This window comes from Dermacentor andersoni, chromosome 1 (genome assembly GCF_023375885.2).
Source record: "Dermacentor andersoni chromosome 1, qqDerAnde1_hic_scaffold, whole genome shotgun sequence".
Lineage (NCBI taxonomy): Eukaryota > Metazoa > Arthropoda > Arachnida > Ixodida > Ixodidae > Dermacentor > Dermacentor andersoni.
Genome location: NC_092814.1, coordinates 137586431 through 137658519, shown reverse-complemented (window position 1 = coordinate 137658519; position 72089 = coordinate 137586431). Strand labels below are relative to the sequence as shown.

At 45.0% G+C, this 72089-nt stretch overlaps 2 protein-coding genes across 4 annotated transcripts in view; both read right to left on the bottom strand.

Moving 5' to 3' along the window:
• LOC126544339 (uncharacterized) overlaps window positions 1-3308 on the bottom strand; it is an 803357-nt gene extending 800049 nt beyond the window's left edge. For all 3 annotated transcript variants that reach the window (XM_050191622.3, XM_055062080.2, XM_050191623.3), the window contains exon 1: window positions 2595-3308. The gene's annotated coding sequence lies outside the window, so the exon portion shown is untranslated. The remainder of the gene's footprint in view (window positions 1-2594) is intronic.
• Window positions 3309-40039: 36731 nt separating this feature from the next.
• Window positions 40040-66730, bottom strand: LOC126544364 (L-xylulose reductase-like). The gene is made up of 7 exons (XM_050191658.3): window positions 66546-66730; window positions 63437-63534; window positions 55161-55315; window positions 51692-51734; window positions 45291-45455; window positions 42737-42857; window positions 40040-40264 (listed from the first exon to the last, which is right to left on the bottom strand). Exons 1-7 carry the CDS (start codon window positions 66595-66597, stop codon window positions 40161-40163), a joined length of 738 nt encoding a protein of 245 aa, XP_050047615.1. The 5' UTR covers window positions 66598-66730; the 3' UTR covers window positions 40040-40160.
• Between the last annotated feature and the right edge of the window lie 5359 nt (window positions 66731-72089).

Sequence of the window (72089 nt, the reverse complement as noted above, 5' to 3'; positions counted from 1 at the left end):
AAGAAGAGATAAGGAGAGAAAAGAAAAATAATAGTCAGCCATTCACAGTCAGTCGCCGAGGAATCTCCCCTGTCACAAGCGATCGCGGTTCAGAGTATGGCTCCCAGAGCGACGCAGTGCGCTCTACTACCTCCTCGTTGTATGCGCCCACTATTGCCTGGATGAAATTCATCGCTACTGTGCTTTAGTTTTATGATTGATAGCGTTCTATTGATGATGTGAAATATTCAAAACTATTCAGAAAATACTCTCATTTGCAAATAATGACTATTCAACTCAGGACCGAATTGAATAGATAAATACTCGATTCGTTATTCGAAAGTTTCGGATATTTGCCCATTCCTACTTTTTGCAGCCTTCCGCTGCACTGAAGTGACACCACGACTCCATAACCGCCCGCATTTACGCTGTTAAAACTTAAAATAAGATTTTATTAGCACGCAGTGGCAGACCATGTTAGCCTTATTTACTTGCAGTTTAAGTGAACCAAGTCATACTTAGGTCACCGTTACAAGACATTATAGAGACGCTGAAAGGTAAGTTGGGGCCTGAATAACAGAAGGGTTGTATGTATATAATATTCTGGTGAAGGCAAGATGAAGGAAAACGAAGGCGCCGCAGAGTTTCTTGTCAGAGCAGAGCTCTGCGTGGCAATGACGGGAATAGGCCGTAGAATGACCGGACCCTAGTTCGAAGGGCATCACCGCGCTCTCTGATTGTAGCAGCTTTATGGGAACGCATATTTTACAGAATTACGGTTTCAGGTAAGGGATTATGGTGCTATCCCACTGTGCTTCTTTTTTAATTGAAAGGCGCTAGAACACACTTAAGCCGGCATACTGTTTTTGAATTACTTTTGTTTCATTTGGAGCACTTTGCTAGTGTATTCTTTGCCCGTGTTTCCATCGACTTTGTTATAATCATATGTAATGTGACTATAAACAGCAAGTCTAAGTATACTGCAACGCAGGCTTAAATACAAGCCTAAATATGCAGGAACATCAAACAGAAAGCTTACATATACTGGAACAATATTAATAAAAAAAGATAAGGACGGTAAGGATATCTTATATATCTTATAGTTGTATAATAGCTGACCCCTCTTTGTGAACTTATTTATGCCAAGGACCTACACGAGGGCTTGAGTTGCGCACCTACGTTTATATGGGCTCGCATACGCTATTTTTTTATAAATAAATAGGGAGCGGGGATGTTTCATGCCAGCGATTCTATATTCTGAGTCAGAGTGCTACTGATTAAAAAAAAAGAAGAAAGAAAGACGGAAAGGATACGCTCCGCTATTTCAGGACATAGGTCTGTGACCACTAATCAGTTTTCTGGGCCAGTAATCTACTCGAGCACCACATGTCAAACGAGAGCACAAAATGAGGCAAATTTTCTGTGTGCGTATGCTGTCAACCAAAGCAAACAATAATGCTCATCTAATAATAGTACAAAAGGCTCGACGGCACGTAAGGAGCTGCACTCTCTAATATATCATGTGGCGAGGGGGGAGATGCCTAAAGCACGCTACATTTCCACTGAGAACGCAATCGCTGGGCCTGTCGCGAGAGGAGACATTGTAGTACGGAAGCATGGCGGAAAAGAAAGATGGCGCTATGTTCGATTCAGATCGCAGAGAAACGCAAATTAAGGCGAACATGCGAGATAAGGAATGGTTTCGTTGAAAAGAAGAGAAGGGACAAACAAACAAACACAAACAAACAAACAAACAAACAAGCAATCAAACCAAGAAAGCATACACAGTACTTGTTTAAGAGGACTCTCATATACCAGTGCGAAACGACGAAGGGAACGAAATAACGAAAATGACAGAACACCGGTCTTAAATGTTTTGGACGTATATCATAAATTGCGACAGCGAGAGCAGCTGCCACAAAGAATTAAAATATGAAAATCTTTTGCCAAACGTGACTACAGAGTTCGGTCGCGACAGAACTTTTATGCACTAAACAATGATACGCGTAGATAGAAGGCGTTTGTACTCGCGCTGCTATCGTGAATAAACCGATGTAACATCAAAAAACCTATTGCAACTGGAAAATTCTAATGAGTGCGCAATGACAGAAGGAGAAGGAACCATTAATGCGTGGGACATCTCTCGCAGAGAGGGAAGCTTTCCTTTTAGTTCCCAAAGGCAAGACGACGTCTCACTTCTTGCTAATGTCTTTTTAAAGTATTCTTTCCTGTTAAAGCTGGCTCAGACGAGCGGTGAACCGTACATCCCACCAACAATCTGTAAAACTTCAGCAGCAGCTTGTCACAGAACACATGCATTGTTGCCATTTTGCTTGTTTACGCGTATCTGATGCAGCCTTCGGTTGACTGCTTTCTTTTCCCGCACTTGCATAAACTCAGGCCTTCGTTGGCACCTGACAAATGTACGAGACAGCGTCCGCACACCGGGAAAAGCTATTCCATGTATTCCGAATGGGCTAGGCGAACGCAGTCTTAAGAACCGCCGGCGTGCACAGCACATTGTGAGAATGAGGCAGTGATGAGATCGCCGACTCATTCTCAAGAGCGCGCTGCCGCCGGCAGGGCAGGAAATCAAGGTGGTTGGTTATGCTCACCTGGAGCTACGCGGCCGTCTCTCGTCGGGCGGCAGCGTGTGCGCCGCCTAATCCGTCTTGGCGCCTTCACAGGATCGAGGACAACAAGCGCGCAGTACCACACGGAGGTTGTCGCGCAACTGCTGCTGCCGGATCGGGTAAAGCGAGCCGCGTGGCCGTCGTAGTCATACGTGCGCCGTTCACTGTGATGAGTCGCAGAACGCGCAGAAGCACCGTCGCCGGACGGCGAGCGCACGCCACCTGATTGCGTCGTCGGCACAGCTGCTGCCTCGCTCGGAAGAGAGGTGAGGGTGAGCGGCGGCCAACTCAGGCCTGCGTTAGGCTTACCGGCGCACGGACTTTTCCGCTGCACTGCTTGTGGCAAAGCGACACGGATCCAAGCCCAGGCGCTGCTTGCGCGGCGAAGGGTCAGAACGAAGAAAGCTGGTCGCGGTGGGTCACGTGTTCCCTTTGCCGCCGCAGCCGCTCCCAACAGCTGGCGGCCTGACGCCGGCTTCCCAGGCAGCGGCTGCCGCGACGCGGACCTTCTGAAAGGTCGCTCCACGCGCGATGTTTACCCTTGGTCTCGCAACCACGCGCACGCCCAGCCCGAGTCCAGAACTCGGTCAGGGGCACCGCCAGGGTGCTGCGCAGCACAGCGTGTGCGGCAGACATGAATCCTACATGCGCATGCCTGCGACCTTGACGGTGGGGTACCGGTAAGAGCGTGTTGCAGAAGTCACTGTGATGCTGCAGGTTCGGAATTCATTCAAGTGTGGCAAAAGTGACATCCAAATGCAATAGCCAAGTTATACAAAGATTATCATTTGGATATTTTTCTCTCTTGCCATTTTCGATCAGATAATAATTCGTGTTGTTCTAAAGGGAACGTCGTAGTGAAGTAATCGTTATTCTGGAGCGATATGTCATCGCGAAAGAACAACATTTGCAATCCCGGTCTTTTAGACGGCCAGATACTTCTGTGTTTACGGTATTTCTTCGATTCTTTGAAGATAACCAAAATATTGTGAAATTATTTCTCTATGGGGCCGGCGGCGGTGCGCAGCTGCTGGAGCGCTGACGCACGACATCTCTTTCGCGTGAATAGCGATGGAAGCATATTTCTATGTCGCATGCAAGAAACACACTTCATAAGTCAGCGCTCGCCTTCTTGCGCACTCGGTAAGTCGCGACAGATTACTTCAGCCGTCAAACTTAATTAACGCTCGCGTTTGTGATGTTTTTTCCGCCATATTTATTGCAACCCATTAAATACGTTCACATGGGGGTCACAGCATATGTCTATTTTAATTTCTTGCTGTGCTCTTCAAGGTGGAACTGTCGCCTTGAAATGCTCATGCATTACCAGAATTCGCCTCTGAATTCCGGAAGCCTCTGCTTCTCATGGTCTTTGACTCATGCCATATGGACCTTAGACACCAAGGTCCTTTGCGTTGCACACACTTGCGACACAACTCCCCTGAAAACGTCTGACCCCTTTCTCTAAAGTGTCTTGAAGGTGGAGGTGGCCGCAGATACCTCTCAGGCAAGAAGGACGAACTTTAAAACACTTCTCATCACAATGCCGGTATATCGGAAATGAAGGCAATTACCATCGGGAATAGGAACTGTAGCGATCCTTTACATCCATTTATATTTTGTGATCACCAAACGCTCCGGTCTGGCCAGTTCTTTAGACGACGTATATATGGTGCCGACATCCGAGTAAATAACAAAGCGAGAAAATGAGGATTGAAATAGTCATTATTGCGACCTTTTAACATTCTAAGGTCGCATTTAAGCATTGTTTCCAGATGCCTCAGCGGGGCGATTTGGCATACCTATGCTCGGTTTCACAGCGTGCAACGCCGTGGAAGCTACGAAAGAAGTTTGGTCCCCAAAAAAGTACCACGGCGCGCGTTTCATGGTCAATTGGCTTAGAGATCAAGCTCTGAATCAAAGGAGCGTCGGTTTGACATCTCGCCTGACACCTCTCTTGTTTTGTTTGTGATTAATGGAAAATTTGTCTCACGTTGACCTTTCGCGGCTTCTATTCAGCCTCACACCAGATTCATAAGACACGTGACACCAGGAAGTTGGTGAAACTATTAGCCAGTCTAGGGTTTCGCTGCGCGCATACAGCTTATGGTCGCGTCTGCCACGCGAGCATGCGCGTGAGGCTGCCGCGACTGGCTGCAAAGGAAAACAACGAAAAGCGAAATGGCCTATAACAGCGAATTGACAGGCGTATAACATAGCTTGTTCATTTATAATGATTCAAACTTTTTTCATTCATTAGTGAGCCTAAGTAAGAACAGTTTCGCATATTTGTCGGCAAAAAGACCCAACTGTATCTTAGTGCTAATGGAGCCACGGTAAAAGCTCTCGATATAGGCTCGATAGCGTCTCACGCATTATGCGAAACGAGGTTCGGTGTTCTTAGTTCGTCACAGACGCCTCCAACACAAGGCTTTCCATTTTCGTCTTCCATTCCCATTCCCATTTAAATAATAAATCTTGCTTAATGGCATGACCTTCTCTACTCGCCATTTAAGTGGTCATTGCAAAGTTCAAGTTCCGGGGCCAAATTTTCGATGTTGTTTTTGTTTGCCAAGAACTGTTTGATTTGACTTGATTTGATTTATTTGGTTACACCATCAAGACATTCTCATTGGTCATAATAGAGTGTGTAAGCGCAACTGAACGAGAACGTAGAAAGAAAGAGATGCACAGAGACAGCGCTAATTTCAACTATAGATTTTATTTTCGCACGCATCGATAAATATATACCTTACGAGCGGAAACAAACGTGAAAGCAAAAAAAAAAAAAAAGAACTGAAAAAGAAAAAAAAGGCATTCAGTGGTTCATGTCGATGAATCGCCCACGTGTCCAAGGCATGGTCAAAACATACGTTGCAATTGTTATAACGATAAACCGAGGAATCGTATCTCTTTTTCAGATAGCGACACTGATGGCTTGCTCACGCAACTTTCCTCTAATTTTGCAATTTCATAGGCCTGCACAATCAATCAATGAATCAATGAATCAATGAATGAATGAATGAATCAATCAATCAATCAATCAATCAATCAATCAATCAATCAATCAATCAATCAATCAATCAATCAATCAATCAATCAATCGTTTTTATTTTATTTTCACCTTGAAAAAGAGGAGACAGGACTAAAAGCTGGGGTACAGCTTGACGAGGGTCCTGCCCCCTTATACAGTTGACAGCAGAGCACTGCAGAACCTCACAAAAATGCAACACTTAAAAAGAAAATAATGTTTGGAACGAAATGCGCTTTCAAGCAAAAGAAATACCCGTAAACATACATATTTATATTACAAACATAGAACTATTTATAGATGTAGATATACATTATGCACGTATACACACACACCCCATATACACAAGCATATGCACATAGATCTATATACATATATACACAAGTTCTGCGCTAGCACGCATGCGTGACTATAATGTAAGCGAAACAAAGATCATACACAGCACTAGAGGGATATCTGGTGTTACTGACGAACTAGTCTTGTTGCATGGTTTGGATTGCACAAAGTACACAAACTCTTCCTTTGCGAGTTTATTAAGTAGAATGGGCATAGTGTATGTTAATGATTGCTTATCGTAATTGGTTCGAGGTGTACGGACATGCCATCCTTCTTTATGCCTAGTATCACGGATTCTATGGTTTACGTTCAGATCTGCTAGAGAAAACACAATAGATTAATTAAACTTCAAATGTGACTTGTAGCTCAAAATTAAACGATAATTGTGTAGAAAGAATACAAGTAAAATGTCAAACTTTACGAACAAAGGTTTCGTAGAAAATGAGCAAGGAACACTGGCAATGCATCGCACTGCTCTTTTCTGAAGCAAATCAATTTCGTGAGGTTTGCCTTGCTAGTGGTGCCCCAAACGAGGTTGCAGTATTGTAAAACTGAAAACACTAGAGCATTGTAAAGCAATATTTAAATTTTTATAGGAAGAAAACATTTTCAACGTGCTATTATTCCCACCTTTTACTGATTTGTAAGATACCTTTTTACTGACTTGTTCCACATGATCGTTCCAGCTTAGGTCTTTAGAGAATGTTACACCTAATATCGAGACCATGTTAACAATTTCTAAATTATCCGCACCTATTTCCATTTTATTGAACTTCGCAAGTTTTTGCCTCTTTGCGTATACACAACAACTTTTGTCTTGCTGGTATTTAATTGTAAACAGTTTGCATCAGCCCACTCTTTAAAATCTCTTAGCGTTTTGTTCCCTTGAAGCTCTAGTTCAAGCTCCGATGTAGCAGTAACAAACATTACTGGGTCATCTGCATAAGAAATAAAGTTGGCCTGTTCTGACCTTTTTGGCATATCATTTACATAGATTATGAAAAGGAGTAGCCCAATTGAGGATGCTCCCTTGCGGTACTCCTACTCTTATAACGTGGAGATTGGACTTTTACTTTTCTATCTATACAACGTCACTAGAGTAATCTCGGGGCATTTGGGGATTCATTGCTGAGATTGTCCTTGCAGACCTATGTTTGAAAAGACTTCTATATTGTGTAGGGCTCATATCTAGTTGACAAGGTAAATTGTGGAGGCCTATGAAATTTTAAAATTAGAGGAAAGGTGCGTGAGCAAGCCACCAGTGTCGCTATCTGAAAAAGAGATACGATTCCTCGCTTAATTGTTTAACTATGGCAGTGCATGTTTCGACCATGCCTTGCACACGTGTACGATTCGTCGACATGCACTACTGAATCTTCTTTTTTTCCTTTCACGTTTGTTTCCCCTCGTACGTATATATTTAACGATACACACGAAAATAAAATCTATAGTTGAAATTAGCGCTGTCTCTGTGTATCTGTTTCTTTCTACGTCCTGGCTCAGTCGCGCTTATACACTTTATCATGGATTCAAACCAACTAGCCCGCCAACCTATTTTAACCAAGGTCATTGGTGAGCCGCCTTTGCTGATGTGTTCGCTACATCATTGCTCGGCGCCTCCTTGAATGAAGTGGACCTGCATTTAGTAAGTTGAAATGCTTTTACTTGCAAGGCTTTTTACACATGCCGTGTGACATGAACACTAAGGTACTTAGCCACACTTTGTGAATGTTGAACGACTACATTTTGTACAATTTCTAAAGTTATGCCATTCTTCGCTCGCGTTAATTAAGCAGGCTTATGTTTAATGAAGACTATGGAGAAAATATACTCTACAGTTATTATTAAAGCTTTCCAAGGAATGCGCAGAAGTTAGAACACACATTGAGCATATTGCACACGAATACATGCGTGCGTTTCCAGTTATATGACAATTACGAATAGGGTATCCGCCAGATTTACAGCATAGGTGAAAATTTTAAATGACACAATGGCTTGCATATACACTGATTATTGAAATGGTCTGCCTGTCAGGCGTGAGAAATGTAAGTGATTTCTCGTATACGATGCTTTCCGTACATGAATTTGCTGCACATGGTTTAAGTAACTTGAAGTTGGGAAAGCTTAGCAAGATGAAAAAAAAAGTTAAATACCTATTATTTCTAGTTAAGTGTCAGATGATGTGAAAATAGCGGAATAATCAATAACATGCTGCCCAACCGATGTACCGACTGTACAATTGCAAAGCAATGCCACGGCGGCTCAGTGAAATAACTGTTGTGCCGTGTAATTAAGCGGCCATGCCTATGCATGAAAAACTGCCTCTCTGGGACAAACCCAACAACTAGCGGCAGGCAAGCCCGAAAGACTTTTGTGGTTTCCTTGGTTTTTCAGAAGTCTTTCTGACCGTAACTGTTTGCACGTGGCTGGCGCCTCGCCATCATCTCGACCTCGATTGCATGTGGATGGCACTTCGCTGAAGCCTGGTTGCGTACGGATGGCTGCGTAAATACGTGTTGAAGAAAGAGGGCGCCATATTTTGCGAGAATTCTTTCCATTTTTCATTCTTCCTGCCGTCATTGGCTTGTGTGAAGCAGCGGCCCCGCTTACTCACTGTCAAGCTTTGCACCAGACACTTGTGAATGAAGGCAATTGGTAAAACTTCGCGTTGCAGTTATCACTATCGGCTTCGTTCGCTATGCTTCGCTATCGGTTTCCCCTAATCATCCATCTGGTCCATTATTCCCCAAAACCTCTTATGTTACAACTGCCTTAAGAGGAAATTTCAGGTAATAATGATGTCGGACATATTAGCGAAGGCGATCGGCTAATAGCAATGGGTACTTGAGTGAACTAACTCTCCGTCATGCACATAATTTTAAGGAATTGGCGATATGGAACACTTTATTTGGCCCTGCCGACGCGTCAAGGTCGCAAGGACGACTCTAACTGACAACCTGCAAACAAGAGGCTTTGCACACATGTCTGTGCAACAAATAATGTTCCCCGAAGTGCCAAGAATGGTATGTAAGGAGGTCTCACGCCTTCTACTCGCATGTCTGCGCCACACTCTATTAATTAGCATGGGGTAGCAAATTCGTGAACAGCTAAAGAGCCACGCAGGCGGAACAATATGCCAGTTTCACGATAAGTTTCACTACGCCACCACTTCCATAAGGAATTATGGTTCTAGTAGTCCATAGCAGGTCGAAGGGCAACTATGGTATGAATCATGTTGTGTTTGTAGCATGAAAAGCCCGTTTGGCCCTCGAGATCAAAAGGGAGATAACAAAAAGCTCTAGTAATAGTAGAGTTTAGTAGATGCTGTAAGCGTTGTCGGACGATCCCACCGCTGTCAAGCAGATGTAGGAGTCGTCGGACGATCTCGCCGCTGCCACCATTTGAAGGACTTGACGGTCGTAGAGAGGAACTCGGTGAACAGAATTTATTTACATATTAACATTTTAGGCAAGACATACATCGACCGTCTAGTGTGACTCCCATATGGAGCCCGCAAGACTAACCTACAGCAAACAGCTTACGAGCACACAGCTCACTAGTACATTTCTAGCATGACAACGAGCACTCAGCTCCCGACGACGAGCACACTCTAGCAGCCGGCAAACGCTGCTTATAAGCCCTTGGCCCCCCTTGATTCCCAGTGGACGGATTCCCAGTGGACGGATTCCCAGTGGACGGATTCCCAGTGGACGGATTCCCAGTGGACGGAAACGTTCGTCCAGTCATCGCTCGACGTCACCGTTCGACGTCACCGTTCGACGTCACCGTTCGACGTCACCGTTCGACGTCACCGTAGATGATCCGCCCTTTTGGAGGATGAGGGCTGTCATACACGTGCCGCACATACACACAGGTGAAAAGGGCCGGAGTCGACGTCAGAGGGCTTCGTAGAACTCTGCTTTGTCCCGGGTGGCGCGGCCGAGTACCGCATTCCTGAGCTGACCGCACGCCACGTAGCTGCCCGCCATTTGCAGTTATCCGAAGTGCTCCTCCGTCCGGTCGGATTGGAACACGTGCAGCGGGCTGAAAGCTGGCACGTTGACACCCCGTCCGGCCATTCCTAACAGCTCCTCCATGGCCCGGAAAATCTCGCCTGGCCAGTGCTGGCAACCGCTGGGCAGGAAGAGTATGGCTGGCGAGCAAGATGATGGCTTTGCTGTCTGCAACACCTGCGCACTTGGAATGCCTTCAACCATCTCACAACAACTGGCACAGAAGAGTCGACCCGGCAACACAATACCGCTCAGCGTTCAAACGCCCGGAATTAGCTGTTAACCCACCAGGCTTCCTATCACAATTTCCATGCAAGTCACTCAACTGGAAATCCCAAATTTTGCCCCAAAATTTCGTGCCGCCATAGCGAGCGTTCACGTTCCTCTTGAGTTCGACCAAACCTGACCGTCGCGCTGCACAAGAGTAAAGGTTTACGCAGAACTGAACCGAAGGCTCTCAACTACCAATACCCGACCATAACTTAAGCAGCCTAACTTCAAGAACAGCCTGTTCTTACCCTATCACAGTGGCGTACTTATCTCATGTACTGCTGCCACTGAACCGTCTGGCCAACTCCACAGGTACGTCATCACAAACGCGCTAGCTTTGTGGTCCCTATTCCGAACGCGTACTTGCGACGCTTACTCACATTTGTTCCTTTAATCCACACAGGACACGTTCCTTAAACAAACAACCAAACTTGCGTAACTTACGCAACACAGAGGAACCTTTGAACAAATGTGTCTTTTACTAACTAGCTCCACGCACGCGTACTAGAGAAGTCAGAATACGGTTGCCCTTGACACACACGAGCAACCCAGTCATAAACCTACTGCTTCCTTCCGTCCGCACAGGACACGCGCTAATGGACCTGAGAGCTCTTAGTGCAAATCACGCACTTACTGAAAGCCTACGCGGTTAACCTTAGAAAATAAAAAACACATAAAAAAAGAAGGTTAACTAATACACACGCGCGTTACCATAGGCCTCTCACAGATAAACTTGACACTCAGGTTACTCGCACACACAAAAAAGACAGCCTATATACTTATTAATGAACACCTCGCGATACTACATGTTTACAAAAAACGCGTCTTTCAAATCTCCGAGCTTCTCAAACAAAACACAAACAAAGCTCATACTTTTACTTATTGAAAGAAATTCTAGTCCCACATCGCGAAAATTTGCAAATGTTCAAAAATAAAACAAAACAACACGTTTTCCTTCTACGGAAGCTCTTCTGGCCTCTCTTTTCAAACGTTACATCTGACTCATGCTTTTGAGCCATACCCGAGGTGGTTCCGGTCCGAAAGCTACTCAGGCTACCGAGGAACAACAAAAGGGCTGACACACAATCAGCTCCTTCAAGACGTTACAGTCTAATGCCAATTTACGTCCTGGCGCTCGCCTTTTATCACGAACTCGATTGACCGCGTCGCTACTCCCTATCACCTCGTTTCGTCTTGCTACCTTGCGCTCCCTCGCCCTACACGCTGAACTTCGAAAAGAACTACGGAACGACGAGGAATTGAACTGCCCCGTGCCCTTTGTCCGCGTCCGTGCAGAACATGCTTCTCGGTGTCTTTTTGACCTGTGGCTCGAACGTGTTGGATGCGTCAACATCGTCAACGATGACCGCACCTTTCTTTTCTCCGCGCCCTGCCTTTTCGCGCCTGTCGCCGTCTTTGGCTTCGCTACATTAGCCACCGCATTCCGATCTTTTCGGCGCTTCTTTCTGTGGCGCTTTCTCCTCGAACTCTCTTTCATGCCGTCATCTCGCGTCTCGTGCTGGCCGTTACACATCTCGTCGGCCCGGATCGGTCTCTTACCCGCACAGTCTGAGTGATTATCATTTAAATCGACTCTATCTTTGCCTCGACTGGCGGACAGCTCAACCGACTCTGGCACAATGCAGCAGGCTTTACTCGAGTTATGCAACTCGCACTCTTGCGAACTGCCCTCAACTGCATTGCCCAGCTCACGCTGTGCATCGACACACAGCCCGTCGGTCTCGATCGCTGTCTCACGCGCACAGTCCGAATGATTCCTAATTAAATCATCCATCTCTAGGCTACCTAGACTGGCGGAGAGCCGCACCGATCCCTGAACAATGCAGTTCTCTCGTGAGCTACGGAGCCCGCCATCCCGATTGGATTGGATTGGAGAAACTTTATTTATGCCTGCAGTTGGGCGCTCGCGCGCCCCGACGAGGGCCTACGTCATCCTCGAAGTTGCCGTTACTCGGCGCGGGTCTCCGCTCGCCGTTGCCGGCTCGCTGGGTCCGTGCCTTTCGAGCGCCTCGAGGACCTGCTGGACGGCCCAGAGCTGATCGTCTCGGTCGTAGCTCTTTGCGGCTGCCTCGAGCCGCGGTGGGAGTGTTCTTGATTTAGCGTCTTCTGGATATTTAATGCAGTCCCACAAGATGTGCGTGTAGTCTGCGGTCTCCCTCCGGCAGACTCTGCACATATCTGTGCACATATCTCTCAACTGCATCGTCCAGCTGGCACCTCACTTCGGCACGCAGATCTGACTCGACATAGGTGCTCGCGTCTGTCAAGGCCGCAGTATTCTGTACCTCGCTAACGACGTCGCAACCAGGAGATGCGACGCACACGCGCGGTAACTGTGCGAATTTGTTCGCAGCTGGCCTAGCTGTCTCTACAGTCATCTGTTGGCACAGCACCTCGTCGCTCTCACTATGGCCTTTAACTGCCTCTGTTGCCACTAAGGCATCGTTAGCTGCTAGCACTTCGAGTTCACCTGTGAACGTACTGCTAGTCTCGCAGGTACTGCTACTTCTCTCGGCTTTCGACTGAAATCTGCTGCCTACTTCCTGCCACTTTCGCTGCGTCCAGCCTACAGATTTCTTCAGCCGCTAGTGACTTAGTTCGATTGCCTTCTCTAAACCTTGAATCTCTTCTTTCAATGCATCAATGTACTGCCTCGTTACTTCTGTTAGGCCTTCTTCTTGAGAAATTATTTTCAGTTCCTGCCTAGCTTTTTCCTGTTCTTGCTTAAATTCTTCCTGTTCATGCCTGATTGCTTCCTGTTCCCGTTTTTTGCTTAGAATTCGGTTACCCATTTGTTCGATGAATTTCAAATCATTGTTACTTTCTAGAATGCTTTTACGAATTTCTGACTCCTTCAAGTCCTCCTCTACGTCTACCTCGATCTCCTCACACAACCACAACAGGTCAGCTCTCGTCAAACACATTAGGACCATGGTCGCTGCTTTAAGCTTTGGCTCTGCTGTCACACAATACTTGTTGCGATACCCACGCAAATCAAGATACAAGTAAAAGATCCCAGCGAATCAAATCCAAAAACACAGAGAAATTGAAGCCTGGTAAATCTTACAGACAAAACCAAACGCTTACCCACTGAACTAGTACCATATCACCAGTCCTTCTCCGCCATACCCAGTCAGTTGCAAGAGGTGGTCAATCCCAAGTCGCCTCCAACTTGATCAAGATACCGGTCGGTCACCATGTACCAACGTCCGTCAGCTGCCGTTGCTGTCTCCGAGTCATAGGCCGATCTAGAAGCCGTAGGCCGATCTAGGAGCCGTAGGCCGATCTTACCGCTGCCATTCAGTTGTAGGAGTTGGAGCGGTCGTAGTCGTTGGGAGGACCTTGGTGCGACAGGACTAGGCGAGCAGGATTTATTTGCAGGATTTACATTTAAAACAAGATACATTGACAGTCTAGTGTGACTCCCATATGGAGCCCGCAAGACTAACCTGCAGCAAACAGCTTACGGGCCCACAGCTCACTAGTACATTTCTAGCATGACAACGAGCACTCAGCTCACGACGACGAGCACACTCTAGCAGCCGGCAGACGCTGCTTATAAGCCCTTGGTCCCCCCTTGATTCCCAGTGGACGGATTCCCAGTGGACGGAAACGTTCGTCCAGTCATCGTTCGACGTCACCGTTCGACGTCACCGTTCGACGTCACCGTTCGACGTCACCGTAGATGACCCGCCCTTTTGGAGGATGAGGGCTGTCATACACGTGCCGCACATACACACAGGTGAAAAGGGCCGGAGCCGACGTCAGAGGGCTTCGTAGAACTCTGCTTTGTCCCGGGTGGCGCGGCCGAGTACCACATTGCTGAGCTGACCGCGCGCCACGTGGCTGCCGGCCATTCGCAGTTCTCCGAAGTGCGCCCCGTCCGGCCGGATTGGAACACGTGTAGCGGGCTGAAAGCTGGCACGTTGCCACCCCGTCCGGCCATTCCTAACAATGCACCAACCAACATCTCCCTCTAATTTCCTGAAAAATCTCTGCGATGTCCTTGTCCTCGCCATTCCCCTCAATGTTGCTTTCCACCCATGTACAGCGCGACATCGGCGACGACTACTCATCATGGCGCCGATAGGGTGACTGGGCATGCGCTCTGAACTTGGTGAAATCGATATTTGCCGGCTCAGACTGCCAGGCTAGTCTAACTTCTAGCGAACACCTCACGTAACCGACCGACCGACCGACCGACCGACCGACCGACCGACCGACCGACCGACCGACCGACCGACCGACCGACCGACCGACCGACCGACCGACCGACCGACCGACCGACCCGACCGACCGACCGACCGACCGACCGACCGACAGACCGACCATTTATACGCGAAAAGCTTTGTGAATACAAATGCGCGGCGACGCTATCGACGCCATGATGAGAGCATAGTCCTTGCCACTTTAGTGCTGTACTTGCGTTGAATGCAACAATTAGCGGAATAGCGAGGATAATGCCATTACAGATTTTTCCAGGAAATTCACAACCGCCCCCACTGGTATTCAAGCTCATGTCATCGCACAGACGTGCACTTGGGAAATCGATGTGCTAACCACTGCGCTGCCGCGCATTTCTTTCTTTAATTGCGTGGAAATATTGTCACAAATGTAAAACAAATATTGCTTGCAATACACTTGATTACAAAAAAAACCCAATAGATACAGGATAGACCTACAGACACACACTATACTCAAGCGCCGAGGCAAAAAATGCCAATTTCGGCAAACACGCACGAGCATCTAGCGAAGGAAGCTACTCGGGCATCTGTTTGAAGGTGGCAAGAACGCTTCGTACTTGAGCAGCCTCTTCTCCGAAGATAGACCTTGCAGACTGAGGTAGCCTAGCGCATCTATCGATGATGTAATGAAAGCATCCCCAGTAGCATTATTCAACCCCAGGTTTTCATATCCTTTTTCAACGAGAACAACCGAACAACTGAAGTTTGCGCTCCAGGGCACAAATAGCGCTTTTTCATGAAGCAATGTTTTAACAGGCAAGGTGGAATTGTGAAGCTTGAAAACTTCTTTGTCTGCCGGTGACCAACATGCATTACGAACATGCACAAGTACACCTTGACCGAACCGAGACAAGGGGCGCCATAACGTAAAACTATTCCAAACTTTTCTATTCTAATTTTGCAATCAAGCCTTCCGCGATTGGTCAAAAACTTTTTGGACCACTCCCCTTTCACCTGTCTGTCAAGCGACGTCACGAAAACCGCGATAGCTCCCCGTCTGATATAACGTGTACACACGGATTATGCATGATTTGACCGAACAAAAGAAAAATAGTTATTTCTGATTCGACGCCTCTTCGCCATTAGCACTCGGCCATTGGTCAAAAGTGTTCGGGCTGCGCCCACTTCACCTGCCTCTCATGCGACGTCACAAAACCGCAAAAACTCACCGCGTCAAAGTGACGTGTACGCGATAAAGATGCATTAATATGCCGAACAAAACTGCATTTTCTCCTGAATAGCCGCAGGCTGCCCCGTTCCGAAAGGAATAAAAGATAGCTGCCGCCGATCGCTCAGGCACTGGCTACTCGCACCTGTCGAAGAGCGTGGGTTTATTTGCGTGTAATAAAACTTTCTACGTGGCCGTGTAACATTTTCGAGCACTTTCGGCCCGTTTACGACCTCGTTCTGCCAACTCTCCTTTTCTGAGGATCCGTTTTAGCGTCATTCTTATGCTTCCTTTGCATGCCACCGCGATTGTCGACGAGCCACCGCAAGCTAAGTAAGGGAAAGCGGACCAATCGCAGACGCCGTCACCACACTCTTCATCCGGTTATCGATTTTCAGTGCAGTGGCTCGGCCCTGTCGAATCCCTCTCCACTTGAGCGTGCTCCTCACCTCTTGTGAGCCAATTAGATAAGACAAGCCGCTGAGTGTAGGCAATTTTATTCGTTTTTCAAGCAAACAAAAGTGACCTCCTATGAATGAGGAGAGCGTTTGATTGGTCTGTTCAGAGAACCCGGCGGGTGACCGCCCGATACTTGCATCGGCGGTTGCGCAAATTTGACGTCAGGAGATTGGAATAAAAACACATTGGAATAGTTCTACGTTATAGGGCCCAAGAAGGCTTTTGGTAGATTGGCACACGGGAAGCATTGAGCACGATTTTATTGTTTAACAGTGTCCTGTCAACACTGAGCAAATTATCTAGTGAGAATAGGGCTTTTAGAATAAAAAAAGTGCCGACAATTTTTAGACACCCAATAATGGTGATTCTTGAGCATGACAAATGCTAACGAAAAGAACTGGGAGGCGAAAAACAAGAAGAAATGGATGACGGGCTCCTTTAAAGTAAAAGAACTGCATGATGAACTGGCACACGAACAAATGAACAAGATGGAGGCCTCCTCTCTCAAGCGGAAGAAAAAGGAGGACTTTTCTCATTGCCTGCACTAATGAATTCCAAACAAAACGCAAATATCCTATGCGATGCCTCTATATGTAAACGCGAGCAATGCAACACCTGCAGAGCATAAATAAATTGTGGTACAAGAAACATGCTACATTTGGTGCGAGGTTTCGCGCTCTACAGAGACTATGAAAGTGGTGGTGTCTGCGCACGCATTTTGGAAGCCACATCAAGAAATACTGTAGAGGAGGAGGATGACATCGTGCGAGTCGCGTAGTTGTTCTTGACCAGATATATAGCGGGTTACCGTGCACTATTTCGTCGTCATGCTTGTTAAAACAGCGTCGATGGCACAAAAGAGGCGCACATGATGATGGTGATGATGAGCCTCAGACGTGGCACATACCCACAATGGAGCATGGCCAAGACTCTAGCGATTGCTGTAAACGTCAAAAGCATCGATGGCGTCACTGCTAACAACGACGTCGCAACGACAGCGCCACACACTTTTTTACACAGTAACTCACGCTGTTCACAGCCGCCAAGCACTGAATATCACTACTACAAATGGACATGAAAAACATTTTCCCTTGAAAACTTGTAGGCGGCACTACAAGATTTCGTTTGTGACATCAGTTGTAAAGTTTTCGCTACCGATTTGGGTAATATCAGAGTCCTTCCATGTTTTTCTGGTCACGAAACTCCGCCGTCACGCTATGGCAGAGGTTCATATGCTGCCCAAAGGTGCCGCGACGCGGCGCCACTGTGCCACAGAGGGCATCGTTGGCGTACCGAAACGCGTGCGCAGTGCGAGGCGAGCTGAGTGATCGGGCGCGTTCTGTGCATATACTGCGCTATTTTTCGAGTGCTGGGCTGTTTAGTTTAAGTCGCGGGGTGGGACAATGATGCCGAACACGTGATGCATGTAACAGCTGAAGAAGTAGAATGGTGGTATTATCTAAGAAGCCATTTAAAAAAATTGTTGTATTTGTGATGTGGCTACTTGTGTATGTTTGAGAGTTGTTTTGCCATGTGTTATGAAATGCTTATGCTTTACACTTTCTTGTTTATAGAAACAATCGATTATGCATTCTGTATTTATTGTCATTCGTTTGCTGGTGTGTTTCCTGCCCCCCAATGCATATCTCTCACGTTTGATGTTACTTCTTTATCCTTATTATATCACTGTCATGCTTTTAACAAACTTTTCGCATTGTGAATGGTGGACCATTCGTGACCAGACGCCTCTGTGCTGTCTGTATTTCGCTCCGCTTATTTTACATGATAAATAAATGATCGTGCTTGTATGTTGTTTTTGCACCAACACGTTCTATTTCTTTTCTTAATCGAATTATAAAGTTTTTAACATATTGTAAATAGTTGCGCATTAAGAACCGAAATACCTAGTCTCGTCGTTTCTGCGTCGCAACCACGAGCAGCTTGAATAAGTGCTGGGCTTACTGACGCTTCTAAACGACTGCTTGCTAAGGCAATTGCCTAATTACAATACAGCTAGTTTCAACGGCGCAGGTCCTAACACTTCACGTTCGCCTGAATCCGTTGCTAAAAGCCGCACCGAAGACATTTAGTAGCGAAGTTTGTCTTGCATTAATCCTACCTAAATATCATTCAGAAATGGCATAGCTTTGCAGAGAAATCTTAAGCGCACGGAGCAGCTCAATTTCCTTTTCTTTGTCATTAAGTATTCTATGGTAGCAGCCCTTTGCAATAACAATTTCATTCTTTTGATCTCCTTATAAGATACTGCCCGCAGTCAGAGTCCTTCTCTGCCACAGTTTAACAGAAAGTGAACAGTTGTGCTTGGCGAACAATCTGGCGCTATGCGCAACGGAGAGTTGGCGCTTACTTACTGGTAAGCGGGAGTGCAACAGCCCATATGTTTACATCTGGTGATAAGTGGGACCACTGGCGTTTTGTTGCGAATGCGCGTTGTTTAATTTCAGGCAAATATTAAAAAGCGGAGCCCACCGAAGTGTTGAGGCGAACGGCGATGATGTAGAAATCTGGACCGAGACCGCCCGGCCGTGTACAGCGGACGCATTTCGACGGGGGCGAAATGCAAAACACTAGTTTATTTAAATTTAGGTGGATTTTAAAGACATTTAGTAGCGAAATTTGCCTTGCATTGATCCTACCTAAATCTCATTCAGAAATGGCATCGCTTTGCAGACCTTTAGGTGCATTTAAAGACATTTATTTGCGAAGTTTGTCTTGCATTAATCCTACCTAAATCTCATTCAGACAGTTATTTACGTTTATTTAAATTTAGGTGCATTTTAAAGGATCCCAGGTGGTCAAAATTAATCCTGAGTCCCCAGTACGGCGTGCCTCATAATCGTATCGCGGTTCTGGCTCTTAAAATCATTTTTAAACTTTTTTTTTGGTTCGAGACCGCCGCAAGCTCCATGTTATGAGCGGCTTTTTTTTTTTCGTCCCGGGCGCTCATATATATAACAAGTGCTCGACGTATGTCAGGGAAAAGGAGGAACTCCAAGGTAAGAGTTTCTGGGTCGGATGCACGTCGCAGAAGAATGATAGTGCCATATGGAGAAACGGTTAGGCTGCACGCAGTTATGGATAAATGTCGAAGTCGGTGCTCAGGAACATGGGCCAGCACTTGTGGTTCGAACTCCGATGCGGCGTGGACCATCGCCCCGAACGTCCAATTCCCGCGACGACACCGTGCCACGCATTGGTATGCGTAGCGTAGAAATACTTCAGTGGAAATTTAGCGGTAACACTGTTAACTCCTCTGACGATGTTCTTTGCCTGCAGCGTGACCTCGATGCCATCTCGTCATGGTGCGAAAAATGGCACATGCCTCTCAACTTATCGAAATGCAAATTTATGTCTTTTACCCCAAAACGCAGTCCTTTTCAGTCCACTTATCACATTAGTTCTGTCAACATCAGCGCCACTTCATCTTACAAGTACCTGGGTCTTATTTTGACGTCATCACTCTCTTGGATAACACATATCGAAACAATACGTCGCAAAGCTGCGCGCTCACTCGTGTATCTACAAAGAAATCTAAAGAAGGCATCCCCTGAGGTAAAGAAGTTGGCGTACTTGACATTTGTCCATCCACAACTTGAATTTGCTTCTGCTGTCTGGCATCCATCTCAAGATTACCTAGCCGCATCATTGGAATCCGTTCAAAACCGAGCCGCCCGCTTCATCACTTCACATTATTCACGGTACACTAGTGTCACTTCTTTGAAACAAACGATAGGTCTGCCAACACTGAAGTCTCGCCGCATCATATCACGTCTTTGCTTGCTGCACTCTTTTTTTTACAATCCACGCTCAAGGCACCACCTTCTTAAACCACAATTACGAACTTCCTCTCGCATAAGTCACAGCTCTGCCATAGCATGTTTACCCAGCCGCTCATCTGCCATGACCACTTCCTTCTTTCCTGATGCAATCGTTTATTGGAATGCGCTCCCTGACAACTTCGTTACCTGTAGTGTCCGCAAAAAATTTCGTGAATACCTAACAAATCACTTTGAATAACTTTCTGTTCCCAGTGTACATCGTTCATGAACCCATCATAAACCTATCGGAATAGTCTACCCTTGTCAACCCTTCCACCTAGTCTTTTTCTTCTGTTTCTTTTATTGCGAATGTATTGCCGTGTTACTTCTTTCAATTCGAATTTATTCTTTGATTGTTTAAAGTCGTACAAAATCAGCAATGTGTTTTTTTTTCTTTTTTTCGGTGTTTTGCAAGAAACCACTCTTACACGTGTTTGTATTGCCCCCCCCTGTGTAATGCCTTCGGGCCTTCAAGGTGATAATAAATGAAATGAAATGAAATGAAATGCGAGATAAATGCGTGAGCATTACTTCTGACCACTTTGAGCTCACGGATTCATGTTTTTAACCGCGTTCGTCACATTGCAAAGCGCTGTTCAGGAGCTCACTCTATACACGTCCTGCTTCTTCGAGGAGCGAAGCAAGGGAACGGGGTCCGGAGTGGACCACCGTAACTTGATCTCTCTCTCTCTCTCTCTCTCTCTCTATATATATATATATATATATATATATATATATCCTTCGACCTTAGCTAGCCGGGTCCGGGCACGTTAGCCCGAAGCCCCACAATATATATATAGTGAGACAGGTAGTGACCGCGGATCCGGGTCATGAGACTGAAATAATCATCAGAATAAGAATGGGCTGGGGTGCGTTTGGCAGGCATTCTCGGATCATGAACAGCATGTTGTCATTATCCCTCAAGAGAAAAGTGTATAACGGCTGTGTCTTACCAGTACTCACGTACGGGGCAGAAACCTGGAGGCTTATACGAAAATGGTTCTACTTAAATTGAGGACGACGCAACGAGCTGAGGTGTAAGGTTAAGGGAGAAGAAAAGAGCAAATTGGGTCAGGGAACAAACGCGAGTTAATGACATCTTAGTTGAAATCAAGAAAAAGGAATGGGCATCGGCAGGACATGTAATGAGTAGGGAAGATAACCGATGGTCAATAAGGGTTACGGACTGGATTCCAAGGGAAGGGAAGCGTAGCAGGGGGCGGCAGAAAGTTAGGTGGGCGGATGAGATTAAGAAGTTTGCAGGGACAACATGGCCACAATTAGTACATGGCCGGGGTAGTTGGAGAAGTATGGGAGAGGCCTTTGCCCTGCAGTGGGCATAACCAGGCTGATGATGATGATGGTGATGATGATGATATAGTGAGAGAGAGACTGGCCTGAGAAGAAGAAAGAAAGGCGGAAACGTAGGCGCCCAAGTTAATCATAGCATGGTAATCCAACAAACAAAGACACCAGGGACAACATAGGGGAAATTACTTGTCATTACTTATTGAATTAAAGAAATGATAAATTAACGACAACGAAAGTGGTTGAAAAAACAACTTGCCGCGGGTGAGGAACGATCCCAGCTCTTAGCATTACGTGTGCGATGCTTTGCGTAATGAGAAGAGGCAGGATCGTTCCCCACCTGCGGCAAGTTGTTTTTTCATCGACTTTCATTGTCATTAATTGACACACACACACACAGACACCTATATATATATATATATATATATATATATATATATATATATATATATATATATATATATATATATATATATAGATATATATATGAGAGGCAGCGGTGGCGTAGAGGTAGAACACCCGCCTTGCGTGCAAGAGGTCTGTGGTTCGAATTCCGGTGCCGCGCAATTTTCCACCGGATTGAAAAAAAAAGTCCGCGTGTTGATAAAATTGCATAAAGGCCTGGAGTGTGGCCTGATCCCGGTGACCAGAAACGGTAACGCACTCCCTCACCAGAGCAGGATTGGCCACCCTGGTGCAGTACTAGGCCACAACCTCCTATATGAACACAACAATCAAACCCCGGCCCTCAGTCCCCAGCAGCTGCGAAGCAACTGACCACGGCGGCGGTCAGACCTGCGACGCTGCAGAGGGTGCTAAGAATCCCTGGCTCCGGACAGGCCGCCATTGGAATATGAACCTGGCAATGTTTAACACTAGAACGCTATCTAGTGAGGCGAGTCTAGCAGTGCTAATGGAGGAATTAGAGGGCAGTAAATGGGATATAATAGGGCTCAGTGAAGTTAGGAGGCCAAAAGAAGCATATACAGTGCTAAAAAGCGGGCACGTCCTGTGCTACCGGGGCTTAGCGGAGAGACGAGCACTAGGAGTCGGATTCCTGATTAATAAGAACATAGCTGGCAACATACAGGAATTCTATAGCATTAACGAGAGAGTGGCAGGTCTTGTTGTGAAACTTAATAAGAGGTACAAAATGAAGGTTATACAGGTCTACGCCCCTACATCCAGTCATGATGACCAGGAAGTCGAAAGCTTCTATGAAGACGTGGAATCGGCGTTAGGTAAAGTCAAAACAAAATACAGCATACTGATGGGCGACTTCAATGCCAAGGTAGGCAAGAAGCAGGCTGGAGACAAGGCAGTGGGGGAATATGGCATAGGCACTAGGAAAAGCAGGGGAGAGTTATTAGTAGAGTTTGCGGAACAAAATAATATGCGGATAATGAATACCTTCTTCCGCAAGCGAGATAGCCGAAAGTGGACGTGGAGGAGCCCGAACTGCGAGACTAGAAATGAAATAGACCTCATACTCTGCGCTAACCCTGGCATCATACAAGATGTGGACGTGCTCAGCAAGGTGCGCTGCAGTGACCATAGGATGGTAAGAACTCGAATTAGCCTAGACCTGAGGAGGGAACGGAAGCAACTGGTACATAAGAAGTCGATCAATGAGTTAGCGGTAAGAGGGAAAATAGAGGAATTCCAGATCAAGCTACAGAACAGGTATTCGGCTTTAACTCAAGAAGAGGACCTTAGTGTTGAAGCAATGAACGACAATCTTGTGGGCATGATTAAGGAGTGTGCAATAGAAGTCGGTGGTAACTCCGTTAGACAGGATACCAATAAGCTATCGCAGGAGACGAAAGATCTGGTCAAGAAACGCCAATGTATGAAAGCGTCTAACCCTACAGCTAGAATAGAACTGGCAGAACTTTCGAAGTTAATCAACAAGCGTAAGACAGCTGACATAAGGAAGTATAATATGGATAGAATTGAACATGCTCTCAGGAACGGAGGAAGCCTAAAAGCAGTGAAGAAGAAACTAGGAATTGGTAAGAATCAGATGTATGCGTTAAGAGACAAAGCCGGCAATATCATTACTAATATGGATGAGATAGTTCAAGTGGCTGAGGAGTTCTATAGAGATTTATACAGTACCAGTGGCACCCACGACGATAATGGAAGAGAGAATAGCCTAGAGGAATTCGAAATCCCACAGGTAACACCGGAAGAAGTAAAGAAAGCCTTGGGAGCTATGAAAAGGGGGAAGGCAGCTGGGGAGGATCAGGTAACAGCAGATTTGTTGAGGGATGGTGGGCAGATTGTTCTAGAGAAACTGGCCACCCTATATACGCAATGCCTCATGACTTCGAGCGTACCGGAATCTTGGAAAAACGCTAATATAATCCTAATCCATAAGAAAGGGGACGCCAAAGACTTGAAAAATTATAGACCGATCAGTTTACTGTCCGTTGCCTACAAAGTATTTGCTAAGGTAATTGCAAATAGAATCAGGAACACCATAGACTTCCGTCAACAAAAGGACCAGTGAGGATTCCGTAAAGGCTACTCAACAATAGACCATATTCACACTATCAATCAGGTGATAGAAAAATGTGCGGAGTGTAATCAACCTTTATATATAGCTTTCATTGATTACGAGAAAGCGTTTGATTCAGTCGAAACCTCAGCAGCCATGGAGGCATTGCGTAATCAAGGTGTAGACGAGCCGCATGTAAAAATACTGAAAGATATCTATAGCGGCTCCACAGACACCGTAGTCCTCCATAAAGAAAGCAACAAAATCCCAATAAAGAAAGGCGTTAGGCAGGGAGATACGATCTCTCCGATGCTATTCACAGCGTGTTTACAGGAGGTATTCAGAGACCTGGATTGGGAAGAATTGTGGATAAGAGTTAAAGGAGAATACCTTAGTAACTTGCGATTCGCTGATGATATTGCCTTGCTTAGTAACTCAGGGGACCAACTGCAATGCATGCTCACTGACCTGTAGAGGCAAAGCCGAAGGGTGGGTCTAAAAATTAATCTGCAGAAAACTAAAGTAATGTTTAACAGTCTCGGAAGGGAACAGCAGTTTACAATAGATAGTGAGGCACTGGAAGTGGTAAGGGAATACATCTACTTAGGACAGGTAGTGATTGCGGATCCGGATCATGAGACTGAAATAATCAGAAGAATAAGAATGGGCTGGGGTGCGTTTGGCAGGCATTCTCAGATCATGAACAGCAGGTTGCCATTATCGCTCAAGAGAAAAGTTTATAACAGCTGTGTCTTACCAGTACTCACGTACGGGGCAGAAACCTGGAGGCTTACGAAAAGGGTTCTACTTAAATTGAGGACGACGCAACGAGCTATGGAAAGAAGAATGATTGGTATAACGTTAAGGGATAAGAAAAGAGCAGATTGGGTGAGGGAACAAACGCGAGTTAATGATATCTTAGTTGAAATCAAGAAAAAGAAATGGGCATGGGCAGGACACGTAATGAGGAGGGAAGATAACCGATGGTCATTAAGAGTTACGGAATGAATTCCAAGGGAAGGAAAGCGTAGCAGAGGGCGGCAGAAAGTTAGGTGGGCGGATGAGATTAAGAAGTTTGCAGGGACAACATGGCCACAATTAGTACATGACCGGGGTAGTTCGAGAAGTATGGGAGAGGCCTTTGCCCTGCAGTGGGCATAACCAGGCTGATGATGATGATGATGATATATGATCATCATCATCAGCCTGATTTATGTCCACTGCAGGACGAAGGCCTCTCCCTGCGATCTCCAATTACCCATGTCCTGCGCCAACCGATTCCAACTAGCGCCCGCGAATTTCCTAATTTCATCGCTCTACCTAGTCTTCTGCCGTCGTCGACTGCGTTTCCCTTCTCTTGGTACCCATTCTGTAACCATAATGGTCCAACGGTTATCTAAACGGCGCATTACATGACCCGCCCAGTTCCTGCCCAGAATGTATTGCCCGTTTGCACTTGCTGAAGGTGCTTTTTATTCTTCGCATATACGAGTGATGAGCTGCTAGACTACAACATCCAAGTATGTATTCACACCGATTAAATTTATCCCTCGTAGACTTTTTTGCGCACGTTAAAAAATGTGTTGACGCACTGCGCACCGCGTGAGCCGTTACTTCGCGCGTTAATAAGCGCATAACTGCCGTCAACCGCAAGAATGTTATTCGCTTCGCTAGCTGCGCGTTAGTAAGGTCCCCGTTAATCGTTGAACTGTTGGCACCGTGTGCGCATAATGAAGCAGCGTAATTTCTCTCGAATAGTCGATCTCATCCAAAAACTTTGAAGTATGGTGGAGAAGACAACGATGCGCGGGTGTTCACGGATTTAGCAAACGGTCGGGGCTACTGTAGGAGAGCGCTGATTCCGTGAGCGAAGTGAACCGAGGAAATCGACAAAATAGTAATGCTAAACACCTGATTTGTTGTTATGAACGTCCACGTTTTCAAAGTCTAGAATAATGACAACAGGTCGATCTTCGCAATCTTGTCTTCAATTTTGCTCATGTTTTGATGTATTGATGAAGAAACTTGAACTTGATTGCATTCACGGGATAGCTTCCGGACTATTTAAATCATATGTAACGAAATGTTATCAATATGTATATACAAACAGTGCCTCTTCTGGTGAAATGAAAATAACAAGTCTCACAGGGGTAAATTTTAGGACATACGCTCTTTCTTAATTGCATAAATGACATTGTAACAATACCCGGTATCCTAGAGTTAATGATATACGCCGATGACCCGAATGTCTTCTTTATAGGTACGTAAATATAAGCCTTTAGGAATCAGCAAACATATACATAGCGAACTTGTCAGGCTGGTAACAAGCGAATGCTTTATTCTTAAACAATCACAAAATCAAATGCGTAATTTTGAAACCAATAAACAAAAGTGGCAATGATCTTATGAAAATATTTTAATGCGAGATCATTATACGTCCCATTACGTGAAAATCCTGCGTTGTAGCCGGCGCCGTGAACGAATGATGGTACCAAACATCTTGGGTACTAGGCGCGAAAACACAGACGACACAAGGAAGGAGACGGGACAGAGCGCAACTTACAACTACTTTATTCGGAAGCGCACTACACACTTGTATACCCGTCTTAGACGCAAGGAACACAATCACATCAAGACTGATATGGAAGCGAACTGTTTAAATATTTCTTTTCAGCCACATATAAAGATATTGACGGATCGCTGACGCACATGCTTCCTTTCTTTTCGATAAAGAAAGCTTCAAAAAATGGCCGATGGGAAAGGGTAAAAACACGTCAAACAATTCTTGGATTTACGTCAAATTTCTCAGGGAGGTTCCTGTAGACAGAGAAAACTAATGCCTTTGAAAAGAATTTTGCGTAAATTGCGGTCTGGCTGGCAATAGAATCCGCGCCTCCGCGGGGCGAGACGAGCACGCTTTCCCGATGCCGTGGCTGCTCCCCGGCTATGTACGGGCATCACTGCGCACGTCACGTCGCAGCCACATGGCTGACTGAACGTGTGGCCTAGTGCGTGTGTCGGGGGGCACGTGGCGGCGCAGCCAATGGGTGGCGCCACAGCATGAGTGTGTAAGTGAGGGTTTAAAATAGATAGCATTAATGTCAAATTGAACGCTGCTGAGAGATCCTTCGAATTGTGAACTTCTCGCGGGCAAGCAAGCGCGTTTTCATTTGGCCTTACCGAGGCGCAGTTAGAACGCAGGCGAGAGCTAGCATAGGCTAGGAACGCGCAGAAAAAAAAAAAACATTTCACCAAAGCGACTATAATGCTTTCGCATTCCCACACGTAAGCAGCCTTGAGTGTTTCTGGCAAATTTTTCTTTTTAGAGCGCAGCTCTTAATTAGGCGCCCGTTCCTGCGGCGATTGTCGGCGTCGGCGGTGTAACCGAGCGAACGAGTACAGCGGAAGATGAAAAAGCGAACAGGGAGCGGGAGATGAAAGACTCGAGTCGAGAACGGTGGCGACCAATGAGAGCAGCCCCTTCAGTGATGTGCGCGCGGGAAACTGGTTTCATGCGGACCCGCCTGACCACTCGATGCGTACTCGTATCGACCACTGCTCGTTTCGTACTATCGTCTGCTCGCGTCAGCTCTCGCTCGCGCTTGTTTAGTTTGCTTGGTTTGGTCTCGTTCACGCTGGTTTCCATTGTCATTGTGTAGTATTGCGTAGTATTTTCTGGAAGTCATGCGGCACCAGCGATTACACTGTAGCCTTCGACTAGTCAAGTATAAAAGCTGACGCGCTTAACACGCAGATGAGATTTTTGACGACTGCCGACTCTGCTACATGTCTCTCTAAAATTCTGTGCCTCAGTATATCGCCAAATGAAAACACGTATACAGCTGCGCTCAAATTTCACATTAGGTAGTATCATAATCGTCGGCGAATTTTTTTCAAGGCATTTAGTTAGAGCAAGCAGCTGAACTAAATTTTTTCGTAGTATGGTTTGCTCCTTTGCATGCCCTTGTAATCAATCAATCAATCAATCAATCAATCAATCAATCAATCAATCAATCAATCAATCAATCAATCAATCAATCAATCAATCAATCAATCAATCAATCAATCAATCAATTTTTTCTGAAAGAGAGAAGGAGGAAGGACAAAAAGCTCGCAAACTTCACAGAGGTCCTGCCCTCTTTTTAACTTGTCAACACAGCAGGCCAACAACAAAAGATAACTTTTCACACAAACAAACATTGGAGCGAGAAGAAAATAGAGAACACTAGGCAAGAAACATCGCTATTCATTGCAGCACAAAAGAAAATAGCAACATCCTATGCTGAAGAAAAAAACAATATAATGATAAAATGTATGCGGTTTCATCACATAAACTTGTCCAGAAAAAATTGTTTAATAACAATATTTGAATGCTCAAAAGGGTGAAACATTTATTGGTTTAACTTATAACATTGACAGAGTATAAGAGCTAGATTGTTCAGTGTAATATGCTCTAGGTACCGGAACTCACCATATTTATAATCTTTAAAAACAGCGCTAAAGACGTACACCGGACAACAGAATAGAGAATGGGACACAAACGGCATTGGGGGGGGGGGGGGGGGGGGGCACTTACAACTGCGTTTATTGAAAAAAAAAACAAAAAAAAAAACACGATGGCTTTTTGAAGCCTTAGATCAAGCGTGCGCGCATGCTCGATCAGAATAAAAGCACTTGGTTTTCCTAAACATTGCCTCGTGGTCGCGGGTCAGATTAACACCGTTATTCACCCCTGTTCAATAGGCCCATTTCCTTCCAAGATAAGGCTACAGAAGGCTGACTAGCACAACCACTACGTTTTCTCAGTATGTGAAATGCTTCCGCTACTTTCGTTCTTGAGATTTTCTTCGCGGCCAAGATGCACAAACCCGAACTCCTCTTCAGGGCAATCGTGTCAGAGTACCACGCTTGGCAGATAGTTGTTTCTACGTGCTTAAGAAACATCTGTCGACGCCTAATGTGGCAGACCCGTTCCTGGTTCCTAATTTGGAGGAGATGATAAAGTTCCTAATGAAGCATAACCCAGGAGCATGTTCCGGTTTCAGCGTGGACATAGAAGACTTGTTCTTTTCCTTTCCACATAACACGCTCCTGCAGTACGTTCAGAAACGCATTGAGCAGGAAAATGATGAGTGTGTATTTCAAAGTGAATCAGGAATTAACACTGGATCCTTCCTAGAACTCCTGTCTTTCTACCTCAACAATACGTACGTTGTGTGGGAAGGTCAAACATAAATGCAAAAGTCTAGTGTGTGTATAGGTGCCAAAGTAGCCCCAGTCCTAAGTAATATTTTTCTTAGCCGTGTTGGCAAAAAAGTGGAGTAATACTTGGCTGGTGATTTTATACACATTTTTAGGTACGTATATGATTTTCTTGTGCTTGTCGAATCCATTGAACCTGAAAGTGGGCGACATGCTATAGATATTTTTAAACAAAAAGGTTCCGGACTCAAATTCACGCATGAGGTCCGAAAAGATAGCATACTGCAATACTTAGATTTGAAGCTAACCTTTGAACAAGACTATCTGTGTTGGCAGTACTCCCCTGCAAGCGAGAAGCCCCGGTTGAACAAAACGTCATGCCACTCAAAACTTGGAAAAAATGGGATGGGAAAAAATGGCCTGCTGCATGGGTATGGCAATCAAGAAGTCTTGTCGTCATAAGATGAGTAGTAGTCTCGAGGCACAGGTACATCGGTGCAGGGAGGTCAGTCTCAAGGACTCGGTCCTGGACTCATATGCAGGCAAAATACTCAGGAAGTTAAAGCCCTCCAAACGCGACTTGGAGCAGCGTAGTAGCCCGGTTGAAAGGAGTAAAAAAGTAGCGGTAATGCCCTACGTCCACTCTTGCACACAGATTTAAAAAAGTAGGGCCAGATATGCTGTCAAAGTTTTGTTTTCAGCTCCTAATAAATTTGGTAAGGTGTGAGCAGCCGTCCAAAGAAAGAGAGAAGGAACAGGAAAGAACACAGGCTCTAAAATAAACCATAGAAAAAAGCCCGTGCCCTGTATGATTGCTGTTGTTTACCAAATCCCTTTGTCCTGCGGCCTTACGCATATAGGGCAGACAGGCCGAGGCATTAATGTGAGGCTGTTGGAGCACAAGAATTCTTTAGACAAGAAATCAACAAACCTGGCAAAGCACTATTTTGAATGAGAGTCTAAACCGTTCTTTGGTGACACAAAAATCCTTTTTGTGCACACTGATAGCATTACAAGGGAAGTGGCGGGAGCATTTCACATAATGAGATAAGGTAGTCGGTTAGTCAGGCTTCTGTAGCTTTATCTTGGAATGAAATGGGCCTGTTGAACAGGAGTGAACAACGGTGCTAATCTAAACCGGGAATACGAGGCAATGTTTTGGGAATGACAAGTGCTTTTATTCACATCGAGCTTGCGCGCGCGCTTGATGCAACGTTTCAAAAAGCCATCGTGTTTTCTCAATAGACGCAGTTCTAAGTTCAGCGCCGTTTGTGTCACATCCTCTATTCTGTTGTCCGGTGTATGTCTTTAGCGCTGTTTTTAAGCATTATGAAAAACCACGAGCATTATGAAAAACCATATTTCTTTATGTCGAGTCTGCGGAATATAAGTGTTTGTTGCAAGTTCTGCGAGATGACCGATATAGTTTTCATCACTTCGTGAAGAAGATTTGAAACTTATTAAAAGTCTGTTATTGTATAAAGAAGAGACTGGGGAGATTTCACATTTAAAAAAGAGGTCACATGTTGGGAAACAGTAAGGCACACTAACAATGCATCTCACAACTATTTTCTGAAGAAGGTGTAACTTGGACAAATTAGTGATATTCGTAGTACTCGAAACGGTACTTCAATATTGCAAGAGAGAGATAAAAAACGAGTTATAAACCAGTAGCAAAACTTTAACAGGAAGAATAGCGCTCAGGCGTGACAGACCAGTGACTGCTGAAAATATTTTTGATCTATATAATCAACATGTTCATTCCTAGTCAAGTGCTTAGAAAATATGACGTCAAGGATTTTGACAGAATCTACAATCTCTACAAGATCATGGCTTAAGAATACATTGAGCGGCCTGGATGCTACCTTCACTTTTAGAAAGCATAATACTATTTTTGTCTTTTTAGAATTAATGTTGAGACTATTTGCTTTCACCCATGTATTTAATGCATCTTGTGCTGTACTAGCTTCCTCTTCGATATTACTTTCGGATTTCCCGGATATGAACACTGAAGTGTCATCAGCGTAAGACACAAATTTACTGTCAGCTACACAATGCATATATCATTTAAATAAATTAAAAATAAAAACGGCCACAAAATGCTTTCCTGATGGACTCCTGCACTAATGTTTTTTATTGAAGACTGTGAACTTTTATAATCTACATGTGGCGTTCTCTGTGAGAGGTAGGATTTCATAAGGTCTCGTGCTTTACCGCGGACACCGTAGGATTACAGTTTATGTATCAGAATTCTGTGGTTCATTAAATCAAAGGCTTTGGTAAACACTATTTGCAGTCCTGCAACTATCGCTTTGTTTTGAAATTTTCTATTATTATTTCCCATTGAGGCACTAGTGCTGTTTCTGTGGATAGATTCTTTCGAAAAGTGTGCCGAAAATCAAGGAGGTTTTGTTCTTAAAAACTTATAGTATCCTACCATGCATTAATTTCTCCATGCCTTTTGAGAATACTGGTAGCATAGGTATATGGCGATAGTTATTAACCAAGCTTTTGTCGCCACTTTTAAACACCGGTATCCCTCGAGCAATTTGTAATGCCTTTGAATATACAGCGGTAGATAATATCAGATTTAAACGTGTGTAATAACCGGGGATATGAAATGAAGAACATGTTTAATGGGCGCTATCTCAAGGCCGCTTGCGTCTACTGACTTGTTTTTTTTTATAGCATTCATGCACGATAAAACTTCTGCGTAGTTGGTGGCAGTAAAGTGATGTTGGACTGCTGCGTCCTTTCAAGAATTGAATATAATTTTGGTCACTGTTTATCTGACTCTGAAGAACCTGTTCAATAAAATAGTTGTTAAAAGCGTAGCTAAGCAAGTGACCAGAACTAATGTTAGTGCAGCAGCTCAGCATTGTAGGACTCCTTTAGAATTCTGTATCTTGTTTACTAGCATTGTTTGTGATTTTGAATGCTATCACAGTATTGTACATTGTTTGCTTTTGTACTTAGAATGGTTTGCCACTATATACAAATGACGCCCTTGTTGTGGTTGTTAGATTTTACTTTTTGTGATTTGCTGTTTTTTTTAGAATACTAGTACCACACTTCATCCATATTTACCTTTCTATTTCTTTACTACGATATACGTATTTGTCTTGTTTGTAGATTGTTTTGAGCTGTTTTTGTTCACATTTGTCCGAACTATACTCTGTACTTGTGATGTACAGCTCTGGCCTTCGTAAAGGGGGACGAGGCCCTCTCAGGTCGTAGGCGCCTCCAGCCATTAGCCCGCTCTCAGGCACTGTCTGAGAAATAAATAAATAAAAATAATGTGCGGCAGAAAACGTACGTTATACAGAATGCGTATCGGTGCAGTGTCCCGGTGGCTTGAAGCAGTGGGTGCGAATTCACAAAGCTTTTTGTTCGAAAGGTCTCTTTGCCATTGATCAGTATGCACCTTCGCTAACATTTTGTCCAGCATCAGGGTTGGCTTGTGCTTTCACTTAGGAACAGGTTTAGCGTAAGAAGGTCATTGGGAATACGTGGCGCCTAGTCACATATGAAAGAAAATATACCCTACGCTAGAATTAATCGTCTGAGTAAATTCTGGCTAAGCTGATGGGGGACATATCAATTAGCGAAGGCGGCTGGCCAATGCCAAATAGCACTTACGGACAAAAAGATTGGATAATTCGGCCCCTGGTATTTAATTCAATAGTATTCATGCTCAAATCCTAGGAACGCTGAGTAATGTCAAAATTTTTGGTATGCGGATTCATCTGCTGATGCAGGCTCTATGGGGAATTTCAGAACATTGCGTCATCTAAAATTTGAAATGCAATTAAAGGGAGCTGCTGCTAGCGAGCAAGCAGGCCTGCCGGTGCCAAACTTTCTTGAAATACGAAAAATGCCATGGCAACGCTGAGCAATTGCTCTGTATACTGCGTATTACGGAAAGGATGTGGAAAAAAGAAACGGATGCATCTGTTACCTGAATGCGAGTGCCATTGCGCCTACAAGGTGGACTTATGGTGCTATTTTCTTCCTCCGGTGAGGCTGGGATTTTCAGAAGAAGGTGCCCACCTTGTGATCGCAAAATTGAGCTGTGAGAAACGAACGTATCGTCATTGGTTCAACATTGAAGCCGACGGGCAGAAATGAGTCGCTTTTTAACTGTCCATCATTAGTGCTGCCCGCTAATTAGATGAGGAAAGAAGCAACAGCTTCGTTAGGATTTTGACATTGCCTCCAAAAGCTGTAGCTCCGTAACTATAGTGTGTGTGGAGTGTGTGGAGTGTCCATAAAAAAGAAAACAAAGCGAAATAAAACAAAGCAAAGAGCAACGTTTAGGCAGATAGAATGTCACACATGCACTCTGTTTTTATGGCTGTCTGCCTGGCGCTTTGTAGGCCATGGGCTGCTCTTTCACAATCCATGTTTATTTCTGTGCGCGCTGTACTAAAAAAATCCCTCTAGAGACGTTTTTCTCCGTACATTTCTGTCCGAATAGTCACTTGGTTCGTTTGTGATATGTGGAAGAGGTCCTTGATGTAACGCACAACACCCACTGTGATAACTTTCACGTAGTGACGATACTGCTTTAAGAAAAAGCAGGGTTCGTATTCACAAAAAAAAGTTCTTACAATAAAACGGTTAGTTAGAGCGTCTGTGAGCCAATTGCGATGTAAGACATATTGCGAAGGAAGTCAGCCAATGGCAAAGAGCACTACGAATAAGAAGCTTTGTGAATGCAAACACAGATGCTTTTTTTTCCAAACATGCAAACACTGTTTACAGAGGACTTATTAAATTCCGAACAGTTTGTTGGATTTGAATTCCGAGCATTTGCTGTACAGTTTCTTAACTGTGCAGCAAACCGTGCTAGTGTTTCCGACCCGGTTGCTACCCTGTGGGAAACGAGGAAGATGACTCCGCGGTACGTGCGCGCAAGCGAACATGTCGCGCCGCGCACAACGTGCAAGTGGCGCACAACTACCGCAGCTGCGCTCGAAAACACCTGAGCGTGCGCGCGGCAGTCACGATGCCGCGCCTGCCTTCCGGAATGCGCCTGCACTTGTCCCTTGTCGCATGGTGCAGCACTGCAGCCCGACGCCCGCGATGCGTCATCTCGGCATGTTTGTGCAAGAATGCGTTCAGGGACAGATCGCTGTCTGCGTTGATGCGCGCTCCTGTCGGCGGTGTTCACGATGCCGTGTCGCAGAGTACAGACAATTTCGTACGCTGTCGGTTGGCTTAACCGGCCAAAAATTATTAGTCAAGTCTTGGTTGATCGAGTCGAGGTGGATGATTAAATAATGTATTTTTTTTTTAAATATCTGGTCAGAGTAAAATTTGATTGTACGTATGCGCGAATTCGCTTACCAAAATTTCTGGAGAAAGCGCTACGAGACGGTGGCGTGGTAAGCAGCAACCAGGGACCTGGCTGAGCTGCCTGTTAATTGACGGAGCAGCTGACCTAAACTGCCGGGCAAATAAACCGAACATCACCGTGAAGTTGTGCTTCTTACTTTTCTAAATAAGTTTGGCCCATTGAAGAGTTCGTCACTACATATATATATATGCAGGAAAGAGACGACGAACATTTTGGAAGACTTATTTACTAAACGTTTTCGGCTGGTGGACCAGCCTTCGTCAGAGTACAGTACTGTGCGCTGACGAAGGCTGGTCCACCAGCCGAAAACGTTTAGGAAATAAAGCTTCCAAAAAGTTCGTCGTCTGTGTCCTGCATATGTTACGTCGGGTCCTGCGGGCTTACCTTGGAAGATACCCCCTCTATATATATATATATATATATATATATATATATATATATATATATATATATATATATATATATATATATATATATATATATATATGTAGAGAGAGAGAGAGAGCAACTGGGATTCTGCCGATCAGTGCGGCGGACCTTATAGATGGCGAATAGCCGCCGCAGTGCCTTCGCTCATTAATTAAAATAGGTAATGAACTTATTGAATTACTGATATTAAGCCCCAGGCTGCAATGGAAATATGCATTGCGGGAAGACGCTGTAGAGTCTAAAGCAATTCACGAGATTTTAAAACTGTGATCCATGATTGTTGAGACATTCGTCGACGAACTTTCTCCCTTTCCCGCTCCGAACCCAAACAAGCGTCTGGTTACGGCCATGTCCGGTCGCAAGTATAATGCGCATGTTACAAATGAATGAATTGTATGGTGCTAGTTGGCTTCAAACCTGCACCCTCCTGTATCCATTACGCAAAATGTCGGTGCTTTGAACGCAGTATCGACTTGTTTGGCTTCGCGAATACTACTTTGTGATGAAGCTCATGAATGACTGAATTCTCTCATATATTCTCGCTCAATTTACGAATAAGAAGAACAACAAAAAGGAGGCTTCGTTAGGAGCTTATACGTTTCTCAGACAGTTCCATCTCAATGGTTGACTTCCTAGCGACGTGTTTCCACAGTTTCTACAAGGCCATGCGTGAGATGACGGCACCAAGACAATGAAATTCGGGTGGCTCGGTCACCGCCAGTATTCGTCTTAGAGCGCTGCACAGGCCGAATTTTTTGGCCCGTGCCCAACCCCAGTCCGTGGCTTAAAGCTCGGGCCTGCGGGAAAAACTTAGTCTATAAAAGCCTTAAAACTGTCATTGCCTCAGCGGTGTATTTTAAGGTATGCACTATATATATACATAAAGTGACAATAAAACATTGCGAAGAACTTTTTCTACGAGGCATGTGTACAGTTAACCTGAAAAGACCGTCAGAAGCAAAACCTTGGTTAAACGTTTCCGGCAAGGCATTTTATTGTACATAAGTGTATAGAACTCTTGTGTACGCTTTATGTTGTGAACGCCATTAATTAAACGCACTAGTAAAATACGTGACAAGTTCGCTAGAAGGCGAAGCATTGACAGCCATAAGGACGTTTAACATTGCGCTCTACCTCCTCGCACGCTGTTCTAGTAATACGTGGAGGCATGCATGGCGCTACGAGCACGCGAGACTACGGGTGCTGCGCCACGTCACTACGCCGTAGCGCGAGGAACGTTGGCAACGGCGTTACTGGCGTCGCGCCTCGGCGGGGCACGAGACCGACGGAAATCTGGGAAAAGCTTTCGCTGCTTGACTGGGCCAAATTTGGCTTGACGTTGACTATTCTTTCCGCCCAGACCAGTGTACATGTATATGGTACATACCCGCCGCGGTTGCTCAGTGGCTATGGTGTTAGGCTGCTGAGCACGAGGTCGCGGGATCGAATCCCGGCCCCGGCGGCCGCATTTCGATGGGGGCGAAATGCGAAAACACCCGTGTACTTATATCTAGGTGCACGTTAAAGAACCCCAGGTGGTCGAAATTTCCGGAGTCCTCCACTACGGCGTGCCTCATAATCAGAAAGTGGTATTGGCACGTAAAACCCCATAATTAATTAATTAATGTATATGGTACATGTACATGGTACATGTATGCACCATGTGTGCATACATATGGTGCATATGTGTGCATATGCACCATGCACCACCAGGCGTACAACTCAGTAGGCAACCCTCGCGGCAGCTGTAGAAGCCAGAATGCGTTGCCTAGCAGCGGCATTGCCGATGAAGTGGAGCGCGAGGTTGATTCATTTTGTATCATAGTGCGGAACCCGGTGGAGAATGAGCTAGCGTAGTCTCATATCCCGCGTGGGGCTGACTTGGTTTCGACGTTCTTGCAGCTAAACTCAACCCTCCATGCCTGCGCTATGCAGGCGCGTCGATACCGTGACAGCACAATGGCGGCGGCGCGAGCTGAATAAAATGACTGTAGTAAATAGTTGTTACAGCAAGAAAAAGCTTGAAATTTATTAGATGCAAAAGCAGCTGCATTTCAAACGCGCATATTCTGATTTGGGCACGAAAAAAGTTAAAGTGGGAAGTACACTGCCATACCAACACTTCGGAGCCTCCGACGAAACAATTCTTAGGCATAAATTTAAGGTATGACGAAACTATGTAGAAAAAAGAAAGCATTATGGGACTCCGTTCCCCTGTTGGTAACACCGTATTAACGCTATTTGTTTGGATAAAGCTATGAAAAAATATTTGCTAATTTTATAATAATTTTTTTAAAGTGCCAAATTTGCCCCTTACGCTAAAATTTCTACATTTGAAACCGAATGCTGTATGCTATTGTGCTTGGGTATTTATGCAGGGTGTCTATGAGCTGTACAATGAACGAAAATAAAAACAATGCCATACGTGCTAGGGGAATTATCGATCGAAAACTAAAAACATACAGAAAAACGTTTTGAAAGCCTATGATCAGAGATAACGGGCCACAAAGTGTTGTGAGCAGAATTTGATAATCCTAGTTCATTAAGCTCCCTGATATGTAATAAACCAGCGTACAACGTTTCAAAAGAAAATCTCCATTGGGCAAATTTTATTAGTGATTGCGAAGCAGAAACTGAACACATCTACATTTCAAGAAAAACAAGGATAAAGACTATAAGTTTCGATATCACCAAGCATGGTGTACACTACAGGTTATCTTGTAACCTTTGAACGGTACAACATAGAAAGATGAATTATTTTGCAATATGTATAGTAGTGTGTGGGGTTGCGTCAAACATAAAAGTAGGAAATGTCACTTTTTGGTGCAAATTCGTATTTTAAGGTGCCCTCATACCTTAAGGCTCACAAAAGACATTGCGAATATTTTTAAAGCGAGAGTTGTCTATGCGTACTGGGGTGATAATAAAGCAATCGTTAATTCTGTGCAATAATAAGAAGTGGTGAAATGGCGCAATTGAAATAAAATAATTGAAACGAAAGCGAAGAAATAGCGCAATCACAAAAAGAGGTATCCATCTGACGTATCAAGAGCGTTTGTCTCATAATTTTAGCTTTCACGAGAACGAAGCTTCTTTTTCTAGTAGCAAAGAAACGAAAGGGATAAGAAAACTTTTTACAGGAAGAAATCAAATTAAAAGAATTACAATTCTTTTTATTTTGTTTACCAAGCTAATTAAAAGCCAGTTTTCCAACTTCTTCCCTGAGCTTAGCACAGAATGCCGCGAATCTATGCAGAGCGCCCACGTGTGTTGGAAGGTCCGACCAAGGCTATTCAGTGAACGAATCCAGGCTCGGCCAGGACCCACGACGACTAGCCCAAGCCCGGCTCAGGCCCGAGTGCTAGAGGTCCGGTCCCGGCCCAGGCCCGCAAAAAGATTACTTTACAGAGTTGGCGTTTGTTAGCGTGATCGTGATTCACACACGACTGTTAACACATGCACCTCTTAATCAGATCATGGTTTTACCATGAGAAACCACAGAGTTTAAATATTTAATCGAAGGCTAACATCGTTTCCGCTAGCGAAATTTAATGTCTCTGCTTGTAAGGTTCTCTGTGATATTGGGCTCTTTATTGTTATTTTGTCCGTAAATGCTGCATAAATAGCTGATTGCCAATGATTATTTTGCGCATGCAGGTCTTAAATGAGCATAGCAGAAATGCAATTTTTTCATAGAAAACCATTTTCATGTAGTGCTTCGTACAGGTGACGCGGCACTGGCGGCGTGATATTTTCAGCTCGAGTGAGGACGCATTTGAGAATAGTATTTTGGCAAGTAATACACTGCAGTTTTGATAATCAATGTAGAGTTAATATTAGACAAGTGCTTCCGATCTCTCATGGAAAACTCAGTAGAAGTACTTGCGAGCCTTATCGCGCGTAACATTTTTTCGTCATTGGCGGCCATCCATTTTTTCTGCAATATTGTTCGAAGTTACAATTGGCCGCCATCCGTTTTGCGAACCGTTTTTGCGTATGAATGGATTTGCGCTGACTCGTAAGATTATTGGCAACACAGCGGGACTCAAATTAATTCAAAACTTTGCGTCTTGGTTCTCTCGACCCATCTCTGTAGCTTCGACTTCCTCGAGTGTTGCTACAATGGAAGTAAACGGTTCAGTATTGTCTGTAGATCGACGTGGCGTTCACGAATGCATCGACATCGTTTGGCATCGGCATGCATGGGAGGCAGTGTTGCTGGTAAAGTATGCATCAGCGACTGCCCCCCTGTTCTGCGAACGAAAGGTGTCAGCTTTCTGAATGAGGAGTTATAGGCTTCTGGCCCTGACAAACATCTGCACAGCAGGCTCTATGAGCCATGCTCTCTTTCTTGAATAGGGCATGCTTACGTGCAGGGTTATGACAACGCGCCGCGGTGTAACTCTGTTGTTTCCTTATTTCTTTATCTTTTCACCCCTCTATTTCCCCTCCACCGCAGATCTTTGCACAGATTACTTACCTGAGTAATCTCCGTACATTTCCTTTTTTTATCACAATTTACGCAGTGTTATTTCAGATCACCGTTCGGCGATACCTAACTCGCACGACAAATATCACTAGACCAGACGAAGCAATGAAGGTTTCTTGCATGGATGCTGAACGGATAGGCCTTGCCCATTTTGCACACCAATTTTCAGCATCTATATTATCATGCCTTTAAGGGGACCCAAAGTTAGGGAACGGTATGGGCCGAGTTTACAGAAGAAGACAAAGAGAGCACAGACCAAAGCTAAAGAAGCAAGAAGGAACTCAAAGTTTGCGTTTTTGGGCACCCTAAATAGATTGCAAAGATTATTTCTAAAGCACGATTGTTGCGCGATTGCTCAATATTTAGCGCGCCTGGCTGCACAGCATGCATTGAGTTCGATCCCCGGTGGCTTAGGTGGGCGAGGTTTATTTTTCTTTGACCCATCGAGATGGGGAAGATTAGCAAGGGTCCTGATGACGACGGTGGCGTGACTGAAAGGATGGACGGACAGAAGGATGAACACAGGAAACCTAGTTTTCGAGGTGTTAACTGTTGCAGCTGCGAACGTATTAGCAGCTCGTAAAGGTGGCGTGATTAAGTTACATACCCTTCGGCCCATAACGTGCATCAATCCCTCACAAATGTTTAGAGCTCGGCTGGTCCCTGCCGTGTCAAGTTCAGCCTTTTTGCAACTTGTTACATAGGCAGCACCTATTTAGACATGACATCCGTCTCATAAAAAAATTAATAAATAGTAGGTTACTACAAACAAGCTATATTGCTTTTATTGGCACGGTAGCAAAACACATTTGCATTCTAGACAGCTTTATTTCTCACATGCGATAATCTGCACGCACACTCGCTAATACAATATGCATTTTTAGACAGCTGTGTAGCCACCGTCGATAGGTAGAACGACCCCCGTTACCATAGATGCCATATCGCTGAGTAGAAAGAGCACCACATCTGATATTTCCTTCGTCTCTGCAAATGGAACAGACACGCACTTTTATATGTCACTGTTGTTCATGCAGGTAAAAAAAAATGGTTGCACTAGTTCTTACACAGAGTGTTTCAGAAAATGCGTTCAAAATTCCATAAGTATAGGGAAGACGCGATAATTAAGCGTCTTTCTTGGAATTGCATTTACAACAGATGTACACCTTTGCAAATTACTCGAGGAAATAATGAGACTAGCAATTATGAAAATTAGTATTATTAATTTTTCAATCGAAAGAGTAACACAGTTGATCCTAATTGCTGAAGGGGAGATGAGCAGTCGACTAGCATGTTGAATTACGGTTATCTCTAACTGCGCTGATTTTTATGCAAGCGAGATCAGATTCAGTGTTTAATGGCTCTAATCCAATAACACGTTGAATAATAAACGGAAATGACATCTAATTGAAATATTAGGATATCAGTTATAAAGTTTTTTTTTTGCTTTTATTAAAAAATATTTCTGAGAAATGTTTTAGGTATGCAGCTGAAACTGATTCTACTTTTTTTATAAAAGAAGGGTGCAGTTTTGGGTTAGTTGATTGGAGATGTTTAAACTTACAGCGCGAAAGCTAACAAATTTATGTGGAGTGTTACGTGCCAAAACAATGTATAATTTTGAAGCGTGCCGTAGGGGGGGGGGGGGGTGGACAGACTACTGGTCAATTTTTGACTACCTGGAGTTCTTTAACATGCACGCGATGCATGGTACACGGGCGCTTTCAGTGCAAGTAAAACTTGAACACCAGAGAATAGAAGGAATGAGACACGGCGCCGCTTCATATACACCAAACGTTCTTGTGAATTAAAATAAGAATTCTGGCTGTAATCATTCCTTCGAAAAAGAAGTCGTAAGCTCGAGGGTCAAATTGTGACCAGTGTTCTAAGACAAATTATTAATAAACACAAAATTTCTGAAGTAAAGGTGTGTTCTTTTTGCCTCACTAAGTCTCAAAGATATTCACAGAAAGTTCACAGACTCACAGAGAGATCTTTCTCGAACCTTTAGCAGTTGCAGTCAAACTGGGACCAAATTCACAAAGCATTTTTTTAGTAAGAACTTTTTATGGTTGGTCAGCCGCCTTCAGCAATGATATGTCCGCTGTCACTATTGCCAGGTCGTTCTTACAAAGGTAAGACGATTTAAAATTTTCGTTCGGCAAAAGTTAGTACAGAATGCTTCTGCAGTGTAATATCCGCCATTTTTTTCCCACTTGCATCTAGAAACAGTTATTTTTAGATTTCTTTTACTTTCTCGTGTTGCTATACTTTCAATGAAGAGCCAGAAGTCCGCCTTGGTGATTCTGTCGATTCCGTCCAGTTCAGCATGGTATCAAGACACCCTCCTGGTGTGACACCGAAGGCCTTGAAGACTTTCTTTTCAGAACTGTTCCCAACGTTATGATAACTACTGGCGCCATACACAGCAGTTTTCACCGTGGATGGTTAAACAAATGTGACTACTTGGCAAGTACACCAAGTGAGGCTGTTCGAAGACACGTTCGTGTTCTGAGGCCGCCCATTGATACGCTTTCTGCTGAGCTCAAGTGCATATCGGTTATCTCATTGCACTCGTAAAAAAAACCAGTTGGGAGCTTTCAGAAAAGCGAACAATTACGAAGCGCACAAGCGAAATGGTGGTGTAAACCTTATAGCGCAAGAACACGGGGACAAAAGCCACAGTGCCCTGGACAGACGCACATGATAGCGGCTGTCCTCGGCACTGTGATTTTTGTCTGAGTCCTCTTTCACTATAACTTCTTTATTATAAATCAACTCATGCAAGAAATCGTTGTCCTAAGGACCGGTGATAACTAGTGATAACCGATGGCAAATAGATCGAAACTAATGTTTTCTGCCAAAACGACTGCAGATCTTTGCACAGTGTACTGAACTAACGAAAACATTAAATTAATTGAACACATTTCTAAAGCCACAAAGTATGGTCCAATTTTTAAATGACTCAACATGCATACGCACTTGCCACATGGAGGAAAGACGTGTCACAGAAGCCGGAATATTTTGGAGTTAAAGTACAAATTTTCGTATATCTTGGTGGTCATCCCCTCTTAATTATCACATCTTCCTTGTTTCTAAAAAAATAGTTCGGAAGACATTCTGTGAACACCTTGTATGTTTTCTAGAATGCGCTGTTCACACATCACACTTTCCTTCTCTTACTCGCGATCGCTGAGATCACGAGAATGTGTATAGGAGCTGACAGAAAAGTGAGGCGCGGATGTTCGGGATATTCAAGAATACGCTTAGTTTGGCTCGGTACTCTTCATTTCTCCTTCTTCTGACGTCTCTATACTGCCCCTGTAGCTATTCGTACCTGCGGTGCATGTGTTAGCATACTTCCGGAGTAAATAGCGGCACAGGGAAGAGGCAAGCGCTGAAGAAGAAATCGCTTCCTCACGGAACCATGCTGCAATGCATCTGGCGGGATTACAGTACCTGCAAAGCGGCCGATAGGGATCTTGGCTTTCATGGCAGCCGCCTTCTCCGGGTATTGCTTCCAAACGGCCACGCCCATGGCTGTGTTGGTCACGGTCGGGTTCACCGAATTCACACGAATCTGCGTTGACCGCAGAAGCCAGAAAACGTGCACCTATGCATCTTGAACATGGCTCATTTTCTTGAATAAGGCGATGACTTAGAGGCCGCTAATGTTGCGTCTTTAAGATGAATGTAGGAGCTAGGAAAGCGTACGGTAATATATGGGTCAGAATAATCTTACTTTAGGTTTGATTATGGCGCTTGTAAGTCACCCACACCTCTAGACTCCTTTTTCTTATATCGCGGTGAGAACAGGAATGAGTATGCTACGGCTAGATACTCAATAAAATACTGCATATAAAGTTTCTTTGTTATAAGACTAGGGCTTAAGCATCATATATAATAGGGTATCTTTATTTTTTCGCATTTATGCATCTTGTCAGTGTTCTAGGACACGTTATTTAAAAAAAAGAATGCTGAAAGATTCCAAGGGTCACAACTTTCGATAACATCAGCTGTTTTTCAGGTTCTGTTCAATATGAACTACTTTAGACAGACCACAATGGTTGAAATGTCCAGTCATGTTTAGAACGCTCTTCTTCAAAAGGTCGGTTTCGCCCGAAAGGCGAAGCCAACTGTTTTTACTTATTTATTTTATAATTGCGATAGCAAATTAGTAGACAGCTATACGAAGTAAAGATAATAATTTTATCCGTCGTATAGGTTTGCAAACATTTGCTTACTAATTAAATTAACAAGGATGATGTCACGCGCGAACGAGTAAACATGAACTCATCTCACTCGATGACTGCAGAAACTCGCTGTCAAAACGCTGGAGTAAGGAAGCGCGGCGGCAGAAGCGAGCGAATTGACTTTCGTGTTGCCTGTCGCTTCAACGCGAACTAAGCGACGACAACATCACACACGAAGCTATCAGCACTCGGCTCACTCTGTCCCCATCGCAGATCGCTTTGAAGATAGCGCCCGTGCAGCCGCGCCATACAAAGCTGCCGCCAAAGAAGAATTCGCACCCCTCCCTCCCCTTCTCCCGGTGCCTTGACGCGACGCAAGACGGTGCGCTTCTTCTCTTGCGCGCGCGAGATTGAGCAGCCATCGTCGGCTTACAGTAACACGCTTTCACTCGCACAGGCAGCATGCGGCGCGCAGCGACGATGTTACCGCCCTTGGACTTTATTCGGAACACCACGGTGACGGCGGTTCCACAAACGCGCCTGAAGTGTCCATATAATTGCTATCGCAACAAAACTTCAGTGAACCTTAATCATATTGTTAGTAACGGCCAAACTGTGTGCTGAATTTCAACGAAGGTTTATACGTCCTGCAATCTATAACGTGCACGGCCACCTGGTGTTCTTGAACATGTGATCCTCTGCGAGTATAATTGCGTTAATCAGTGGCATGGAAACACCCGGAGAAGCTGTCAGCCATTATCGCAGGTGAATAATTCCAGCTGTGAGCAAAGTTAACCAGGAAAAATAGAACCTTAGTTTGGGCTAGTTCGTTTGTAGCTCCGATGAATCACACTCATGTGTGTATTTTACAGCTATGTGCCTTGCACTCCTGCCTTTCTGTTTTTTCTTTCGCTCCGTTCACACATTCATTAAACCACGATATCTTTACGGCACACACTTCTCAGAGCGGAAAACGCGCAGCGTAGTGCCGCTTGGAAGCTCACATGGCTGTGGTGGAGGCTACACCCCAAAGCCATGATAGGCTGCAACATTCGTCGCGTTATGTGTCGCATCTATGTGCCCATTTTCTTTAGTTTATTTATTCTCTCCTTCTATCATCTCTATTACTTTTTGTCCTGTTATCCCAGCACTGGCTAGCCAGCTGGTATTTATACGGGCTAACCGCTCTCTATTTTCCTGTCTTCTTATCTCTTTCTACATTCCGAAGACACGGCAGATTCTAGCGTGGCTGTGCACCAGGTTGCAATAGTAATGACAAACTGGCGTCCTTTCGTGCCCACTGCACATGATGTGAGAACTGGGGCGAAACAGCCCCCCCCCCCCCCCCCCCCCAGGGAACCAGTCCCATATACTTTCGCGACATTAGTGTAAATGGTAGTGGGAAAGGGGTGGGGCTGTTTTTGCGCCTGTTGTTGCCATCTGTCTCCCCCCCCCCCCCCCCCCCTATTCTAAGCTTTACCTTAGAAAAAAAAAAAGCGTTCTATCAGCAGCCACTGCGAGTAGTGCAGCGATGATTCTGTTTAGGATGGTATTTTATCTGCTTTCCATTTCGTGGTTGTTTACGGTCTATGCGCAACCTGTTTATCACGACAGGGATGTCATTATTATTCATAAAATTGTGAGGTGATCCGTTAAAGTGCTGCTACTAAACAGAGTACGTATCACTGATTAGGTATTTTTGTGCCAGGGGATCTTCGATCTTCGCACGGGTTCAGTCACCACCACAGAAAAACTACCAACATGTTCAATCAGGGTCTCAACGCAAGCTGATGAAATGCAAGGGTGGAAGTGTTACGTACATTGTACGGGCCCAGCTCGAGCGCCATGACCCTGGTGAGCATGTCGAGGGCAGCCTTACTGCCGCAGTACACGGCGTGCTCGTGTAGCGCCGCGATGCCGGACTGGCTCGAGACGTTCACCACGGCACCAGACACGCCGCGGGACTTCATGGATCGCACGCATATCTACGCACATTGCATTCGTCGCTGTCGTTGGTACCTAAAATATTGTTATTCAAGAGCTGTCCATGGAAGCAGTGAGGTATACTGATGCAATAACACGTCGAAGGTAACGTAAGGTCGCGTTCAGTATGTGTTGCAACGCGCGAGCCGTGGCTGGAACTCTCTGTGCCGAGGTTTGGTCGCGCCAACGGGCGTCGCCCTCACCAGACATGGGGAAATGGGTCAGCCGCTCCAGCAATGTACACCAACCCCTGTGCGTCCTCTGCTTTCCTCGGATTCAGTGCGCCCATTGTGAAGCGATAATACACCAGGCCGTCGAGGAGCTGCGGCGCGCCACGTCGAAGCCATACGCAAGGGAAGTCGGGCCTCTCTCGGCGAGAGACGGCGTTATCGCTTCACGAGGACACCGCATCCGGAGCAAGCAGACGACGGAAATCACAGGGGTTGACGTGCCATTACTGGAGCCGCAAATCGCTCTGCACATTTTTCTTGAGCGTGACACACGTGGCCACGTTGTTCCTTTACTACCACGGAAGCCGGCGGATGAAAGATACTGCGCATGCTTTGTTTCATTAACTGCTGATACACCGTGGGAAGATAAGATACTATAGGATTGGTTAATAGTACTTTGAAATCACATACCGTGTGTCCCAGCTAAACTTAGCCAAGTTGTTAAAAAAAAGATTAAGAAGTAACAGAGGGTTCAAGATACAATTTTAAGACATACCGTGTTCGGTTGTCACACGTTCGGCGACCGAATAACGGAGGCCATAAATTCGTATTTTAAAGTCTGTTTCTCTAACTTTTTTTTCGTTGAACAGCTTGGCTAACTTTACATGAGACACCCTATATAAAGGGTGCCCCAGCTAATTTTAGTCAGAGATTAAAAATATGCGAATGCCACGTAGCTGGACCCAACAAAGGTAATGTTGTTGGCCGTCTCTTGGAGACTCAGATTATTTTTTTTATTCCGCCTAATTGGATATTTATTCTTAATTAATTCATCAACTTCTCAAGTATTATTAGTAGATTAAAAGGGTCAATGAGAAAATTGTAGAGCGACATGAAAAACTCCCGATACAGCTTTCTGTTGCTCAATACGGGCTATATAAAAGTGTTTTTCCGTGGGAAGGAAGCCCGCAAAATTACACGCAAAATTGCCACGCGACTGGCCGTTCGAGGCATTTTGCGTGTATTCGCGGGGTTATTTCACGCTCGGAAATACACTTTTATGTAGCCCGTTTTGAGCAACAGAAAGCTGTATCGGGAGTTTTTCATGTCGCTACACAATTTTCTCATTGAGCCTTTTAATCTGAGTCTCCAAGAGACGGCCAACAACATTACCTTTGTTCTGTCCAGCTACGTGGCATTCGCATATATTTAAACTCTGGCTAAAGTTAGCTGGAACACGCTGTATATAGACCACGGGACGAGCCTTTATAATCGTTAAAATCTTTAAGGTCTTTAAAAGTAGCACTTAAGTGTTTTAAGGAATCGCGCCAGCAGACCACTTACTTATAAAGTGCGTTCATAGGTAATGTGTCATCATCATCAACATCATCATCATCAGCCTGGTTACGCACACTACAGGGCAAAGGCCTCTCCCATACTTCTCCAACAACCCCGGTCATGTACAAATTGTGGCCATGTCGTCCCAGCAAACTTCTTAATCTCATCCGCCCACGTACCTTTCTGCCGCCCCCTGCTACGCTTCCCTTCCCTTGGAATCCAGTCCGTAACCCTAAATGACCATCGGTTATCTTCCCTCCTCATTACGTGTCCTGCCCATGCCCATTTCTTTTTCTTGATTTCAACTAAGATATCATTAACTCGCGTTTGTTCCCTCACCCAATCTGCTCTTTTCTTATCCCTTAACGTTACACCCATCATTCTTCTTTCCATAGCTCGTTGCGTCGTCCTCAATTTCAGCAGAACCTTTTCGTAAGCCACCAGGTTTCTGCCCCGTAGGTGAGTACTGGTAAGACACAGCTGTTATACACTTTTCTCTTGAGGGATAGCGGCAACCTGCTGTTCATGATCTGAGAATGCCTGCCAAACGCACCCCAGCCCATTCTTATTCTTCTGATTATTTCCGTCTCATGATCCGGATCCGCCGTAACTACCTGCCCTAAGTAGATGTATTCCCTTACCACTTCCAGTGCCTCGCTACCTATTGTAAATTGCTGTTCTCTTCCGAGACTGTTAAACATTACTTTAGTTTTCTGCAGATTAATTTTCAGACCCACTCTTCTGCTTTGCCTCTCCAGGTCAGTGAGCATGCATTGCAATGGTTCCCTGAGTTACTAAGCAAGACAATATCATCAGCGAATCGCAAGTTACTAAGGTATTCTCCATTAACTTTTATCCCAAATTCTTCCCAATCCAGGTCTCTGAATACCTCCTGTAAACACGCTGTGAATAGCATTGTAGAGATTGTGTCTCCCTGCCTGACGCCTTTCTTTATCGGGATTTTGTTGCTGTCTTTATGGAGGACTACGGTGGTTCTAGAGCCGCTATAAATATCTGTCAGTATTTTTACATACGGCTCGTCTACACCCTGATGCCGTAATGCCTCCATGACTACTGAGGTTTCGACAGAATCAAACGCTTTCTCGTAATCAATGAAAGCTATATATAAGGGTTGGTTATATTCCGCACATTTCTCTATCACCTGATTGATAGTGTGAATATGGCTTATTGTTGAGTAGCCTTTACGGAATCCTGCCTGGTCCTTTGGTTGACAGAAGTCTAAGGTGATCCTGATTCTATTTGCGATTACCTTAGTAAATAGTTTGTATGCAACTGACAGTAAGCTGATCGGTCTATAATTTTTCAAGTCTTTGGCGTCCCCTTTCTTATGGATTAGGATTATGTTAGCGTTCTTCCAAGATTCCGGTACGCTTGAGGTCATGAGGCATTGCGTATACAGGGTGGTTAGTTTCTCTAGAACAATCTCCCACCATCCTTCAACAAATCTGCTGTTACCTGATCCTCCCCAGCTGCCTTCCCCCTTTGCATAGCTCCCAAGGCTTTCTTTACTTCTTCCGGCGTTACCTGTGGGATTTCGAATTCCTCTAGACTATTCTCTCTTCCATTATCGTCGTGGGTGCCACTGGTACTGCATAAATCTCTATAGAACTGCTCAGCCACTTGAACCATCTCATCTATATTAGTAATGATATTGCCGGCTTTGTCTCTTAACGCATACATCTGATTCTTGCCAATTCCTAGTTTCTTCTTCACTGCTTTTAGGCTTCCTCCGTTCCTGAGAGCATATTCAATTCTGTCCATATTATACTTCCTTATGCCAGATGTCTTACGCTTGTTGATTAACTTCGAAAGTTCTGCCAGTTCTATTCTAGCTGTAGGGTTAGAGGCTTTCATACATTGGCGTTTCTTGATCAGATCTTTCGTCTCCTGCGATAGCTTAATGGTATCCTGTCCAACGCAGTTACCACCGACTTCTATTGCACACTCCTTAATCATGCCCACAAGATTGTCGTTCATTGCTTCAACACTACGGTCCTCTTCGTGAGTTAAAGCCGAATACCTGTTCTGTAGCTTGATCTGGAATTCCTCTATTTTCCCTCTTACCGCTAACTCATTGATCGGCTTCTTATGTACCAGTTTCTTTCGTTCCCTCCTCAGGTCTAGGCTAATTCGAGTTCTTACCATCCTATGGTCACTGCAGCGCACCTTGCTGAGCACGTCCACATCTTGTATGATGCCAGGGTTAGCGCAGAGTATGAAGTATATTTCATTTCTAGTCTCGCCGTTCGGGCTCCTCCACGTCCACTTTCGGCTATCCCGCTTGCGGAAGAAGGTATTCATGATCCGCATATTATTCTGTTCCGCAAACTCTACTAATAACTCTCGCCTGCTATTCCTAGTGCCTATGACATATTCCTCCACTGCCTTGTCTCGAGCCTGCTCCTTGCCTACCTTGGCATTAAAGTCGCCCATCAGTACAGTGTATTTTGTTTTCACTCTACCCATCGCCGATTCCACGTCTTCATAGAAGCTTTCGACTTCCTGGTCATCATGACTGGATGTAGGGGGGTAGACCTGTACAACCTTCATTTTGTACCTCTTATTAAGTTTCAAAACAAGACCTGCCACCCTCTGGTTAATGCTCTAGAATTCCTGTATGCTACCAGCTATATTCTTACTAATCAGGAATCCGACTCCTAGTTCTCGTCTCTCCGCTAAGCCCCGGTAGCACAGGACGTGCCCGCTTTTTAGCACTGTATATGCTTCTTTTTGCCTCCTAAGTTCACTGAGCCCTATTATATCCCATTTACTGCCCTCTAATTCCTCCAATAGCACTGCTGGACTCGCCTCACTCGATAACGTTCTAGCGTTAAACGTTGCGAGGTTCATATTCCAATGGCGGCCTGTCCGGAGCCAGGGATTCTTAGCACCCTCTGCTGCGTCGCCGTTCTGACCGCCGCCGTGGTCAGTTGCTTCGCAGCTGCTGGGGACTGAGGGCCGGGGTTTGTGTAAGCAGTTTTAATATAATCGTTATGCTATACAGACGGTTTATGCGCTGAGGCGGGCATAAGTTTCGCGGAGAAGAGTGAGCAAATACATAAACAACAAAGATGTGTGAACTAGCTTATTAAATTTGGTGATTACGGTATGTGTATATATTAGAAACTAGAAGACAATCCTATTCGAAACCAACTTCATTTTGTTTGACACTTCTAACGCGCTTGTGCTCCGAGATGATAATCAAATTTAATGTTCTGTGTGCTAGCTTAGCATTCAGAGGCGGTAATCTCGACACAAAAGACGAAACCCGCAAATAACTCTTAGCCGATTGTGAAGGAAAGGGTAAAGGCAGTCTTGTTTTTGGCAGCCGAGAGCAGGAGCCCCGCTGTTTTCAGCTCTTCCTGGCTTCTAGGCTGACGTGATATACAGAATGAGTTACGACACATTGGGGGCTCGTCCTTGTGTGGGAACTCCAGCCTGTGAATGCGAAATTAGCGTACTGAGTGTCAGATTTGACGGCGAATATCACGGAACTTAAGCGCTCTATAGAAGAATAAGAGAAAGTGAAGTTCACTTCGATTACGATTGTCATCAAGTTTCTAATGTAAACATACACCGTAGTCGCCAAAAAAAATAATAACGAAAATCGGCGGATCCCACAGATATGTGTAGAATCGGTGATAAGTGCAACTTTCCTTGATGTTTACTGAAATTTCTTCTCTTCATTTCTTTTTCACTTCTATGTAGCTCAACGAAGCTCGCTTGATGGACGACTCTCTGGTTCTACTCTGTACTTATCTTCTTTCTGTACACTCGGCTGCTCTTGATAGCGACTCGTTCACTTCTCTGCAGCTGAGTTTTTCAATTTGGCTCTTGTTCTGTTTGTCTGTTCGAGCACTTAGCGAGTAGCACGTAGCCATTCTGCTGCAATGGCCAAGCATTTTCACACACCCAGTGCCACATGCCGAGTGGCACAAGTTGTGTATTGAGCGTGATGCATATAGCGACCCATTCCCAGTGGCCCAAGTTGTATCAGTAAGACAGCAGCAACCAGCACCCGCAAAGTGCGGGAATAAGCAACGAAAGCTTCGCTTTAAAAAGTTAAAAATTTTTTATGATTATGTATTAGCTTACTCTTGGCGAATCTTGTGTCCTCCTAAGCACATAAACTACCTGTACAAGCAGCATTTCCGTCCTCATTGCTCATTGTATATCAGCAATATGAGGAATGAGACGAACGCACCGGGAAGATTAAATTCAACCTCGAAAAGCAACAACGACGATGACGACGACGAAGACGGAGTGGCGGTGGCGGCGCTAGCAGCGGCGGCAGCAGCCGCCGCCGCAATACGATAGTGCACGAGCGCAGTCCCGTGGTTTTATTTCATATTTCGCGGTCTTTCTCTAAATGCAAAAAAAAAAAAAAATATCGCAATGCTGCACATACTTTGCCGCAAAACATGGGATCGGTCTTTCTGAGCTCCCTCTACAACGCAATGAAACACACTTGGTCCCAAAGTAAATATTAAAGATATTGCATAATTCATCTTCGTTTATTAACCACTTAAGCGCAATATAAAAAAAATAGTCTAAAGAGTTCCACATGACGGCAAACCATATCTCGTTGGTCTCATTCAGCTGCGGTTAAACACTTATTTAAAATCCTTCGTTGAAGTTACGTGAAACACCCTGTATATAGACAAAGAGTTATTCCCTCGGCGGGGGCTTCAGTGGGACTCACAACTTACCTGCGAGATGTTCACTGCAGCCTTGAAGTTCACGGCGAAAATCCTGTAACAAGTTGAAAAAGCCACGTCATGCGTGCCATCTGCAATGAATAGTTTTGCATGCATACGTCACGTCGGCATCGAGTCCCAACGAGGATCTGCCATATAAAATAGCTCGCTCATTGTTATCTTGGAAATACCTTTCAACGTTTCTTGACCTCTTATACATTACAATGAGGAACAACGCGGCAGGAAGCTATATGTATATAGTGCTCTTATGCGTAGTTATACTGTTGCTATGAGCTATCTAATATTTATTTTACTTTATACAACATACAGGGTGTCCCAGCTATAACGTTGGCCAGAGTTTAAAAATATACGAATGCCGGAATGCTGCGTAGCTCGACAGAAACAAAGTAGTGTTGTTTGCCGTTGCCTTGGGATACTCAAATTATGTTTATCGTTCCGCCTAATTAGATAATTAGTCTTACCTAATTATCCAAGTTCTCAAATAATATAGTTAGATTAAAAGTGTCAATGAGAAAATTGTAGATGGACATGGAGAACTTCCGATACAGCTTTCTGTCGCTCAATGCGTGCTACATAAAAGTGTTTTTCCGAGCGTGAAAAAGGCCGGCAAAATTGCACGCAAAATCGCCACGCGAGAGGCCATTCCAGGCACATTGCGTGGATTTGCGGGCGTCTTTCACGCTCGGAAAAACACTTTTATGTAGCACGTATTGAGCGACAGAAAGTTGTATCGGGAGTGCTCCATGTCCATCTACAATTTTCTCATTGACACTTTTCATCTAACTATAATGTTTGAGAAGTTTATTAAATAATTAGGACTAAATACGTAGTTGGGTAGAATTAAAAAATATAATTTCAATATCTCCAAGCAATGGGAAACAACATTACCTTGGTTTTGTCAAGCTTCGTGGCATACGCATATTTTTAAATTCTGGCTAAAGTTAGCTGGGACACCCTGTATACACGTAAGTGGTCCGTTAAAACAGCAGAAATTTAGGTAAGGATTTGATTGTGATGGACACGACGGTCGGGATTATACAGGGCTACCCTTGCTAGTTGCTTCCCGCATAAGCCCCCATACATTTGTCAACGTCGAGAAGATCCAGCAGGAAATATTCTGGCTTGTGCCAATACTAAAGAAAATTTCTTAAGTTTTGCGAAGTAGATAATTCTGGGATGTGATTATAAAAAATATTAAAGATTAATCGCAAGGCCGCTGCCAAAAATTCTCGTGACAAACAGACATGATTTGCAATCATATGCGTGTTTTCCAGCTAACGTTGCCAAGCTGTTTAACGAAAAATTAAGAATAAAAAAACACGGTGCAAGGTACAATTTTAAGGCCTATGGTGTTCGTTCGTCAGCTCTCTGACAACAAAAAACAACAAAATTCTATCTTGCACCGTGTTTTTAAATTTTAATACCATTTTCTCCCGTCTTGCCTCGGAGGAAAACTGCTGGACCAGTTTTAAATAAAGTTTATTCTCTCTCTTGGTTGGTTACAGCTTGGTTAACATCAGCCGGACACCCTATATAGTATAGTTTGAACCGCTATTGATCTTAGCGGCTGTCCCGGTTCTTGTCGCGTGGTCAGGAATTCGGGAACATCACAAAGCTTTCGAGGCGTGAACCGCATGACTAATAGTTGAGAAAACATCTGTCATAATACTTATCGTGACGAAAGTGATCAAAGCCACCTTTCCGTACCATTGTTTCTGGTGCGTGCTATTAACAACGTGTCAACTGCGACTCAGATAAGGATATTTATAATTCGCTTTGGTAATATTGTGATTGCATCGTGTGCAACAATTTTGATTTCACATTTAAATTATATTTACGAAGCGCTTAGGTTCTGCGTTGGCTGACTGCCAAAGGTCATAGAGAGTTGAACATATTACAACGGAATTTTGCGGTGTCATAGCATAGAGCAAGGTGAGATTACTGCGGATTAATAAATAATTGTTTTGAAATTGGCTTACTGTGCGTGTTACCTCCGGTTCAGGTAACTCAGATGGATAAAATGATAACTACAGAACAAGAAAGCTGGATTGGTCACGAACATCGCGACATCTCGGTAAGCTATACTTAGAGGCATGAGAAACTATGATAGATAACGCTTGTGTGTCTTTCAATTAAAGTAGACGTGAGTTGCTTTCATTCTCATGCTTATATGTGTCACGCGAATAAGATATCATGTAAACTAATCATGTATTCTACCTAGGTACAACGCATCGGACGCAGCTTCCAGTTTTGCAGCTTTTCACTTTCTCATCGTAACATAATCAACCCAGAGTGACTGTGTTCATTCCCTTATTTACCTTCCTTTTTCCCCACTCCCTCTGGTGGGACGCAACCCTCGCTTTTTATGGAGAGATAATTATCCACGAATGTGGACGTTCTGAGGAGACTATGATGCCCGCTGTGGTGCCGTGGACATCTGCACTTCCTTGCAATTGAACATAAAAAATAATGACATATTCTATTGGGCGCGTATTCACAGAAACCTCTTGAACTAGAATCGTTCGTGCAGTTCCAACGAATCCTGAAGCTAAACATACAATTAGGTAAAGTGGCCGGCCGATCGCAAAGAGCACTTATGAACGAGAGACTTTGTGAATTCGGGCCATGGTCCGTTGAGGGTGCTCTAAGGTGCTCTCACTACGCTAAGCTAGCCGTTTTCAAGTCTCTGGCTTCGAGTAGAAGTGGCACCCTCCCATTTTAATATGGGAGAGTGCTCGAGATAGATAGAGGAGCGGTGACATAGCACTAGGCATTCCCGCTCTTAGGTCCTGCTCGGGACAGTTCTAACACTGTAAATGTGCTTCGTACGAAAGGCAACATCAATTTTACTCGCTAATTCCATTCCTGTATATGGGCTTTTCCTGCACAATCTGGGTTATAATTCACAAAATTTTCTTAAGCTAAAATGTTCGTTAGATCAGATTCCAGCCAATCGTACTGGGGGACTTACATGTATTGACAAGTGCAGCCATCCAATGGCAAACCTCACTTACGAACGAAAAGCTTCGTCAATACAAGTTCTGGTACTTGGTCAATCCGCGGTAGTGCGGTATGCTCATTAAGTGGAATTAGGAAAAAGTCCGCCATTGTTACAAATTATTCGCGTGTCTGTAGCAGCTTCGCGGTTGAGCTCTTATGGAAGCTACCAATCGGTGTACGTTCACAGCACTCTTACCGCTCTTAAAAGCCGACTAGCGTTTGACAGAGACGCACTCCCTTCGTTTTAGAGCAAGAGCGACGCCGAATCCTGCTGATGTGAGTTAAAGGAGGAAAGCGACCGATGGAAAATACCCTAACAGATATGAGAAGTGCTGAGATTATAGGGCGGCGTTTGATGAAAGCAAACAAGTGCGGAGACGCCAGATAAACATACGTTAATGACCATCACAAAATTGGTCCTTCGCATGCGATTTGTAGGTGATTACGATGTTGAACTTGCTTGTCAATGGACTCCGGCTCAATTTCCCCGAACGCTTCAAGTTTGGTGATGCCAGCGTTGTTCACAAGCAAATCGACGTCACCGATGTCGGCCAAAGCACGCTTTGTGGCGTCCCAGTCGGATAGGTCTACGGCCACCGGAATGACGTTGCTCACCTAAGAGGAACAATGCAGATCTGTGAACCAGTGTAGTGCTTTCAAACTTGCGAATACGTGCCAAGCCTGTTGAGCACTTATAGGGAAGCACACAACAGGTATCGGAAGTAGGGAAAGGAATAACCACAATTAGAAGTCCAGGCCTCTGTCAAGTTGCATACCGCAGCTTTTAGCCCCGTCGCCTACCAAACTTATTTCGGAAACAAAGAATTTGAATTTGAATTAAAGCCAACAAACACACAGACCCCGGCACGACGCGTGTCCACCTCTTTTCTTGTCCGTTGTCGTTTGTGGTGCTTCTGCGGTGAACGCAAATCAACTCTCCCAAGCCTTATAGGGCGCTAAACGATTAAAACTGCCAATAACAACTCACAAGAAGGTTTATATACCTGGCAGCAGCTTTTTATTTTCCTTTCTCTTTTTTTTATGTAAGTGACCTCTTAGGCTGCAACGGGTACGTGTAGTTCGAAGATGAAGTTATGGAATTGCCTGAATCACAGTCGGCCTGGTGCTAATTTTTTTTATTATACTGCAAACATGAGTAAGGAGTTGGGAAAAGCGGCAATCATGTACCTCAGTTCGTTAGTGTCGCTTCGGTTGAGACATTGCAAGACGTGGCGTAAGAGAGACACTTGACTTGGGATCGAACCAAAGATCCTCCGGTCTGAAGCCGAGCACTCTAACCTCGACGCCACGGCTGGCGAACAGGTGCGTTAGGTGTGCTCAAATGTCAATGCTTTATTTTTATACTTGTTTCGTCCACCGTACAGCAACGTTCACCGCGAAGCGGTGCCCGCAATGTTGGCGCATGCGCAATGCGGGGCGCTCTTCCTTCGCTGCACTGTAATGTTCGCATTGCGCTGCATGGGCTTTTTTGGGGTCTAGGATATTCGTGGAGCAAATGCTGAAAACAGAAAAGAAAAGAAAAGGAAAGAGAAAACCAAGCGCCTGGAGTAATAACGTCAGCAATTGGTGCCGATTGTGGCTAATGGAACTCAACATTAACAACTGTAAACTTGTGAGAGTATCCCGATCTAACGGTAACCTGCCTGTGTACTACCTGAATAACGTTGCTTTAGAATCAACAAGTTCATATAAGTACTTAGGCGTGCACAAAACATCTAAATTAACGTGGAATCATAACGTTGGATACATAATTAACAAAGTCAAAGCCTGCTCGGATATTTACGCCGTAACTTTTCTCGTGCTCCATCTTCTTTAAATTTACTACTTTATAAAACCCTGTTACGGCCAAAATTAGAATATTGTGCAGCTATATGGGACCCCTTTCACGAAAACCTAATACCATATAGCCTTGAACTAATCCAAAACAAGGCCACTCGTTTTATTTTTCGGAACTACAACCATGCTGCGAGCGTGACTTTAATGAAATCAAATCTGGGTCATAGAAAAAGACATTAAAAGAGAGCGGACACTCTCCCATAGAGCCCAGCGGCCGAATTGCTGCAGCGAACCAAGCGGATGGGATTAACATCTTCCAGTTTCGGTTTTGGGCGCGCGCGTTTTAAACGGCAGGTAGCACACGTTCCGCCGGCTGCGCTAATCGACGCGAAATCTTTTATTTTTTCTGTGCTGCTCAAGCACGAGCTTTCTTAGTACGGAATCATTTTATTTACTACAAATGATTGCGAACTATCTTGACAAGCCTCCATAGAATCTGTGCTGCGTGCAATTTCATAAAGCAGACGCAAGACAACTTGTAAATGAGGAAATGTTTATTTTGCTCTCTATAAATGCTCGTTCCGGGCTTTTTGTGTGTTTATCCAACGTTGTGGCACCAGGTAAGCAGCAGTAGTTCTCGTACGAAGCTTCACCGGACGCATCAGCTAAAAAAATTACAAGCATGTGTCATTTTGGTGTTTAGACTTTTAGGACTACTGCGTGTAGAGGCGAAGCGTGCGCAAGTCGTGGATGGGCGGCATTATACGAAACAAAGCAATTCGCTTCTACGTACACGGGGCATAGAAAATAGCCGACTCATCCCAAACAATACCATAAAATACGATAACATCTGATTTGCAAGCACTCCCCATTTCCGGTCATTATTTCTTGCACGTTAAGAGCACAAATACACGGGCCACTGCGCGTTTACAAAACAATTTGGACTCAGCGCATGCGATCACAACTGCGTCACCACTCTGGACGCGGTCGATGCCCTGCAAAGTAACGAAATTATTCACAATAATGCTGGGCGTCAGAGAAAGCGCCAATGCTTGTCCCAGTAAGATTCAGTACACGGGAAACTAACTGCGTCCCAAAGCTTGGTTCGGCGAGACAGCCCAAAAACTACCGAAAGAAAGTTAAAATAATGTTGGGGCTCATAGGCTGCAACCTAGCCAAGCTGGAAATAAAGCCCACATCCTATACTATACGTCAGTCTGAATACTGGAAGGTGGTCACTCCCCGTGCTAAATATTCTATGGGTACACTATCGTATATTTTGCCTAAACGTCTTAATAATCAAAATAAATGTGGAATTGAGTTAGTTCGTACTACAGTTCGCGAACTGCGCCACGTGATATGCTATGTCTTTGAACAATTTTAATATTGATTTCCTTGTAATGCATTAAATCGAATCAATTTTGCGTTTGTCTTTTGTTAGATTCCTGTATGTTTCATGTATGCTACTGTACTGCCTTGTAGAGGGGACCGTGGGCTCTAGTCAAGCTGTTCAGCAGCTTTTACCCACGGCCCCTCCACCGTTTCGATCGAAATAAAGCTTATTATTATTATTATTATAAAAGCGTCGAAAACATCTCCCAGTGCGAGTTATTAACTCAAATTAACTGCGCCAGGACGGTAGAACTGTTTTTCGCTAACTGCGTCACAAGTCTCGGTTCCGTGCCGTGAAATCCTAAATTGTTTGAAATCCGTCGCAGACTGTCAAACAAAATTTCTCACCTTGCCGTAGTCCAATAGTGCAGTGGCGCCGTGTCGGAGTGCACAAGGAACGCAAGAATACGCCGGGAGCCCAACAAACCAGGCTACATCCAAAAAGAAAATTAAAGAGAAGGAGAGAGAGAGAGAGAGAGAGAGAGAGCGAGAGAGACGGGTAGCCGAACAGGCGAACTTCACATGCGCAGCCAGCCTCGCTGTCTGGCGCATGACGCAGGCATATCGCGCGTCCGGCGTGCCGCTACGTTGTTGTTAAGTAACGCCAGAAAAATAAGTTGCAAAGTATAAGTCAACAGCTAAGACAACAGCTATCACAGCTTGTTTCTAACTAACACCAAACACGACGTGTTACTTCGGCCGAGGCGTGGCAGATAAGGGACTAGCGCGATCACGATGTTTACAGCGAAGCTGTATTGGCTAGCCGATTGGTCCGTCCGTCCGTTTGTCGCCTGTACTCCGAAAACTCCTCCGGCGCAACCCCGTGCGAATGCACGAAAAAAGAAAGCGAGAGAGAGGCGCGCGAATGGCTGAGCTTGCACACCGAGCGGGCACGCAGCAGTTTCTCTCTGGCTCCGAAATGGGTAGGCCACGCCTCATACGTGCTCCTGAGGAGGAGGCACCTTCGATCAGCAACGCCACGATCAGAGCCGGGAACGAGCTCGCCTACGCCATCCCGATGCTGCAGCCCGGGCGCAAGAACAGGCTCGTGCAGCCGAGCGCAAGCAGCAAATGCGTACCGAGGATCCGGCAGGCTGCCAAGCCGTCGTTTAATGAAACGCCGGGATTAACCCAATGATAAACAGCGGGGCCGCACGTTTCAGCTTCGCTGGTTAACCATCTGTACGGAGTGCTTGGGCGGTAGTTTTTTTCTTTATTTCCTTTATTTCGTTCTGGCTAACTCAGAAGGAGCCTGTTCGTGGGCACTGCTTTATGACGTGGGTGGGATCGCTGTCACGTGGTATTCGCAATATTTCGCAGGGTTTATTTATCAGTCGGAAAAAATTAGTACGCAATTAGTACGTCACTGAAAATATCGCGGTTCGATGTCCCTTGGCTGCGCTTACAATTGCCTCATTGACACTTTGATAATTATGATAGTGCGTCTCGAGTTAGATAGTTAATTACAATTACCTAATTAAATCTCAGTAACGAAAAAAAAACTGGCAGCTACTCCACTGTACTGGAAACAAAATGCACTAGGTTTTCTTGGAGTAACGAAGAATCTATTTTTGTAAATCTTTGTGCAGGATAGTTAACTGGGACACCCTGTATATATTTATGACTTCTACATGCAAGTGACGATGTTTCCATCCCTAATAAATGCTGTAAATAATTAGAAGTGTTTGTTTAATAACTCGTTAGCTTTGCTTACTCGAAAGACAAGTCACACTAAGACACATAATTCACGTGCATTTCACACGCCGTTGATAAAATATTCTGCCGAAGGGGTCACTTGAGTCTACAGGTCTTTTTCAGAGTTAAAAAAGCACGCAAAACATTTTGAACTGAGGTGAACATACAGCAACGTATTCATTCTCCGCATAAGCTATACATACTTTTAGAAATAATTGTTAATTGGCCACCTCCTTCTCTTCAAAAATATAATAAACTTTGTCATGTGTATATATTTAAATATACTGTGTATGTGCAAGGTGTTTACAGTAGAAATTTAAAACAAGGTTGAAGTGAAAAAATACGGATGAGGTAGCCGCCGCTGGTACTTCTAATGCGCTTGTTCTCCTATTGTCAGGAGTTGCAGAAATAAGGCAATGTATGTATTAAAATTCTCGAACGTCCGCGCCAACAATGATGCAGTAAGCTATTAGCCACAATAAAAGTTTACGTGAAAAGGTCAAGGCAAGTCAAAAGAAACCTCAAATGATGGGGGTGACAAAACTCTGAGAATGTCACGTGAGGAGGGGGGGGGGGGGCTCAGCTTTCTTCAGGAAAACTCCGGAGGGGCTCGGGCGTAATCGGCGCCTATGACGCAGAATTCTCTAAACATATCTAGTAGTCAGGGACTCACAAGTGCAGTTCCCACAAATGAGTTCAGAGAATGAAAGAGTCGCTGGAGTTTGGCATTTCTTTTATTAAAGAGGGCGAACTGCTTACTGCCAAGGTATGTGAGTGGTGGCGCTAGCTAACACTCCCAGGGTCCTGCTAGGACACATAAATGCCCAAGAAAGTGAATGGGGAAACAGCGCTGCGGTAGCTCAATTGGTAGGGCATCGCACGCGAAATGCGAAGGTTGTGGGTTTGGTTCCCACCTGCGGCACGTTCTTTTTTCATCCACTTTATTTCTATTAAGTTATCATCATTTCTTTATTTTCATTTCTAGAGCACAAGTAATTTCCCCTATGTTGTCCTTGGTGTCAGTGTTTGTTGGCTTCTTATGATATTATGAAAGAAATGAAATACAGCGATACAAAGGTGTATTAGCCGAGCTGCGTAGCGTTTACATTTCAGATGACCTCTTTTTTGCCATCGTAAGGACATGCTTATAAAGGTAATTATGATGGAGGGACTCGTTAGGGGAGCATGTGGCCTACCGCTTCGGCGGTTGCTCCCTTATAGATGAAGGTGTCATTTAGTTTTCTTTTTTATCGCTTAGGAGTAGATCCGTTGTTAATGACCGGTACAGAAACTTACCGGTTATTCATCAGTAAGACAACTACTTTTAGTGAGAGTGTACTATAATGTGCACTGTGAAAAGACACGCGAGCGCGGACACTTTCGACCCGCGATACGGTCCGTGCACGACTGTTGGGTGGAAATAAGAACGCTTTTCGGCCATGAACATTCTTCGCGATAAAGCGGCTATCTTCGCTAAACTCATCGTCGCTCTCATAATTTACATCATTGATCGACTACTGTCCTTACGAAGCACTCTAGCGTACGAAATGCTTTGTAAACTCCGGGGTCTCTAATAGCTGCTATACATGCTACATAACGTATAGTGGCTATTAGAGAACGCTGAGAGATGGCAAGCCGCCCTCCTCAGCGAGGCAACCGAAGACCAGGAGTGGGCCGTCCAGTGGGCCAGGGCCGTCGCCGAGGATCTCGAAAGATTTTTCTCGGGCGATGGACCACTGGCAGCCTAGCCCCGGGCACCAACATCAATAACCGTTGGACAAATAAAGTTTATTCCTATCCTATCCTATTATGGTAGCATGCTGTTCTTGGTGCCATGAGCGTGTATTTAACATAGCCCTGCCTAAATGTCTCATACGTGAAGTTTGAAACAGTGTCCTTTCTTTCTTTTTTGGCGGGAATACAACCTCGGTTATCGCCTTTTCTAAATCTCTAATGTTTAACACTTTTGAATGTCTTCAGAGAGATCTTAAGAGACCCTGTAATTTTTTTCTTTTTTCACTTTAGCTTGATTCCTTTTCCTTCTTTTTTTCTAGTTCGTTTTTTTTTTTGTTTTCGCTTGTTGTCGTCTTTAGAACACCTATATCCCCCACCCCAGTGCAGGGTAGCGAACCGTTAACTTGCCTCTGGTTAACCTCGGTGCCGTTCCCCCTCTCTCTCTCTCTATCTCTCTCTTCCTCTCTCTCTCTCTCTCTCCGTGTGTCCACTTCCTCCGAAGAAATGCCGTTTCAGGGACTCAAAAGAATGACGAAGTAAATTTGGCGGCCCACCGGCGTTGAAGCGCTAGGCCAACGCCGCAGAACGCAAGCTGCTCGCGGGGCACGCGGGTGGGGACCTCGGAGACGTGACGAAAGACGGGGGGAGGCAACATCGACGACACAGACGCTCTTTTTCCAGCCAGTTTCGGTTTCAAGGAGCCAAGAGGAACTACTTGTTTGCGTAGCACCAACATGAAATCCGCTATTCAAAATTTGATCGTTCGGATAGGTAGTGTCGAGGACGGGCCCCATAGTACTAATTTGCTGTAGCCACCTATTGTTGATAATTAGGAAGTTAATTAGCATAACTTCAGTAATTAAGCACGTAATTGTGGAAATTGCTCTTTATCTAGAGGCTGCCTATCCGTACACTCAAATGGTAAACATAACGTTACCGTGATTTATAATTTTCTAATTTGAAAGATTTGGTGCAGCTAAAAAAACACCCTGTATAAAGAAAATTACGGAAACAGGTTACAAGTGATATTGTTTGCTGAAGGAAAGAAAGAAATATATGGAAGGCATATACATATACTATAACAGGCATATAAAAATTATATGTAATGTAATAACGTTTGTTGGTAACTTCGAAATTCTACTAACAAACCTACAGTCCTGCTCCTTGTCAGGACGCCGAAAACACCACGGTAGAGGAACGATATATACTTGAAGGGCCATTCTAAGGAGCATATATACAGTAGGAGTAAACACATATTTTTCGCGGATGCCAATTTTGAGAGTAAGAATGTATTCGTGCGCAGTTTAGTGGAGTAAGTAAATAAGGGTTGGTGCAGCGATGGACGATGTGTTAACGCCGCCAAGCAAAAAGAAGTTACAGAATATAAACCTTCGTGGATGGGGTTAGAAACGTGCGTCTTTGTCATTTGATCGCACACACACTTCATCCGTCCACCCGAGGGACCAGCGCGAAAAAAAAAAAGAAAATCCAGACGGCGCTGACAAGGAGTATGCTCCGTGCTCCGCAGCAGTACGTACGTGTGCTTCGCGGCACGGAGTCTCCGTCTCAAAGAAACAGGCGCGTTCGTCGCCCTCTAGCCACGATGACTGCGCCGTGAAGGCTGTGACCGATTTGCCTCGATACAGGCGGGGTCGTCGTGCGCCTGCAGACGAAGCCGCAGGAGCGCGACTCGGGAGACGTGAAGGCAGGAATCGGAGTTATCGCCGGTGTCAAGTAGCTGACGGGCGAGCGAAGGAGGCCGAGCGTAAGCGATTAGAACCAGCTCCAAACGTCAAACGTCGTCGCGTTGCGGAGGCCGAGGCTTTAGATAGTTAAATACAGTAACGCATTGGCAACAAGGCTGTTGCTCTTCAGGGAACAGCGTTCCCTGAAGGGTGAAGCGAAGAGTCTGCAACTTGTAGCGTAGGCTGTGTATCATCGAACAGGTTAAGCTACATGCGGCAGCTTTGCAGCCTTTTCAGCTTTTTTTGTTTGTTTTACCAATGTCGACTGGTACATTTTGTAGCAGGTTATGATTCCTAGATGACCTGCCATTACTGTATCCATTCCGGGCTTATTAATTTGGCGTGTTATCAACCATTGAATTGGGGAACATACTTGTTTCTGCAGTTCAGTCAGTTTTGCACCGTCAATGTCTACAGCGATGACAGTAGCGCCAAACTTTGCCAAGTCAGCGACGATCCGCGCACCCATTCCTAGAAAGGAGGAAAATAAAGGAAAATCAGCGCGAAGTGGCAGTGAGGATGAGTAAAACGCACAACCGATGAGCTCTTAAATTAGAAAGTTCGTCAACAGTGGGTGAACGTAAGAAACCTATAGCTTAAGCCAGAGCCAATGTATTGATAATGGGACTTGGCTTCGTGAAGACAACAGTGCTTTCCTTGCCACGGTTTAGTGTATAGCTCTCTGACCCCCAAGGTTGAAGAGACTATGCAAGAAGGAAATGGTGAGGTGAGCAAGCGGAGTATGAGAGATGAAAATGTTGAAGCCATGCGCGCATTATGCGGCATGTTTTGCGCGGCAGCGCAAGACATGACGCATATTCATATATCTAGTGCTATGGTCGCATAAATTTCCCTTTATGGTAACGTGACACTTACGACCGCTGCCGCCTGATGGCCTACTTACACACAATTAAAACAAAATTTGTGCGACTCAAGAGTAGAATGCCACTCAGTAAGCTGCTGATTGACAAAGCCAAAATATTTAGCAGAAATGCTATGGTCTTGTGGGACAATAGTGCGCGACGATTTACTGACATTTACACAACGTCTTCTACGTGCGAGTAAATTTACCCCCCCCCCCCCCCCCCCCTGTAGTACGTTTCGAGGCAGTGGTTCGTTTATAGTTTGTCAAAAAGCTCTTTTAACCAGACTGAAACTGATGGCACCAACACCGCATCGTTGTGATGTCATTCTCTGCAGCCGTATACCCTGCTTCTCATGTTCGTTCACCGCATAGGAAGGGAACAGTTTGATTGACCAGCTCACGATCATGCACCGTGCATATACGGTGCATCTTAAGTCGCGACAGTTGAAATGGGCTGCACGGTACGCGTCGTCAGAAAGATAGTAAGCTCAGGCGCTTATTGGCATTGTCGCATGGCACTTACGGTAAACAGGCAAGAACAAATCCCACTTGAAGAGGTGCACTTTTAATTTTATTGGGAAGCAACTGTGCAGTGGTGATAGGGATAAGTACTGAACGGCGGTCACCGGGTCGATTGATGCAGTCTACACTCGGCCCCTACATATAAAGCGTCATTGCGCACTTTAGATCACCCAGCAGTCATCTCAACAATTTGAAAAACTTCTAAACGTATTGTGTACCGTGTGATAGGGCCCGGCTGTTTACTTGAAGCAGGTACAATATTCGTAAACTCAGAAGAATCTAGGCCCATATTCACAAGGCATGACCTACCTTAAAGGTTTTTAGAACAAGCACCAACAAACAGCTATAGTGGATGGGGCAATAACGAAGGCAGTTGGTCAATGACAAATTGTTTTTACAAACGAAGAACTTTGACTTCACGCCTAATACATAGAGCGTGTCTTGCGCAATTGCTTGCTGTTACCCGCCGCGGTATCCCAGTGGCAATGGCGCCGCACTGCTGAGCTCAAGGTAGAGGGTTGGATCCCGGCCGCGGGGGCCACGTCTCCGAAGGAGGCGTAATGCAAAAACGCTGGTGTATCGTGCATTGGGTACACGCAGGTTGTCCAAATTAATGCGGAGCCTCACTACTACAGCGTTCCTCAAAATCGGATTCTGATTTTGGCGCGTGGAACCCCAGAATTAAAGGTTTCCTAAATAGTGGGAGATAAACATTGATAGCACAGATAAAGCGACCATAATAACAATGACGACGCGATATAAGCAGAGGATAAACATAAAAGGCACAACATTTCACGCCAGAATATTTGCCATTGTATTTTGAACAAACGGCCATGCAAGAAGAGGCAAAGATGTTTATGTTTCAGTTCACCATAATGGGCAAAGTATTGGTAGATGGGAATAAGCTCTCGGGTATAAAAGCACCTGCGCAAGCAAATATGAGGCAAGGATATTTATGTTTCAGTTTACCATAAGGGCAAAGTATTAGTGGGTGGGAACGAAAGCTCGGGTATAAAAACGCCTGCGCTAGCAAACATGCGGCAAAGTATTTATCGCGCGCATCGGGATGTAAGGCATTATTGTAATAAAAATTCACAAACTTTATAGCGCCGTTACAACAAGGTTTACTGATGCACAGCGTCAGGCAAAACTTCGCTGGAATGTCGTGCTTTCCGCAAAATCGTGTCTTGTGGCGCCACACAAAAGGGCGGTTGTGGAATACAAGGTAGCCTAAAGCTTGATATTTCAGGAAGCTCCAGAAAATACATTTTCGCATCTTTACTGAATTTATGGCTTTGAATTGAGATGTTATAAATTGTGAAACACATACTTTAGTAACAAAAATTTGTTTTGTGAATGCGGTACAATGTAGTTTGATATAGCAAACACTTCACTTTAAATTCATAATGATATAGTCGCTTTGAAGCTGGCAAAACCAATATTTCCCACTGTTGTGCATGACTGCGCTAAACAATCGCGCTATTGCACTCCAACACGTGTCTGCACAGCCCCTGCCCCTGCAGCTTACAGAATTCCCTTCGAGCCGCGTGTTGAGTCACACTGGTAGATAAACTCCAGGACAGCGCTTAAGGGGGATGAATATAAACGCCCGTAGGAAGAGACTCATGCAAAGCGCGCACAAATTTCCTGTATTGTGGTTGGACGCACGGCTTTAGAATTGTCACAACGCTGTGTACTCGTATATACGCACCTCTTCTTCATATCATTATCATCATCCATCAGCCTCTTTCCTGCCCGTCCCTTTTCCCCAGAGAAGAGTAGCAGGCCAGAGCAAGTTTTAGCTTTGGCCAACCTCTCTGCCTTTCTGTAACTAAATCTGTCTCTCTCTCTCTCTCTCTCTGTGTTTACTTGCACGTGGTATTCGCGTCTCATAACTGCTGGAGGAACCATGGTCGTTTCCGCTGTCTTGCGATTCATGTGGAAAAAAAAAAAAAAACCAGACGGAACTTTTATTTCCATACTTCACGAAGTGAAGCGCGGTATTTTCGGATCAGGCCAGAAATAGCACCCGCTGCAGTCAAGCCGAAAGAATACGGGCAAGAATCGGCCCCTACGTGGCGTAGACGTCACCTACCTTGCGCAGCGCCCGTGACCACCGCCCGTTTGCTCGAGAAAAAGGCCTCCATGCCGCCTTTGTTGCTTGACTTCTTTTAAATCCACCTCCACTTATACCGCGGGACGTGCAGGAACGCCCTGGAAGACGACTGCTCTCTGCTTGCTGCCCGCAACGCACTGCGCTTTATGTCATCCGAGGTCGAAAGATTGCTGAGCCACACGTGCCCACAGAAGAAGACACGGCAGGAGATAGCTTCGGCGCTTGTTTTGAAACTGGCGGGGCGCGGGAGGGGAGCACCGACCGGCGATAACGACGCTGTTGTTTCACTCTTGGCTCGGCTGCAGTGATTCGTTCACGCTTGCCGGATGGTGTGCCTGGCGGAGGCTAAAGGGAAAACCGGAGGCTGGAAATAGCGAGAAGAGGTTGCGGGCTTTTGCGTACAGAGAGATTCAGTTGAAAAGTGAGCTGTCCTTCGCCCCTATGGACCACAGAGATACACGACTCACGCAATCCATGCTAAAGCCATTACTCAAGAAACACGGCGGCGAAGAAAGGCGTGCTGCAGTCAAAACGACATATATTGAGCGCGTGGCCTCCTCAGCTGCTATGGCGTTACAAGCGAGTAAACTGTTTTTGTGCCTCTCCAGTGTTTGTTTGGATACCACCAGCTCACACTCTTGGGCATGTGGCCCATCGTAGTAGTTTCCGTAATTCGTAGGGCGCTGAGCCACTCTGAAAGGAGTTTCTATATTTGTTGTGATTAGGACAGGTGGGATATTTAGGAAAAATAAAATGGGCTTTTTTTGCATAATGATTACCGAGCAACACATGTGACGAGGCGTAAGATATCTTTTTCTTTTAACTACCACTCTTACTATAAAATGGAGGTGTATTATCAAATGCACGGAATGCTGGCCTCATACTGATAAAATAATTGTACCATTTTGCCGTAATGTCCCAGAATAATATTCTGCATTCACGGCAATAAAGAAAACCACATTAACTTATATAAACTTAACTAATGCTACACTTCTAACTTAATCAATGCAAGCTTTCTTAGTGAAAACATGTTTTGACCCCTACGTTTTTCTTGAATTTCGAGGTTGGGTTTGTACCTATGATTCGATGTTGTGGGATTGGGAAGAATACCAACATTTAGCATTATGAAGGGTGTGCCTTTACTTTGTGGTAGCTTTGTTTGCAGTAACAGCTCCCATATTATTATCATGTCTTAACGTGCCCTCGCATTCACGTGCTTACTATCTTCTTTGTCCCTGATCCTAGCACAACGCGATTGTCACCTCTATTTTCCCGGAATCAATCCTTGCCTTCTTTTTAAATATATATATCACATACAGGAATAGCGCGGTAATATAAGTCATTATGTGGAGACGATAGACGTTGTTTTTGTAAAAATAACGGTTCTCTTCCAGATACGCGAAACTTTATTTACACTGTTTTATCTGATAGTGAAGCGTTCAATCTCCTACAGTATGCGTGTTTTCAACGTGCGCTCAAGTGCAACACACACACACACACACACACACACACACACACACACACACACACACACACACACACACACACACACACACACACACACACACACACACACACACACACACACACACACACACACACACACACACACACACACACACACACACACACACACACACACACACACACACACACACACACACACACACACACACACACACACACACACACACACACACACACACACACACACGCGCACGCACACGCACACACACACGCACACACACACACACGCACACGCGCGCGCCCCGAACATGCACATTCACAAACAGGCGCACGCACGCACGCGCGCGCGTTTAATTCGTAGCTTCTTTAGTACGAAATAGTTAAATATTCCTGGGAATATTGGAATTGCGAACAAAATTTCGAGATTTCATCAACTCTCGTTATATTATGCATACATATGCGTGCTTTAAAACAGCACAAGCCATATTTAACGACCACTCGGCTGCCGTAGAAGCAAACGCGTTCGGCCATTGCACGGAATATAGTTGCCAGCCATATGGTACAGTTATGTGTTAAGAAAAGGTAACGGAAATGCGCAGGACATTTTTTTTTCTATAGCATACGGGTCTTCGAAGTAAAACACGAAATCGCTCTCTCGTAAATATATTTGTTACAACTGGTCAAACTGCCGCCAATGACTCCCCCGGAATACCTCCTAACCTTTCGCATCCCCAACACGCTCCCAAGCCCCCGTATTTCTTAAAAATTTCATTTTTTTCTTTCTTTTTCTTTCAATCTCACCCCCCCCCTTCTTTTTTGTCTGTCTTGGTGCCGCCCTGGCTTCCCCCCCCCCTTTCTTTTTTCTTTTTTTTCTGCTTCTATTTCTTTTCTTTTCTCCCCGCGTGCCCACTGTCACGCTCTTGTCCCCTCGTCTTGGGAATGAAGCTCACAGACGTCGGACGACAGCGCTTGTTTCCTCTGGTAATCTCTCTCTTTAAAACCAGCCGCCAGTGACAACACCCGCACGTGACGTCACTGCACTAACCCTTTAAACTAACACGCTGAGGATGACGAGGCCGCCTTTGACGAAGATAGGTCCTCCTATCGAAACGTTGGCCAGCCTTTCTGAGGCACCTTATCCCTGTTTACAAACTTTATACCACAGTGTGCTATTCCATCTGTCAGCCCCTTTCTTGTTTTTGAACTGGTCAAACTTGTGCACCCATAGACGGGAAAGGAAACATCGGGCTGTGCCAAAGCAGGTGCTTCGCACTTGATCCAGTTACATATACAGAGTGCCATGGTATGTCCTCGCACCCAGTCTAGGCTGTGCGATAGCATTCTAAACTTTTTGCCCGCATTTTGTCTGCCCGAGCATTGCATACAGCGCTTTGTATTCGTATACAGTACTAGCCAATGTCGTCGGATCTATTCGTTTTGGGATGAATGCAACATGTTTCAGAGTTACTACGCTCTGTTTTCAAGGGTTTTGGTGCCCAGTTCGTGGGTACAATTTACGACGTCCCTTTATTTTCTTTTATTCGAAGCATTAGTTCGGTTATCTCAGGTATTTAGCGGTACACTGCAAGTACATAAAACCCTGACGTGTAAAAAAAAAAAGACAAACACTCCACTCTGTGAAGATGGAATGACAGTCAAAGCTCTCAAACGAAAAGCAAAGTGCTTTCGCTGCCATTCCATCTTCACAGAGTGGAATGGTTGTCGTTTTTTTTTTTGCGTTGCGAGTCTGGCGTCATTGCTCATTCAGAGGTGCCCGGGCTCGCGATTGTCGTTTTCCTTCAGCATCGCGGGAACGTTATTTGTCGGTGGCCGTTTCGCGCCGGCACCGTTTACATTCTCGTTGCTGTTCCCTCCGGCGCTCCTAGCACGCATGTTGTTCTTCGACTGTACGAACTATACGTATCCGCCCCATCAATAACGCAGCTGATTTTAGCGCTGATTCCTCTCCTGCTTATAAACTGTGGTAACCTTGACGTAAAAACGACGTAACGCTATTTTTCATGACGAGCGTTCTCATTTGTTCCACACTTTGACATCTGCGCCGCCGCACTGCACCCATATGGCTTTGTTTGAAATGGCTAAGTCTGTTTTTGTCACTCGACGACGAAAAAACTACAGAATGTTAGTCATACACAGCTATCGCTGTAAAAAGGGGAGGAAATTGGTCTATAAGTCAATCCTTTAACCCGAAAAAGGTTGTAACAGTGTCAATTATAGACTGATTTACACCCTTATTCACTTTGAAGGGTCTCAATTATTAACAGTTTACGTACGTAGGAAGAGTCATGTATCCTCTTTTCGGGCCTCTTCAATTATAAAAATTGGAAGGTAGTTCAAACTCTAGTCCATGTTGATGAAAGACAATGTCTTTCGGGGCGAGTTGGGGGTGAGAACGGGGTGTACGAACCACTAATTCATTGCCAGAGCGACGTTGGAGCGGCAACGTTTGAAAGATGTCAACTAGAAGTTGGATCACATTCCCATTTTTTATCATCAGTGATCATCATCATCACGATCACAATCATCATCATAATCGTAGTCATCATCATCATCATCATCATCATCATCATAATCATCATCATTGAAATACTCACATGCCCACTTTGAACTTGGCGTCAAAGACTTTCATTGAAGAAAGGCACGTGCCCACTGACACATATCCAGCAACAGCAGGGGCACATACCCAGTGGTCCATACCTATACTCCGTGACAGAATTTACAGTTAGACTGCGTTATCTCTGGGATGGACCCAGGAAAGGAGCTAAAACAGACGTTATAAACAACATACCCCGTTACGGAAAAGTGGCGGTAGAGAGAGAGCAAAAGATGGAAGCAAATGCAAAAAGGTTAACCAAACGCGCGCCCTTTTCGTTACCTTGCACTAGGCGAAGGAGTAACTGAGGGCAAAGAGAGAAAGAAGAGAACAGAGAGAGAGAGAGAGAGAACACCAGTCGTGCACAGACTCGAAGGAGCACTCCAAGTGATTCGCAGAGGAAGACATTGTCTACAACAACAACAAAAAAAGAAAAGGGTCGGATGGTGGGATCGAACCTCTGACTCCGAGCGCAGCAACTTGGGGCTCGAAATTGATAGGCCATGATCGCACGCAGGTGCTTTTCCTGCCACGCCAATAAGCTCTTTGAGACAGCTTGTGTGTGCGTCACGTCATAAAGCACGAGCGCGTCGCGACAGTGTCACGAACGCGATCTCGCAGGCTGCACCCACTTTTGGGATCGCCCGGCATTCCCGAGTTATTTCCTTATTGCAGAAGGATCGACATTTGGGCGAGTTGGTACTGGTTGAACATCTTGAAGGGGCAGCGCGAAAAAACGAAGACAGAAGGCAGGAAGCGCTGTCCTGTGTGTTCCTGCCTTCTGTCTTCGTTTTTTCGCGCTGCCCCTTCAAGATGTTTATTTCCTTATAGCACATAGGGCTACGAAGACTACATTTTACCACCTTCGGGATCGACCCAGGTCGTAACGAAACAAGTCACAACTGTTTCTTCGCCGGAGTAAAAATAAGGCCAGTCATGGCGTCGCCGTCATACTATAGTCGGTGGGGACGCTAGACTTTCACGTGTCCCTTGATATTGTTTCCCCTGCATGCATGCGTCTCCTGTAATCCGGCTTCGCTGCATGACGCTGCGCCGGTGGCGGTTGGTGTGGTTGCAGCATATTACAAGAGTTAGCACGGGTGATGCGCGCCAACTTACGGAGGGTTTGTTGGGGAGCGAAAGGGAGTTGGCTCTTTGGCTTGGGGTTGGCTGGCAGCGCGGATGTCGCGCGCATGCGGCGATGCGCTTCGCAGCTTCTGTACCGACAAAGGCTTCGGAACGGGGCAACGGGAATGGACGAACGCGATAGTTCGAACGCGACACCGTTCGCGTGACTGCACACGCGAACGATTAGGCATTGGTGTCTAGCATAGGAGCGAACATATTTGCTCACTATCCGATCGCGGTGAGTCGGACTTCCTCGATTTGTCCTCGATTTTGTCGCGCGTCCATCAGCATGTTCTATAGTTTGTGATTCGACT

Coding starts and splice junctions, on each gene's coding strand:
- LOC126544364 (XM_050191658.3), bottom strand. CDS start 66,597: ATGGAGGCCTTTTTCTCGAGCAAACGGGCGGTGGTCACGGGCGCTGCG. Junction 51,735..55,160: donor GAGCCGGAGTCCATTGACAA/GCAAGTTCAACA, acceptor AACTTGTTACAG/GATTTTCGCCGTGAACTTCA. Junction 45,456..51,691: donor CTGCAGTGAACATCTCGCAG/GTAAGTTGTGAG, acceptor CAATGTGCGTAG/ATATGCGTGCGATCCATGAA.